Here is a 62788-nt window from a genome sequence, read left to right as displayed (position 1 = left end):
CACCGGTGCTGGACTTTGCGCCCCCGGGCGCGTCGGCATACAGTTCGTTGGGCGGTCCGGCCCCTCCGCCGGCTCCGCCACCACCCCCGCCGCCGCCGCCTCACTCCTTCATCAAACAGGAGCCGAGCTGGGGCGGTGCGGAGCCGCACGAAGAGCAGTGCTTGAGCGCCTTCACCGTCCACTTCTCCGGCCAGTTCACCGGCACAGCAGGAGCCTGTCGCTACGGACCCTTCGGTCCTCCTCCGCCCAGCCAGGCGTCCTCCGGCCAGGCCAGGATGTTCCCCAACGCGCCCTACCTGCCCAGCTGCCTCGAGAGCCAGCCCGCGATTCGCAACCAGGGTAAGCAGGCCGGGGAGCGCCCCCTACATTTGGGGCGGTGGCGAGGGGGCTGTCGTCGAGCGCGGGTAGTCCTCTGTCCAGCCCCTTCCCTGACCCCAGCTTTTACCAGCTGCCTCCCCAACGACTCTGAGGGTAGCGGAAGCAGCAGCTGGGGGAGCAGAGGTCCGGGAGAAGGAGTTCGCGCCGGTTTGGGCTCCTGACATCCTTCGGAAACGGTCTGTTCGCATGAGCCGGGAGGTCATCTGGGGCCCCCACGACCCCTGAAGATTCCGGGGCTGCGAGTCCCTTTGGGAGTGGGAAGGGGCTGCAGCCTCTGGCTGTGCCTCGGAAGAGGTTTTGTCGCTCCAGGCACCACCAAACTGTCACCTGGCATTGGACTTTTCAGACATTTAGACTGGATTCCAGAGTGGGACCAGCACTGGATGAGCATCCGGTGCTTGCCTCCTCCGCACCAAAATGTCCAGGAATTGCTCTAGTCCTTAACACGGAGTTGGCACTTTAGACGCACAATAGGTGTCATGGAGCTCGAGATTGAATAAGGGAAAGGACTAGCAACTAACCGGTGGCTTTCCTGGAACTTCGTCATTGTCTGCGTATGGCTCCCGCGTATGCTAGTTAGTATGGAAGCGGATCTCCCCTTGGTTCCAGCTCAGGTGGCGGCCACGCGGGCTCCAGGGCTAGGAAACCCCGTTTGTCCGATTCCGAGCTGTGCGGAACCGGGTCCTATCATAGGCAATGAAATGAGGCCCGAGCTTCGGGCGCCTCTTCGTCAATGAACGCGGGGCTTAGCCAGGGGAGATTTTTGCAAGACTTGAGGGTTGTAACAAGGACAGGTTTGCTTGCTCTTTTCAGTCATTGTACATCGAGGGGCACAGAAGGTAGTTTTCTCGCCCCGCACAGGCGCCCGCACACGTCTTTCTCCCCGACCAGCGACCAGCGCTGAATCAATTGGGCCCGGCCCTTGTAGTTTGGTTTCTAAATTTATTTTAATTGTTGTTTGTTATGTTTGCACTGTTTGAGAACCTAAACCAATTCGGGTGGATTCGATATTTTAGGAAATACTTTACAAACGCAATGGCGAATGCTTTTCCTGGAGCAAAATTTCCCGCTGGGTTTAGAGGCTGGGATGTTTCTGGAATGCCTGGGGTGCTAGAAGCAGAGTGTGTACTGTTTGCAGGAGGTGCTGGCTCCCAAGGCAGAAGAAGGGCTCTGTCCTTATCTCTAGGAGGTCTCTTCCTTCAGTAGCCCAGCGGGGAGCACCTGGCGAAAGTGAAACAGACCTCCTCTTTTCCTCAGGGGAATCTGTGATCCTTGACCCTTGGGGGGTCCTCCAGTCTAGCTATTTCAGAAATGAAATTAGTGTTTTGGACTCACAGGGTGTTGGAATAACTCAGTGTCCCTCTTAGAGGCTCTTGTTCTCCGCCTGCTTGCCACCTCTATTTAGCAGGCTGATGTTACCTTTGGCAAATCCACAGGTCTCAGTTTCCCCATCTGTAAGAGGGGAGTTGAGATGGACAACCTGGGAATTGGGTCTGGCCTGATGATCTGTGCGGAAGCCTGACTTTCCCTGGGCTAGGGTTTCTAAACACAGAAGGTAGAGCAGCCCACCTAAAACTTGACTGGTCTGTTCTTGGCAAGACTGGCAGGCAGGTGTGTGATGTGAGTTGCGTTCCTGTGTAGATATGTGCTATGTGGAGCGGCCTGAGAATCCACTGATTTAAGTCTCCCAACAGCAAAATACTATTGCACCATGATCATTGAGTCCATCTAGGTACTGTGAGGATTTTTGGAATTTGGGCTCTGTTGCTTTCTTTGGGCCCATGTCCAGCCTTCTGCAGGGCAGGTCTGTTGCCCAGAATCCCATCAACTCAGCATGGGATGAGGAGGCCAACAGCCCTGGTACTAGGGCGGCTGCCAAAAGAAAAAGGTTTAGGAACACACCACTGACTAGAAGGTGAAGGAGGACCCCCTCCCCACCCTGAGGAAAAGCCCCGTGGAGAGTTGGCCCCAGACCTGGACCACAGCCTATAAGCTCAGTTCTGTCCTTGGGCTTAGGTTTTTCTCTTACAGTGAAAACATAAATGGGGCACTGGCTGACCTCTTGGGACTCATTTGGCAGCTGGGAGCTGGGGTGAGATGTCAGAAGCTGTTCCAGCTTCAGCCCTGATGTTGGCCCTGGGTGGGTTCTGAGGCCTGGAGATTCTGGATTTATTCTCTTGACTTCCGGGGTTTCTGTGGCTCTTCCAGGAATGTAGGGCCTAGTAAGAGGTTTGGGCTGAGGGAAGCAAGGGCATCAGTTCCTTCCCCAAAGTGTAGGAATGGCCATCAGCAGGCCCAGGCCAAACTCCAACGGAGAAGAGTAAAGACCTGGATCCCGGTCCCCAAATAGGGCAGCCTAACCATGGTCCTCAGGAGAGGACGATTGCTGGCAGCCTCTCACCTCCTCTCCACCCATTTTTGTCTATTTCTTAAAAACATTTATACCTGATGTCCTAACCTTACTTCTGAACATTAGTTCAGCAAACATTTACTGAGCACCTACTCTATGCCAATGCCAGGCACTGGAAATTGAATATTAAGACCATGCGCCTCAACTTTTGCCAGAACCTGACAGCCTGACATTGGAGGAGTCCTTATTTTTGGATAAGGAAATTTGGGTTCGAAGTGATTAATTGTGGGTCCGTTTTAGCTCAAGCGGTCACTTCGTCATGGCCAACACTAAGGAATTAGTTGTGCAAGAGGTCTCAGTTTGTGGCAGAGCTGGGACTCAAATCCAGACCATTCTAGGCTATTTCTACCTACTCTTCCAGGGATCTTGGCCCACTGTTGACATGAATTTCCTCTGTCCTGCTGGATGGGTGTGGAACCCACTGTAGTTAGTGCGTGAGGGTTGGGAGTTTTGCCAGGGCAGAAGTGGGGCGAGGACTTGGGTAGCCCCAGATTGAGTGTGGGGTTTGGGGAAGGGAAAAAAAGATTTTGTCAGGCCTATTCCTCAAGCCCCACTGGAGCGCCAAACTATAGCAGAAGAGGAGGCCTTGGCATTACCAGCCACCCTAGGGGTCACTGGGAAGACCAGCTTGGCCCAAGGGTCAGGGGCACCCTCCTTGGGTCGCATTGGAAAAAGGGTGTTTCGTTGTGGGACAGATTTCCCCGCATCCTGCAGCAGCTTCATCAATATCAGCCTTCTGACTGCCTGCCGTCCACTGCACCCCTCAGCTCCGGGATGTGGGGTGGGGGCGCTGGCCGACCCGGTAGTTACCCGGCTCCTCCGCTGCCTAGGGTGGAGGAGGATGGCACACAGCATTCTTGCCTTTGGCGCGGTCAAGGTTGCACTCTCTTCCGGGCTAAGACTAACCGTGGGAAAGGGGCTACCTTGGAATCTGGAGTGTCTTCCTCTAGGGTCCTTAGAAGTAGTACAAGGAGCCTTTGAACACGCTGCCCCTTTCTGCCGGCAGCTGTCTCCCCCGCCCCCGCGCTCCACGCGCCAGATCCAGCGCAAGACCTCAGGACTACGCGCTCTAATCAGTCCCGCGTCCGATAAGCTTCTAATTAAAAGAGCCCTCCCTCCCCTCGGCTCCAGCTTTCACCACCGCCCTTCCCGGGGGAATTAAATAAAGGGGGTTGGAGGCCGGCTCCTGCCCACCAGCTTGTGCGTGTCCTGTCTGGGAGGGGCCCGGAGGAGCCTCGCCGGGTATGGAGGCAACCCGTTGCCCTTGCGGCTAATCTACATCGCTGAGCCCGCCTCGGAGGACTGCACTGTGCCTGAGTCCACTGCTTACTCTGGCTCAGGAATGGAGAAGGGTTCGCGAAGAGGCAATTTCTTCGTCGCTTCGGTTTCTCCTTTATTTAAAGAAAATTTTTTTTCCTTTCAAAATTCAGCCCTTCCTCTGCAAACTTCACTGCTCAGAGCCAAATTTCGTTTGTAAGCTGAGCGGTAGGCCTCTAACGGAGCCTGGCCTCCGCTCCCAAAAGGAAGTGCCCTGGAAGCCCAAGCGTGCTCACCCACGCCTGACAGCTAACGGGGCGGGGGTTATCTTTGTCCACTTAGCAGGCGAGAAATGGAGGCCTCTGGGGTCACGCAAGTTATAGAATCTGGTGGCTTCTTAAGTTGTAGACCCGTGGTGCCAGTTGGTGCAGGAGACTTGGCCTGATCTGTACAATCTGGTAATTAAGACCTGCCCCAATCCTTCCTCCCACTCTGACAACCACATTCCCGAGTGGGCCCCTGGAAGCTCCGTTTCTGTTTGGGGGGTGTGTTTCAAAGATGGGGGTAGTGGCCTCCTTTCTCTGTCCAGCTTGTCTTCTGGGACACATGTTGCAGAGGGATCATGCCTGGGACAAGAGTGGGGCAATGGGGACCATTTGACCCAGTGCAGTGGCTGGGGTTGGGGGAACTGGACAGGTGGTGGTCTTACAGGGAGCAGATAGGAGTGTCTGGGCCAATCTCATTCCTCACTTGGTCTTGACCTCACGCCAGAGATTCCTGACATAGGAGGCCCCTACCGTTGGGTTCAGGGTCCTAAGGACTGATCCTTTTCTTAGCCATAGATACTTTTTTCCTCGAGGTGGCAACAGTTTTTCCAGAAGCGATTGGGGCCTATCTTTCAAGCAATTAAAAAACAATAATCATAGGAGGAGGCTATATTTTTCAACTGAGACACCACAATTATTTTAATTCTTACCTTTGGAGAGTTGGGCAAGAACACGGGCGGTGTTAGCTTCAATTTCCTAGCAGGGAAACTGAGGCAGAGTACTCGTGCACTGTGGTGAGGTTGAGGTACAGTGTCAGGGACACTAAAAGAAACAGGGTTTCTGGCCTGGGAACGAGGAAGTTGGTCCCCGCAGTGGTGGTCAGAGTCGTACCTACCGGAGCAGAGGAGGGTCCATGCAGAAGGGAAGGAGGAGGAGGAGGCAGAGTCAAGGCCTGCGGGCCCAACTGGAAGGGCCCCTTCTTTTCCTCCCGGCTAGCTTTCCCCAGGGCCTTAGGTGTCATGGTGTCAGGCCGCTCGGCCTCAGACAGATACCATTACTCGGCAATTACTCTCCCCATTTAAAGCCCATGCCGTTAACTGGCTCTGAGTAATTAATGAAAGTTGGTGCGGCCCCTGATTTACGGCTCGGAGTCAGCGCGGGGTCAGCCGAGCAGATTCATTTCGCTCGCCCGCGCTGCCCCTGCGCGAGAGCGGTGTCTGGTTTGGGGAAGAGCAACTTGCTTCGCCGAATGGTTGGCGGTTTTCATACTTCCTTGCGGGAGGTTCGGTCCAGAAGCCGCAGTCGTGGTGGAAGGCAAGGGCATAAACAAACTGGGAAACGGTGGGGAGATCCGAATTTTACTTGGAATAGAGCAGAGAGCGGTCCCGGTCCCGAGGTCACCTCGGGGCCCTGGGCCCGTCTTCCCGCCCAAAGTCCCAGAGATGGGTGGGATCCCAAGGCGCGGCGGGGCGCTCCTCCGCAGCGGTTCTGGTTCGGACCCATGGACCCTTTTGACGCTGTGCTTGCCTCCGCCGCTCCCGCAGGATACAGCACAGTCACCTTCGACGGGACGCCCAACTATGGTCACACGCCCTCCCACCACGCGGCGCAGTTCCCCAACCACTCCTTCAAGCACGAGGACCCCATGGGCCAGCAGGGCTCGCTGGGTAAGCAGGCGGGGATGGTGTGGGTCCTTCTCCCCTTCTTCCAGGCGACCCTGTCCGACCGACCGACCCCTTTCCCCCCCCCTCTGCCCCCTCCCCGATGAATTTCCAACCCACAGCACATTAAGAAGCCAGAAGAGGACATGTAAAGGGATTTTGAGAAATAATTAGCCTAATCACAATTTAAAAGATCGGTTCCGACCCCCCAGGTATGTTAGGGACTCCACTCAACCAAGCCTAAGAAGGTCCCGAGAGTCTGCTGTGTACTAGGCAGTGGCTTTGAAGGGAGTGTGAAGTGGGAAGCTTGGCTCTTATGTCCGGACACTCCGTCTTGGCCCGTCTAGCATCCAGGCTCCATTGCCCCCAGCTTAGCCTGGGAGCCCCGCTCAGGATGCTCTCTCCCCCAGTCCCTGCCCGCCACCCGCAACCGGAGACCTCTGGGCGCTCACTCTGCTTTCCCGCTCTCTGCAGGCGAGCAGCAGTACTCCGTGCCGCCCCCAGTCTACGGCTGCCACACCCCCACGGACAGCTGCACCGGCAGCCAGGCCCTGCTGCTGCGGACGCCCTACAGCAGGTAAGGAGGCGCTGGGCGCCGCGTCTGGGTTCCTGGAGCGGAGGGCACGGGAACGTCGGATGCGGGGCGGCCCGGACTTCGGGAGGCAACCCAGCTACTTAAAGCAAGTGGAAGCAGCTCTCCAGGCTCCGGTAGAGAGAAGTAGGTGTCCTCGTTTCCGTGCTCTCATTTTTTAATTTTTATTTATTTATTTTTTATATATTTTATTGATTTTTTTTTTTTTACAGAGAGGAAGGGAGAGGGATAGAGAGTTAGAAACATCGATGAGAGAGAAACATCAATCATCAGCTGCCTCCTGCACACTCCCCACTGGGTATGTGCCCGCAACCAAGGTACAAGCCCTTGGCCGGAATCGAACCTGGGACCCTTGAGTCCGCAGGCCGACGCTCTATCCACTGAGTCAAACCGGTCAGGGCGCCGTGCTCTTATTCTGAATATGAAGGAGCGCGGTTACTGTTTAGAACTGGAAAAGAAAGAGAGGCACTTTGAAAGTTTGTTTTTCTAGGGGCTCTTTGCTGGGAAGACCATCCTCAGGACCAAAGATGAAACACGAAGTCCACTGCCACGTGGTTCTTCTCACTCAAATCCCCTTACGGCCGCCCGCCAGCCTTCCCTGGGACAACTTGGCGGGCGCCTACCCTGGGCAACAGCCTTCCCCACCCTGGTCCGCGGAGCCCGCCGCACTTAGTGGGTGCTGTTCGGAGCTCAGGGCTGCGCGCTGGGCCCGGACTCCAGCCTGCGGTCGGGTCGCCACGGAGTGCTGAGCCCGCCCTTCTTCCTGTTCCCAGGAGGCGGAAGACGGCTTCTTTCCCTTCGAAGCTTTTTTTCCTGTCCCTTGTGCCTTCTCTCGGTTCTCGCTCCACCCTCCACCTACTCTCCCCCAAATTTATTCTTCAACTTTGGGTGAACTTGGCCAGCATCCCGCGTCTCCGATAGGGTTGCCTAGTAACTGGTGCACACACACCAGCCTGCACCAGGCGGGGAGGTGGGGCGGGGGGAGTGAACTGGCCGCTCCCGGCCCTAGGAGCCCGCGGATTGGGCGCGCATTACCTCACATACCACCCCTACCCCTCACCCCGGTGCTCCGGCGATCCTGATACCGACTGGCCCCCAAACTCATCTCCATCCTCCCTCCCCTCCGCTCCTGGGCCCGGGGCTGACGTCAAGGGAAGGAGGTAGTGAGGTAATGAAGGAAGGAAAAGCATCTGCCCTGGGAGATTGGGTGGGGGGAATGGCCGCGCCTGGGGGACCTTCAGTCCCACAGGTGGAGGAGGGGAAGGAGTCTTGGCTCCCCACCCCGCAGTGGCGCCTCCGAAAGGCCTGGCGCGCTCATGAAATTGAGCCCGGTACTGGTCTGATTCTACTGCCCCGGGGAAGTAGGGCCCAAGCCCTTTCCACTTCTGTACGCCTGAGCTGCGCCTGCTTTGGAAACTTTTTCTTTTGATTGGAAAATTCAGCATATCTAATAGAATCTTGGATTTGAGATCACTTTTTTTGTTTTTCCTCCTCTCCCCGCCCCCCCCCCCCCCCTTCACAGACAGAGATAGAAAGGTCACAACTCATCACCCTCCTTTTCTCCCTTCCTAGCTGGAACCCAGCTCTGTTCTTTAGCACTGCAGGCCCAGTGTTCTGCTCCAAGCCCAGCATCTCTGCCTCCCCTCCCTGGGTCTGGTCACTGGAATGGATGCAGAATCCCCAACCATTCTCTATTGTGATCCTCCTCCCTTAGCAAATTGGGAGTGGAAGTGCCCTCCCCCTCCTTCTTGAGGAGCTGCTCCTGCCCATTGCCAGAGTGAGGTTGCTATTCTTCTAGTAGCCTTTGGGGGAGCAGATGGAATGGCTCCCCATTGGCCTGCTCTTCTCTCCTTGATCCCTGCTTGGTGCCTCACTCCAGGTGGAGAGGAAGACTTTGATGCTGAGTGGGTGCTGTTTAGATGGGCCAGGATACCACCTGGGAGATGGGGGTTGAGAGGCTATTGGAGTCTGGTTCAGTGGTGACACACAGCTCACACACATTTCTTTCTTTTTTTAAAAAAATTATTGATTGATTTTAGAGACAGACAGACAAAAACATCAATTTGTTTTTCCACTTATTTATGCATTCACTGGTTGATTCTTGTATGTGCCCTGACCAGTGTTCAAACCCACAACCTTGGTGCTTCGGGACAATTCTCCAACCAACTGAGCTACCTGGCCAAGGCCTTGCTCACATTTTTTATTCTCCTTTCTCTTAAGCATAAACCCACCTTGTGGGACACTAGGAAGGGGCCCATCAAAGGGACTGAGCCACCCAGAAAGAAAAGGAGTCAGGGATGAAGTGATCACACTCACTTGAATAGCAGTTATCCAAACTGAGTTCCTAGGGGTGGATTTTGACTTAGGGCTAAATTTGTGATTACTATAGACCTAGGAAAAGTCTCTTGAATTGCATTGTATACATAACATTTTCACATTTTTGAGACCCAGTTTGTAATTGGCCACTCTATAAAGCAATTTTGTCAGGTTCATCTTTGGGAAATATCTGCGTATCCCTTTTTTTCTTCCTACATAATTACAACGCTTTGCTTCTCATTTTTAAATGAATGTCACAAAAATACCATTTTCTCCCATTACAGAAAATTTCCTAAGCAGTAACATCTCCTAAAAAAGAATTTGTGACCCCAGTAGGAAAAGAGCTTGCTCCCTTGAAGTTTGTACTATCTGAGTCTTTGAGGCTCCATCCACCCTAAAGTCAGTATTTTTCTAATCACTTTCAAAGATCAGGTACTTCAAGCTGAAGTACATGTAATCATATACCCTGTTAAAGTAGCTGTGTAAACAGGTATTTCACGCTGTCCTCAGTACCTCATTTCCATCCACCTATGTTGATCAAGGGACTCTCCAGGTATTGAAGTACTAAATCAGATGATAATTAGGTATCTTGAAAAGAAGCCTTTGAGGTTTAGCATTGCCTAATTGATATTCAGTAAGCACTTAATAAATGTCAAATAGTTATTGATAGTGTTCTTATTACTACAACTGAGCCTGTACCTTCTAAGAGTTGGGTTTCTTTTGGCTCTTCTTGAAAGAGTTGAGGTCTTTCTCCTTGGGCTGTCACCAGCTGGGGAGCACTGTGTTTCCTTAGTGTAACTTTTCACAGAAACACCCTGGTGGTGCCTCTTGTAGCTTATCTTTATTTTTCCTCAATTCTCTGGATGGATGGCTTGGGAAGAGAGAGCTGTATAGGCATCTTACATGTCACTTAAACAAATTGCTTTAAAAAACTATCTGGAGTAATGATATCCGATATGTCAAGACTAACTATGGAGAAATGTCTATCAGTGTTTTATAAGCTTCATCAGACAAAATAAGCTGGATTTGTTTTGCCTAATTGAAAAAAAAATGATCAGGTGCTTCCCTGGCAGTAATGATGAATGGACAGGTGTAGGGTTATTTTAAAATTGGGTCTGTGCATCGACATCACTGCAGTTATGTCATTTTTTTTCTTTTCTACTCCTTAAAAATGTTTGAAGGGGTATTTAAATGCCTTTGGGAACACAGTGTGTGAAAAAGCATGGAAAATAGGACTAAACTTGAATCACTTAATAACTTAACTTTTGGATTTTTGAGATTCAGTGGTGCTTTTCTGTCTAAAATTGGGACCTCCTGGGAAAGGCTTGTCCTATTTTGTTTACTTCATTGCACTTGACCCTTTGAGGTAGCCTGCCCAACTTCTTCCCCACCCCTCTTCCCAAAGTTTTGTCTCCCCACTATTGGATTCAGTCTCCCTTCCCAGCATGAAGTAAAGGTAGTGGCACATATACGGCCATCAAATAAGCAGCAGCGCACAGTGTGAATTTCTTTGAGGAAATTCTCAGAATTCTGTGCTTTACCACAAGAGAAACATTGTAAGTTCTCTTCTCTCTCCCAGGTAAAACATACCTGAGGAGTTACAGCTATACACATTCGTGTGTAGGTGCAAACAGTAGTGAGTAGAAAATGCCCTCAATCAACTTATGGAAAGTGATTAGGAGATGGTTTCCCCTTCCTCCTTGCCCACTCCCCCCAAGTTGAAGATGGGTAGAGTTTTGTCTAAAGGCCACGAAGGCTTATGAAACTAGATTCCAGCCCTTAGGGAAGCCAATGATCATAGCTGGGTGAAAGCGCGAGTCCCTGTAACATAGTAACTAGGATTTATTACTGCATGCTGACTCGGTACTGCTGGGCATTGTGCTAAGTGCTTCACTCAGTTCACTCATTTAATTCTTCTGATGATTCTATGAGGTAGGTACTAGGGAAGAAATAGGCGTAGAGACTAGAAGTAACTGCCAAGAGTCACACAGTGAGTGAGAATCAGAACCAGGATTCGATCCTCAGTGTCTCTGACTTCAAAGCCCATCTGAGCTCTGCATCACCGAGGGATACCAGGCCACTCCACCTCGAATATTCCCCTTATAAACTCTATGCTTTTGCTAATAAATAGTAATAGCAAGTGCTTATATACACTTACTTCATCCAGGCACCATTCTAAGCACTTTACAACTATTGACTTACCTAATCACATGAGAACTCTTTGAGTTATCATCCCTTTGAAATTCTCACCCCCACTTCACAGAGGAAGAAACAGGCCCTGGGCAATGAATTTGCCCAGTGGGACACAGTAAGGGACAGAGCTGGTGTTCAGATTCAGGTAGGGAGGCTTCTGAATCCATGCTCCTACCCACTGCACCCGCCCTGCTGCCTCTCCTGATACGTAAGTGCCATTCCTGCTCCAAAGTGGCATCTGCCCTGGGTCTCGCTAGAGGAAGGTCTTTATTTCCCACAGTTGTGAAAGAAACCATTATCCACTAGTTTTACCATAGCTTTCAATAGTAAGCACTTAGTGGACTAAGGACAATACTTTCCCCTGGTGAGCATTATTGGAGCCAACTTGAACTCTCTCCTTAAGTCCTAACAAAGCAGCTCTGTCTTTCAAACTGCAGACTCCTCTAACTTTGCCTTTACCACTGGACGTGAACTGTTGGTGAAGTCCCGTTTCAAACACCTAAGAAATCAGGGCAGAGACCTTCCTCCCCATCCATCACCCAGGAGGAATGTCTGCTTCCAGGGCCACCCAGCTTTCTGCTTGCTCAGAGGCACGGTCTCAGGGAATGTTGGACCCCATGTTCCCCTGAGGGGACAGAATAGTAAAGTCCACCCTCATTGAGTATAATATAATGTTCCCTGTGATTTCTGTCTAGAGCAGTGGTCCTCAACCTTCCTAATGCCGCGACCCTCATGTTGTGGTGACCCCCAATTTCATTGTTACAAATTGAACATAAAGCATAGTGATTAATCACAAACATAATATGCAATTATATATGTGTTTTCCGATGGTCTTAGGCGACCCCTGTGAAAGGGTCATTCGATCCCCAAAGGGGTCGCGATCCACAGGTTGAGAACCGCTGATCTAGAGCATACAGCTAGCTGGACCTCCCTTGCCCATTCCCCTTGAGTCCTCTTCCACAAGCCCCGTCTGGTTGCTGACCTCCTTGGAACCCCAACCCCCTACTGTGCCCATTGCCCAGCTTGATTCTCACAGCTACTTTGAAAAGTTCTGTGTACTGTATTGAAAAATATCCCCATGCCCACTATTTCTTTCTACATTCTAGTTGTTTCTCTTTCATTTTATTCTTTTATGTGTCATTTGCATATTCTTCTTTAGCAATTGTGCTACTAATATAAATGAGAATGTTTCCTTTTGCCCCTTAGCAATTTGGGAAGCAATCATTGATGATTTGACCATTTTTAATAGACTGTTGATGACTTACAAATGGTGAAGTTGACAATGGAGCCTTACCAGTAGATTGTCTTTCATAGGAGAGAAACTTTCTTATCAGCCATAGAGTTTTCTGGGGAATCCAGGTCAGTGAGAAGTTCACAACCCACCATTAGGTTAGTTTTATACTTAGACACATATCAGAGGACAGTTTGTGCCCAGTCAATGCTGTATCTTTTCACTGGTGTATCCAAGTACACTTTACATGGTGTGCAAATTTCACTTTAGACAACACTGGCATATGTTTCCCACATAGGTAGGCATGAAGGCAGAAAGTCTGGAATGGTTTCCAGGGTGGTCGGTTGGCAGTGTTATCAAAACCAAGGGCTTGCATTGGACTTGTCTCCAGGGAGAGAGGAAAATCTAGTTTCAAATATTCCTTCAACTTTTGTGCTGACCAAGTGTTTATTAATAGAAGTTGAATCCCCAGTGGGTTTTTCTTTGGTTAACTGGTGAGCTTGAGAGAAATTACAATACCAAGAGATTGACTGTAAAATAATTATTCACCATGGCCTGCTGGGCAGAAATTTCTCAACTGGCAGCCTCCAAGGCGCCTCAGAGGGAAGAACTCAGGAAAAGGGCAGCAGGAAAGTCTGGTTCTTGAGCCTTCGTTATCAGGTACAGGTGAAACCACAGAGGCCTCTCTGTCAGTGTGGGGCAGAGCGATGATAGCAAACGCTGGAAACACGAGGAATTCTGATCACGAATGCCAGTTATAGTCGCCATTTTCTTATTTGGCTTTAAAAAATATCATCCTATGGGGAAATTCTTCTACCAAGATGCTACTTTTCAGAGAGGTTGGGAAGGCTGGGTGAAAAAAGTGAAGAGATTAAGGAGTACAAATTGACAAATTGGTAGTTACAGAATAGTCACAGGGATGTAAATTACAGCGTGGGGAATATAGTCAATAATATTGTAATAACTGTGTCTGGGGCTAGGTGGGTACTAGAAAGAAATACCACAGGAACCACTTTGTAAAGTATACGACTGTCCTCTATGCTGTACACCTGAAACTAATACAGAATAATACCGAATGTAAACTGTAATGGAGAAAAAAGATGCTACTTTGCCAACTAGCAAACATCTGGCAGAGGTAACTCCAATCTCAACCAGGTTCAGTGGTTCAATTCCAGTGGTGATAGGTACTTTTCTACCTTGTTCTGTTGAATATAGTAAACACACTTAAAGATGAAAATGTACTTGAATTACACATGCATTTGAAGAGTGGAGGAGGTTCAGTCCAGATAATAGCTGAGGGTTTTCTTCTTCCTTTCTTTTTGTGCAGAGGTCGAGAACTCAGTAATACTGCAGTCCAGGCCAAAATAAACTCTATATGATCTACTACTGATTTCCTTTTAAGTTCCCCTTTTTGCTAGGACGGACTTCCTTTTATTTTTCTCCAGCTTGCATTAATCCCAGTTATAGAAGTTTTTTTCCTCTCTCTTTAGCCTCCAACTTCAAACATTTCTTTCATAGGAAACAAGTGACTTAAAAAAAAAAAGACCCACTTACAAAAATATAAAGGACAGCATGACTTTCAGAATATATTTTGGCAGCCTGCAGTTTCAGAGTTCACTTCCGAACAGACAGAGTTAGACCGGGAGCTGAAATGCCTACGTGACCATTGTGGTCGCTCTGAGCCAAACCACCTGCTTATCTGATCTCCTCTGGGAATGAGGCGGTTGACACCTACAGTGGTTATTTAATAATTAGATGCACTATTTGTCAGAGGCTATATATTCTTTGACCAGTGCTGCCTCTTTCTGTGGGTTTTCATAATGAGAGCTGGGTGTTGACCGATTGCCCAAAGAGATCGGAGCCTGAGCATCCTGGGCCCAGTATTTTTAGCTCCAGTTCATATTTTGTCCTCTCCCCAGCAGCAGTTATTGTCATTGCTGTCGTTGACTTCCAGTTGAAAGATTGTGCCAGCCAAGCCTACTGACTGAGCTGCTGGGGACTCCCAGCCAAGAGAAGGCAGGATGTGGTTGAAATTGTGCTGTGATCCGATCGCTGGCCTCAGGAAACCTATTAGTAGCTTGGGGATTGTCTGAAAGTTCTTCTTCCCATCCCACCTTCTCTCCCCTTCTGAGGATTTGGAAGCTGGGCTATCAGGACCACTAAAATCAAGAAGTGGGGCTTCTACTGGCACACTGTCCTTGGTTAGCTCAAGAGGATGTGTTGGACATCTTGCATCTTGTCACTTTCTGGAGATAAAATAGGTTATGATGCCTTCTTAGGTATGTTTCTTTCGCTTCCAGCCTCTTGTCTGTATTACTATTACATTATTATTACTATTATTTAAATGGCAATGAGAGGACAAGGCTCAGAGGCCAAATGATGTCTGAAGCTTTCAAAGGGGCTGGGCAGGGTCGGGGTAGGGACATCAGGAAAGTCAGCACTAGGCACTTCTCTGAGCCCAGGTCTTCCTCTGATAAATGGGAATCGTAATTATAACTACCACATACCAGTAAAACTGTTGTGAAGAATATTCGAGATGTATGGAAGTGCTGTGCAAAATTTGATAGGTTAGAAAAATTAAAATATTTTTGTTTGTTTTAATTTTTTAATTAAATTTATTAGGATGACATTGGTTAATATGATCATATAGAAACCCATACCTGAAACCTGTATGATCATAAAATTAAAATATTTTATCTGTATAGGCCTCCAAGAGCCATTATTAGAGCTTTACAACATCTCTGTAAAGTTAGATTGATTGAGATTAATATTCCCATTTGACAGATAAGAAAACTGAGGTGCAAAGAACTGAATTGATTTGCTCAATATTCTAAAACTTACAGAGTAACACTGTGCAACAGAAACATAATGCAAGTCAATACATAATTTGAAATTTGTTAGTAGCCAAATAAAAAAAACAGTAAAATTAATTTTGAAATATTCTATATAACTCAATATAGTAAAATCTTATTTCAACATGTGGCACTAGCCATATTTCAAGTGCTCAATAGTCACATGTGACTAGTGACTACCATATTGGACAGGGCAATATATTTATTAAGCACCTATTAGGAAGATACCTATATGTAAGACATACCTTGTATTTGAGGTATTGGGGGCCAAGAAAATGTCCTTAAAATATTTTCTCATTGGGGTACTTCCATACAGAGACCCTTAGGAATCTATTGGACTTTTCTTTAATTCTGTGAGAAAATTCCTAAACAATATTTGGGACTCATTAACCCATATGTGTAAACTTCTGTCATTCATCTTGTTTCTCAGCCCTCTTAGAAATTAGGACTTTCTTAGCTTTATGCAGGGATGAAATAATTTTAGAAAGATCACACATCCCTATAGGGCCTAGGAAAATTGTCAGCTGGAGCTGAGTGATTCAACTGGTGAACAATTTTTTAAAAATTAGTGACAAATATATAGAGCTGCCTGGGGAATACAATGCCTGTTGGATGAGATTAATGGCAAGATTAATAAATGGATTGCTTGATGAAAAGGCGCAGGAGAACAAAAACCAGTAGAGATTGTGGAGGAGCTGCTTATTAATGAACTGTCAACCCAAAGAAAGTTCAAGAAACTCTCCTGTGTTTAAATGCAGCAGGCTGGCACTTCTAATAAAAATTGGGGTCCTTCAGGAATTAATTACACTGGCCTTACAGCAAGAATTCATGGAATTGAGAAACGTAGTGGCACAGACCAGCACCGGCCGCTGCTGCAAACCGGGAAGCTGCAGGAGAAACTAATCATTTTTTTTCTCATTGATATGTAGGATATTGTAGTAGCATAATAGCCAGTCAGACATGGGGATGAATGATGGGGTCCAGACATACACTGACTAATGAAACTACACATACTTTGAGATTGAAGTCACTTCTCATTTCATATGTAAAATTCACTTCTGGACTCTGATTTCCTCCTTATCCTGTGTTATCTTCAAAATAATTTTCAGAGTGATTATATGAGAGGCAGATGTACTCTACCTTGATTTATCAAGCTGTGCCAAGAGAGAGCACAGTTTTCATTTATTCCGAGTTGCTGTAATTTCCCAGTTTGGTTGGCCTGACTAAACCTTCTCATAATTAAACTGGTGTTGCCCCGGCCCGATGGATGAAGGCAACCCAAAGGAATGCCATGACAAGACGGAGATTGTCCAGAATTTGCAATCTGATATCGCACATTAGATATTGAAAGCTTCTTACCCTTTGTTCACAGTCTGCCGTGAAGGTGGAACGAAAATGATCTGTAATGTCTGTAATGTGTTTAGACCAAGGGCTCCCAAACAAACCGTTCATCTCTTGGGTTTCACATTTCATAATTAACCATTTCAGTTCAGGACTAAATTCATTCTTAATAGAGCTTGGATATTTTAGGAGATGCCTGATGATTGATTTATCTTCTAGTTTTCTAAGAATGAGATAAATAGAAAATGAATGAATTAATGAAAATTAAAAAACCTGTAATAAAGATGCTTAAAAGAGTCGAACATGCAGGATACTTTGGGGTGTTATTTCAGGGCATGGCTGTGATAGCTCTTCTATAATGCGTTTAGAGTAATGTTCAAAAACACATGTAATAGAGATGTTTATAACAGTTGTATGTGCAAAGTAAAAGGGAGAGAACAATTTTTGGTTTACATGATAATGTATTTCTCCTTTGGGGTCTTAATGTAAGTGATCAGCCATTGTTTTCCCTCCTCCAGCTTTATAAAACTGGGTTGGAGGCTTTTAGAAAAAAAGTTCCATTTGACTTGTACCAGGATTAAAAAATTTATAGAAAATGATTCCTTTCGTGGTGCATAGTTCATCCTCTTTCTCTTCCTCGTCACGTCCTTGAGTTTGAGACCATCCATCACCCATCACTCTGACGTTTTAGGCCCTCATAATCCACATGATACTTATCCTTTTGATTAAAACAACTTAATGGCCTTTTCACGAATAATTAATCTGCTGTCTTTTTACTTTCAGCTCCAGGCTTTTAACTTTAATGTTGAGTTATCCAGCCTGTGTTGCCTTTCAAAGTTTCACTCCCTTTAGCCTCTTCCCTTCCAAGGTTTAATACCTCTTTAGAAACTTCAACGTTTACTCTATACTAAGGTTTTTTAAAGGCTTCCAAATTACTCTCACATCCTTTCTGCTGTGTGAAGTGAATAACTGTGCAAAGATCAGTGGGGTGAAATGGAAATTATTTCAGACTTGTGATCTGTCATTCTGGAAAACATGGAGGCTTCCACTGTAAAGGGAAGTTAAAGCTCCATTGCTGTTTCAAGAGACAATGGCACATTTATTTTTATTTTTTGTAATCATGCGTTTCTAACTCTGGATGTTTTTCTGACAGTGACAATTTATACCAGATGACCTCCCAGCTTGAATGCATGACCTGGAATCAGATGAACTTGGGAGCCACACTAAAGGGGTAAGGTCTTCTCTATTCCTTAAACAGAAACTTATACCTATTTGAACCATTTTAAAAATGCTTATAAGTTATGAAAAGAGTACATTTTTAGAAGAATAGGCAAGGCTCTAAAACAATCAAGGTGTTTTCTCCCACCCCCAGTTGGTGGGTTGTGTTCAAGTATTAAATTTTCAGGCATAGACATAAGGGATATTTTTGTCTGGAACAAGGGAGTTGAGAATATTTGGAGAACTTAATTTGGCCTTTACTTTTGAATTTTTTAGAGTTCTTCGAAGTTGTGTCCATTCAACCTCATTTAATGTTTATGTTTTGCTAGTGATATCACAGATGTTAACTATTACTCTATCTTATCAAAAAATGCTTTGTGTTTGCAAAGTTCAGGATCTAAATTTATATTTGAGAGATGATGATTTGGACAATCCAGACTCAAAGTTCTCAAACCTGGTTGCTTTCAGTTTTCTAGCAAGTCTGAGTTGATAGGCAGTTGGATATGCACTCATCAAGCTCCTGCGATATATCAGGTGATCTTTTAGGTCACCTCATCTAATCTTCCTGACCACAGTATGAGGCCTAGTATTGTTAGAAGTAAATCAAGCTCAGGGACTTAAGTAAGTTCCCAAGTTCACATTGTATGAAGTGGTAGAACTGAGATTCCATGCCCAGATCTGATTCCAAAAGCCCAGGTTCTTCCCAGCCTCCCTGTGGGGCCTTTCACCCCACCCTCAGCTCCAGTGGGATTGGGGACTTAGTTCAGCACTCTGGACTAGACAGCTAGCTTCACATCTCTGTGTATTTAGTGACTTCTCATTGGATTCTGGGTTCTGGGAGGCTTTTAGAGCCATGCATGCTCCATTCCCCACCCCCCGCCTCTTCTTCTCTTCTAGAGTTGCTGCTGGGAGCTCCAGCTCAGTGAAATGGACAGAAGGGCAGAGCAAGTGAGTGGAAAATGCGATGATGGCAAATGCATAGGCCTTGTTGATGGTGCCTGGGGGCGATGCAGGAGTTAGGACTGACAATGGGTAATCAGGGTAGCTATCCTTGCCCTGGCATGGGAAAAATCTCTCTCCCTTTCTGCGTCCTCTTATTTATCGAGAACATGCTGTGGATGAAAATGGAGGTGGTGACATTTCTCATCAACATACTCCTGGAAAACAATTTTTAGAATGATGCAGTAGGAACCCTTCTCATTTCCTCGTGAATGTTTCATAAAATACTAGATTCATGGCATTACATATATTCCTGTTAGATCAATCAAATCTTTCGGTCATACTTCACTTGCATTTTCTCCATTTATCTTTAAATCTCTAAGGGAGAACTTAATTTTTACCCCAAGTCTATGACCAGACTTTCTGCAAAGAATTTTTCATTCCAAACATCTGTGTCTTCCCCAGTCCTGTAGCCTGCACCCTGGGAAATTTCTATAACTATATCTTTTGATTTAATTTTCTCTGCTTGAACACCCGAACCGGCCTCCCTCTCCTCATCCTTTTTTGGGCTCAGTTATGTTTTTTTGGATAACCCTTCAATAATCAGAAGAGTTGTTTTTCATCAACTGTTAGATGCTTCTCTCTACTTTCACCCCCAATTTTTCTTTTTTATTCAAATCTCCATTTCCTTTCTGTAGACCCAAAAATAAGAAACTTCCTGTTGATTTGACACTTTTCTCTCCCTACCTGCATCCAAGAGGCTGCTGACAATTTCAGCATTCCATCCTCTCCCTACTATCAACCTGTCTTATATTTCTTGGTTTCTTGGTCTCACTCTTTCTTTCTGGATCTCTTCCTTTTCTTCACTCAGAATTCAGTAACTCCACAAACTAAATGCCAAGAATAGAAAGAACTTGATTGTGAAGTATGTATGTTACCGTTTAAAAAATATCTGTATGTTGAGTATGTAGTTTGCTTGGGTTTTTTTGTTTGTTTGTTTGTTTTTTGCTTAGTTACAAAATTTATAAATGAGGAATCTTGTCATCTATTTGAATCTGGGTCTTTCCATAGTTGAGATAATTCTGATATCTTTGAAGGTCTTTAGACGTGTGATATTAGTCACTTGCTGGAGAGTCAGAAGCTATATTGTAACAATGAAGCACAAAATGTGAATAATTTGTTTTTATCAATTCTGCATAAGAAAAAGAAAACACTAGCAGAACTTTTTTCATTGGTTTGGTGCTTACATGCTGGAAAAGGATTTCTGAAATCCAAATGTATTTCTAGAATACTAACTTCAGAGAGCTGTCTCACAAGGATCAAATGGCCCCAATAGATAGTCCTACAGAAGAGCCAACTCTTTGGAGAGTACAAAAGGTATACAAGTGTCTAATTGATGAACATCTCTCACACTGGATTTGTCCTTTCCGAACACAGTGTAAATTAACTGATGTCTGCTTGCATTTGTGAACTGAGCATTTATCTAAGGATGGATGTTAACATTGTGGGGCCTTGTGTCAATGGCTTTACATGTTTCCTCTTTTGATCTCATGACAATCCTAGGTTTATGGTTACGTCCATCTTTCAGGTGAGGAGGCTGGAGAGATTAAGCCACCTAACCAAGTTCACAGATGGAGTAAGAGGCAGAGCCATGCCGGAACCCACCTCTGTCTGACTCCAGATTCTGGGCCCTAGATTAGAATTTCTTGAGCTTTTTTTTTTTAAGCTTTTTATATTGTGACCACAGTAGAATTACCTTTTACACTGAGATCCAATATACACATGTGAGTGTGAGTGCACACACACACTCACACACACCACACAGATTTTCACAAATCAGTACTTACCCTTACACCATGCTGTGCATGCTGATATTTTTATACATACTGATATTTTCTACTTTATTCCATATATTTTTTGAAATGCTGGTGGTGATGTGTAGATTGATTTTAAAACCACTGATGTGTCATGACCCACAGGTTGCCCCTCTTTTAGCTCTTAAAGAGAACGACTCCTTAGCTCTTTCCTCCAAGCCCATGAATACCCCAGAACTGGACTCAACTGAATCTGTTATTCCAGTAGAAAGTTTGGCTTTTCTCTGGGGGGAAGGGGGGTGGGGGGGGAGACATAATCTGGGTAGGGGTCATTATTTTCTGTGATACCAAATTTACTTTCTTTGGTCATGGTATGCAAACACTGTTAATATGGAAAATACATTTGAGAAGAGATATTTCATAAAGAAAAATAAAGAGAAATAACCGTCTTTTGCTTTAATTCATAACTAGTGTCTTGACACTATTTGAAATCAGTGGTAAGAAAAACCATGGTGACATGGTAGATATACGACAGGAAGACTGGAGGTTTGACTCATGTTTTGGAGAAGAAAGATAGAATTCCCACATGGCTCATAAAAATGAGGCATTATCAATTTTTTATTAAAAGATCATGTACTTCAGGCTAACCCCCACTAAATATTTGTTCATGTCTTCTTTCCTTGAAAATGTTACTTTTATACAAAAAAGAATAGGCTTGTTTCCTCATGTCCTAACAAGTCCACGGAGGCGTCTTTCATTAGACATCAGGGAGCAGTGATGTTCTAATGGGTGGGGCTGGGATTTGAGGGAGAGCGTGGGGAAGATGAGATGAAAACATGATAGAATGGGGAAGGGAGGATACTCTTGCCACTGATTTACTCTTGTCTCCTTTTCCCTCTACTTGTTTTCTAATCTCCCCATGCCCATTGGGATCAGAATTAGTTTTATGACCTCCAACAGGAGAATATTGTATTTCAATTTTAAGTCAAAGAGAAGAGACTTTATGAAACCACTCTCTTTACTCTGACCCTTTCCCTCACCCATAAACAAATGAAATTAGATTTTTAAAGTGGGTCACTCAGAGAAAACATTGCCGGGGACCCTTTCTGAGGATCAGTCCACCTTTATGAATAATTCCGTTTATGGTGCCTTGTGTCATCGGCATTTTATTCCTTGAAAAAGACTTTCTGTGTGTTCTTAATAAGGCTGCTGATTTTTTAAGGCCTCTCACAAGCCTTGGCTACTCTGTTAGCCTCTGTTTTGTCTCTCCTGAAGAAAATATCCTGCAAAGTGGAGAAACACATCAACCTTGACTGTGGTCCAAGTTTTTAAAACAAGGAAGAAGTTATTCTCCAGGGACATGGGCAGGGGGAGTGGGAAATCGAACACAATAGAAATGTTAAAGGAGTGCTGAGCGAAATGAATGTCCCGTTCCTGGCCCAAGAAGCTCCCAGACGGTTGGGAACACACAGTATTTGACCTGTGGATGCTTGAAAGGAAAAACGAAAGACTCGTGACGAGTGATGTATGGTGCAAACGAAGCTGCGCGGGTTGGTAGGGCCAAGGCTGTCGAATCTGGAGAAAATCCCCACTAGACGTGGTCTCATCCCCGAGAACCTGTGCCAAGAGAGATAGCTGTCTTCTCTGGCCGGGAGTTCCAATACGCAGCCCGGCACCTTCCCTCTTGTGAACATAAGGTACTCATCCAAGAGATTTACTTCTTGAAAATACATAGCCTGCTTTTTAAGTGACTCCTGGAGCTTGAGATGCAAAAGCAAAGGTGGAGAGAAGCAGCTCTGTGAATATCAGCGTTCTATTTTTTCATTTCTTAAAAGAATAATTTATTGATTTTTCGAGAGAGAGGATGGGAGAAGAGAGAAACAACAATGCGAGAGAGAGCACAACACTGTTTGACTGCCTCCTGCCCACTCCACATCAGAGATTGAGTCCACAACCCGGGTACGTGCATTTTATTCCTTGAAAAAAGACTTTCTGTGTGTTCTTGAACCGGCAAGCTTTCTGTGCAACGCCCAACCAACTGAGCCACACCTGCCTGGGCAATATCAGCATTCTTGAGTGTACTCCTCCTCCACCCCCAATAAGAAGTTAAGTTCTCCTTTTAAATAAATGGTTACATTGATGCCTGTATGCAGGCAGTTCTTTGCCTTGCATTGGCCTTGGCCAGGGTCTGTTAGCCATAGCATAGAACAGAGTGCGGGACTCCTGGGCTTGCAGGATGGAGATGGAGACTGATTTAGAAGCTGTGTCCCCTGTTCCTCTCAGAGTGGACCACTTCAGTTGCTTCTTTTCCTTCACTTCTCACTTCCCTGCTGCTACGTTCTCTTCCCTCATTGTTCACCTTTCCCACCCTTTTCTCCTTAGGCATATATTCAATTGATGTATTTAATTTTTAATTGGGTATGAAATATGTGTAGATTATAGAACAGTTAGAAAATATAAGTATATAGGGGAAGAAATTAGCACTCCCTCCAGTAGCCCAGTGAAACTACTGTTAATATTATGTTGCATATGCTTTTAACCTTTTCCCTGCATACATATACATTTTGTGTCATTTTCTTTTTTATAACAGTTGATGATCTGCTAGATCTAATTCAGCAAATGCATAATCTACAGGCCATTGCAACGTTCTGTGTTTCAACCTTCATTGACTTTTTGAAACTGTTGTCAATGTCTTAAAAAAATACTTCACTTGAAAAATATTTTGGGCTTTATAGACTTACCATCTCCACACTATTTCATTTTAAAGCAAGGAATTATTTTGTTCTTGTAAAGGTGAGGAAAAGTGACAGGTTTGTTCAGATCAAGAGCAGAAAGGAGCTAAGCAGGAAAGAGAGGTGGTTATGAACTTGGAAATGAGGATCATGGTGGATTCAGCGCAGGAAGATGAGGTGGGGTTAAGGAGGACTCCAATCTGTTGGTAAAGGGGTGTGTACGTGTGTTGGAGCGGGAGAGGGTATAGCAAGTGAGTGGAGGGAATCTTACGTGAACTAAAGGAGTTTTTGGACCTCTCATGTCTGTGATCTCAACTCGGTCTCTCTGAGACCTTCTACTCACCATTTACCCTCCTCTCTGTTGTCTATTCAAGAAAAAAGCCATCACTTGTGGCTGGAAAAACATTGATATAGAAGCTACACTCATTAAAAGTCATACAAATACATGCTTCTCTGAAATAAGGCTATTGTATATTTTAGTAGGGTTTTTCCCCTGTTAAAAATAAACAAGTTCATTTATTCTGGCTTTATTTATTTATAACTCTTCATTTTATATGCATAGCTTATGGACAGACAGTAGTGCAGGGACGGTCTGGGGAGGGGATGGGAGTGGGGTGGGAGGAGAAAAAGGGGATATCTGTAATACTTTCAACAATAAAGATAAATTTTAAAAATAAATAAAGTCAAAGCCACAGATGTGGTGTTCTTAAGGCTAAGAGGGTGACTTTATTGAAAATGAAAACAACTTTTTCCCTTTGATTATAGAAGTAACTCAGGCTTATTATTTTAAAAAAATTCAGACAGTACCAAAACATTATAAAGGAGAGAAGAATCTGTTATCTCACCACCCAGAGATAACATTTTAAAACAAATTGGAGTATGTTCTTAACTGTAGAGAAAAAAATTCTGGAAACATTTACCAATCTATTAACTATAGTTGCCTCTGGAAAGATTAGAGAGAAAAAGCCTGTTAGAGATGGGTAGAAGAGATCTTAGCAGCAGCTAAATTGGAGAGCACTTTCATAGAGTTTTGCTGCAAAAGGCAGGAAAGAAGTGGGGTTCTAGCTCAATGGGGATAGAGGGTCATGCTTTATTTTATTTATATTTAAACTTTTTTATATGTTTTTACTGATTTCAGAAAGAGGAAAGAAGAGGGGGAGAGAGAGATAGAAACATTAATGATGAGAGAGAATAATTGATTGACTGCCTCCTGCATGCCCCCTACTGGGGATCGAGCCCTGACCACAAACTGAACTGTGACCTGATTCAAGGGTCAGCACCAAATCACAGAGCCACACTGTCCTGGCTATTTATTTATATTTAGAAGGAAGTACCCTCATATTTGATTTTTGATGAAAATGATCAAGAAGAGGCAAGAAACCCAAAACATAATAACACTGATGATGGGAGGGGATAGAATTGCTGGAATAATGTGCTTGAGAGAGAAGAGGCTCTGTGAGCAAGTGCAGGTTCCTAGTTAGTTAGGAATTGGGATAGTTCATCTAGTAACAATATTGATTTACAAGAGTTCTTTGCTGCTCATATTTACTGCACATCTTCTTTCTGTTTTGTATTTTAACTCTGTTAATGTTTTTTTCCTGTCAGAAAAGTTTGTATAGTAAATATTATCAGTTCATGTATCTTTTGTTATGCGTATTTTCACCTTTATTGAGATACAGTTGACATATAACATTAAGTAAGTTTAAGATGTAGTGTGATTATTTGAAACACGCATATATTGCAAAATGATTACAACAATAGTGGCTTGTAAAATGATTAACACAATAATGGTTAGTTAATACCTCTATCACTTTATCTAATGCACAGAATGGTGACTAGTTAACAATATGTATTATATACCTGAAAGTTGCTAAGAGAATAAATCTTAAATGTTCTTACCACATGCACAAAGAAAAGGTAATTGTATTATGTATTTTCTATAGCTGCTTTTGAGCAATAATGGCAGAGTAGAGTTTAAGTTTTGTAATTTTAAGTTTTTGGTTTTTATATCATGGCTAGAAAGATTTTTCCCCATCCCAATATTTTTAAATAATTTACTTCTTTATTGATATATTTTTAATTTACTTTTTACATTTGAATATTTAATTCATCCTATATTTTAATTTATCTTTTCTTTTGCTCAGTCTGGCTCTTGTTGCCAAGTATCAGGCTGTTTTTTTCTGCTATAATTTTATAGTCTGTTTAAATATCTGATAGTTCCCTAGCATTATACTTGTGTGTTTTTTTCCAAACTATTTCTGGCTACTGTGTCTTGTTTATTCTAAGATGAACTTTAGATTCATTTTGTTAATTTCAAAGAAAGTCTTTGTCAATATTGGCTTATTAATTGCGACAAATGCATTGTACTAATTTGAGGTATTATCTTAGAAATTTTTCTTTACATCTAAAATCATTCTGAAATAACAAGTTTATTTTAAAAGTCTTAATTATAATTTTGAATAGATTGCAGCAGGTTTAAAAATTAATTTTGGAGAACATTGACTTTTGAAAAAATGTTAATCCTTTCTTCAAGAACATGTTATTTCTCAAAAAATTGTCAAGTTTTGTTCTATGTCAGATGTCCCTATTTAGAATTTCTTCCGTTTTAATGCCTCTGGCCGCAAAATCTCTTTGAGAGTGTGATTCCTTTGGATACATTATAGGTTTTTCTTTGTTTCCTCGCCTTGAATTACTACATTATGTTACTAACATCAGTTTGGAGGATTTGGGGCCTGCAGAAAAGATGATTAAGCACACAGCCTTCATACCTACAAGCCTCCATTTCAACTGAGAAGCAGGAGAGATCTCAGTCTTAAGAGCTCTGTGCTTGATGCTGGGGTTTTAGCGAGGACATTTAAAAATGTAATTGAACATGGTTGAGTAAATTATTCTGATTCAAGAATGTGTGAGCTGGCTGAGTGGGAGCCTTTGGGAACCCAGGACGAAACAATCCTGTTCCATCTTTGCTGTGTGAAATGCAGGGTTCATCTATTATGTGGATTTGGGACACCCATTCTTGGGGTGGAGCTAACAACTGTCTCTGGCCATAGGGCAAAGCTTTGAGTTAGATAAAATTGGGATTTTGATGAATTAGCACCTCAGTGTCAGACCGAGTTGTAAGGGGAGATCCAGATGTTTCTTACATGGTCTGATGAGGTGATCTATGAGAACATGAGTTCCTCTGTGTGTATGTGTTGAAGTAGGAAGGAAAGTCATGCCTAAAAATATTCTTTCCAATAGTAGGGGCCAGTAAACATTGTGGATTTTTTTGGATTGTGTTTTCCCCAACCTGTTGTGAGAAACTGGATTGAAAATACCTCTTAGCTTTGTTCTGAGTGTGGAAATAAGAGGAAAAAGGTCAGTTGAAGGAGGTTTATGTACCGTTTCAATGGTGAGGAAATCTTGATGGTTCATAAGGGCTGATTTATACAAGCATTTTTGACAGGCCATTAACCATTCAGCCTGTGTCCTATTAAATAGTTGCCAATGGCTAGGATGTATGGGAAGTGGAGACATATGAGCTGTGACTATAAAAAACTTTCAGAAGAGGAATAAAAAATAGGTTTTAGTAATAATAGCATGGTTGGAACAAGTGGGCATCTTCCAAAAGGTAATACCTTGAAAGGACCAGTATTCATTTACAGGTATCATGTTTTGATGTATTTGCTGAAAAAATAAATCCAGTTACCTTTAGATAATTGTTAGATTACGTATTAATCATGACTTTTTCTATTGAAGGTAGCAGAGTCCCCCATTGTAACTGGCATGGGTCAAATGAGGAATTTAGCAGCTTAGTATATTGTGTTTAAAAACTCCATGTCCAGCCCTGGCTGATGTTGTCCAGTGGTTAGAACATCCGCTTGGGCATGAAAGGGTCTCCGGTTTGATTCCTGGTCAAGGGTGAGTACCTGGGTTGCAGGTTCATCCCCACCCTGGATGGGGCACGTGGGGGAGGCAACCAATTAATGTGTCTCTCTCTCTATCCCTCCCTCCCTCTCTCCTTTCTACTCTATTTAAACATCAAAGGAGAAGTATTCTCCGGTGAGGATTAACAAAAAAACAAAACAAAACAAAAAACCCATGTCTGAATTCAAGGGTTCAGACAGTGTCATTAGAATACTTTCATTGTCTCTTGTCTCTGCTTTGTGCTGGCTGCCTTCTGAGGCAGATTGTCTCTATTGAGGCAAAAATAGCTCCAGAAGAAGGCCGCTTTCTGATGGTTCTTCTCCATCAAAAGACTCAGGTAAAGCTCTGATTGGCCTGGATTAGGTCATGTAACTAGAGAATGCAGTGATATGATTGGCCAGGCCCTACATATGTGCTCATCCTTGGAGCCTGAGGGTGGCATTAGAGAGGGGTGGCATTAGAGAGGGGTGGTTCCCTGAGAGGAAAAGAAGTGTTGTGTTAGCAGAGGAAGGTGGGATGGATGTGGAGTGGTCAAAGCAAGAGATACTCAATAATTTAAAAAGTCAGAGTTAGTGAAAGTGGAGTGAATCCTCTTTTCTCCAGATATGTTGTGGAGGTGGATGCCATAGAGATGCATGAGACCTGGATAGATAATCAATGAAGGATGGAGCAGGGGATGGGGGAAGCCTTCTTTCTAAAGCCCATGGGGAAAGTGTTCATCAGAAATTTTATATAATAGTTAGCCAAAGCCAGTTTAGTTCAGTGGATAGAGCGTCAGCCTGCATACTGAAGGGTCCCGGGTTTGATTACGGACAAGGGCACATCTTCGCTTGCAGGCTTGATCCTCGGTCCTGGTCAGAGCATGCGTGTGGGAGGCAACCAATGGATGTTTCTCTCTCTGTCTCTCCCCTCCCTCCCTCCCTTCTGGCACTCTATATAAAAACCTATGGAGAAATACCTTCAGGTGAGGATTAACAAAACAAAACAAAACAAAGTACAATAGTTAGAATAATTACCATCTTGCAATTTTAAATTAAAATTGACAAAATATATTGTTTTTGTTAAAGTAAAAAATGCATTGTTTTCTTGAGCCCTGAACTGAAATGAAACACCTGAGGGAAGGAGAAAGGTAAACATATTTTAAAGTAAAAATGTAGGTGGTTTTTTTCTGTAGACTGCACTTCTGGGGAACTTTTATATCTATGAATTATCAGATGATAGGCATTATTTACGTGGTTTCTTTTAACCCAATCAAATGTAAGATGGTTGTTTTATTTTTAGGTTTACATTCTATGTTGGATTAGGGAAAGAAATGTCATCTTTTGCCCTCTCCCTTTATATTCTCAGAAGCAGAATAGTCTTTTGGTTTTTAATGTACCATTGATTTGTTATATTCCCACTATAAAAGATTAAATCACACACAGAGAATGGCTAGATGGCATTGCTGATATTATTTGTGCAGAGTTGTGAATTTTATTTGAATATTGTCCTTCGCTTATCACATTCAGGCAAAGAATAAAATAACATTCATGTTGAGCTAGAGGTACCTGTGCTAGGTTACCACCAGTTCTGCAAAAGGATATCCATTACCTATTCATTTCCCTAAGTTGGATCTTATAAATGAATTTGAAAGTGAGTTTTGAAATTACTCTGGCTACAGGGAAATTATATTTTCATTCACTAAAGCTTTAAACCTAAGCATTGTGTGTGGTCAATGAGGCTTCCTAGAGGAAGTCCCGGTTCTTTGGGCCCTAAGTCCTCTAGGACTGGTTAGTTCAAGTACAACACTCTCTGGCTCATCCTTGTGTATGGTGAGCATTTATGCAGAGGCTTACTGTTCTGTTTTATTTTATTGGTTGTCCTCTTTCAATTCTCTTTTATACTATAACTGCTCCTCCCACCCTCTGCCCCTCTTGTGTTCTCATCTCTTGATTTGTTGGAGACAGCGGGTCACTAGGCCAGGAGAATAACCCAGATTCTGGGTTTGACAGATTGCTTCCTCTTAAAGTCTTTTAACTTTGGGCCTCTACTTATCTCTTGTGTTTCCTATATACAGGTAGTTAGAGCTAGAGGCTTGATTAGACTTGAGTTCCTTTTTAAAAAATATATTTTTATTGATTTCAGAGAGGAAGAGAGAGGGAGAGAGAGATAGAAACATCAATGATGAGAAAGAATCATTGATCTGCTGCCTCCTGCACACCCCCTACTGGGCACTTGAGCCTGCAACCCAGGCATGTGCCCTTGACCAGAATCAAACCAGGGACCCTTCACTTCGCAGGCCAATGCCCTATCCATGGAGCCAGACAGGCTAGGGCTGGGTTCCTTTTATTGATATGAAAACTAAGAAGTGGTGGTATGTTTGGCTTCATCTCGAGGCACAGTTTCTTAGCATGGTTTTCCATTGCTCATGTCCTTCAAAAGCAGCACATTAGACCGGCTTGCAGCAAAGGGTATTTTCAACACCAAAAGGAATCAGACATTTAAGTGTCTGATATATATGCCTCAGCTCAGTGTCAAGAATAGCGTGAGAAGAGGGGTTGATTGGTAAATTTCCTTTTTTTTGAGACACAAGAGTTTGAATTTTTCCCAGGCGCTTTCCTTCAGTCTGATAAACTTTGCCGAGGTGAGAAGAAAGAGGTGAAGATGGGAGGTTGCCCACCTGGCCAATGACAAGGGGTGAAGAGAGAAATGGCAGGCCCAGGTTTTCCCTTTTTGAATATTCATATCAAATGCTAATTTTATTAAAAAATGCTCCTTGTCCTTCCTTTTTTTTTTTTTTTATCTCTTCTGTTGATAAGGGATTTCAGGGCAGCTCTGGTTTTCCTCATCTGTTAAACCTCAATTCCTTTTTATTAATCTTCTTGTGCCTGTGGAATATCAAAATTAATCATTTCTAAAGAAGCTACTCTTCAAACGCTAAGTTTTTTCTGGACCAAACCTCAATGTACAAGTTTTTAGCATGAAGAAGTCTCATAATTTGTGTTATATGAGGAACATTTTTCTCTTTTTGCAGACTTTCTAAGGACAAGTGGTTTTGTATTTTAAAGCTGTCTAGGAAAAGCACAGTTTCTCAGGATACATTTTTATGCATTTTAAGCTGTTTTGGAAAATGTACAGTCCACGCCCACTGCCAGAAATGGAGTCACCAAGAGTATGCTTCTGCTTAGCTTACTTTCCCAGTTAGTTAGGAAGATTTTTTTAAAAATAAAAATTGTGCTCAGTTTTTAAATTTTTTATGTATGTATGTTTGTATGTATTGCTTTAAGAGAGAGAGAGAGGGAAATATCAATTCGTTGTTTCATTTATTTGTGCACTCACTGATTGTTTCTTATATGTGCCCTGACTGGGATTGAACTCACAACCTTGGTGTACCAGGAAGAGGCTCTAACCAACTGAGCTACCTGGCCAGGGCTATGCTCAGTTTTGACTGCTCTAACACACATAAGTGGACCATTTCCATCAGTGTGCCTCGCACTTTCTTCATACCAGATAAATATTGAGCCTCAGAACAGAAGATGAAGCATATTAAAGAGTAAATATTTTGAACTTGCCCCTCCTCATTGCTCCCCCTCTTATTCCATTTCCACTACATTTTAAAAACTTCAACTGGCTGAATTTAATTCACACCGCTGGAGAAAAGAGCTTGGAGTCATTCAAATATCATTAGATGCGAACCCAGCATGGGTTACAAAACCAGAATTGTCTCCCTAGTTTTTGAAGGAAGAAGAGCTGAGCTGACCTGCACTCAAACCCTATCTCTACCACTTGCCATCTTTCTGAGTTTGGGTAAATAACTTCATCTCTCCTTAAACTTCAGTATTATTTCCAGTGAAATGGGGTTTATACCAGTAAGTAATGGTTAACATTCGTTGAGGGCATGCCACGTACCGAACATCGTGCTTTACTCACCTCATTTCATTTGCTCTTGTAAAATAGTGATAGTGGCGGGCAGAGACAGGGAGAGCATGTTTTTCTAATTTTACATGAGGAAGTTAAGTCATTTGCCTCAGATGATATACCTTCATGACTCCTGGGGTTGTGCTGAGGATAAAAACAATATAAGTTTTATAGATCTCAATCATCAGGCTTCTAAGAAGCATATAAGAAATATTTTTGAGATTGTTGGTTGCCTATTACATGTAAACATTGACCTGAACATTTTGTTGGGATAGGTTGCTGAGTGATTTTAAAATTTACTTCCCCATAGCTTACCTGTTTGATTTTGAAATAAATCTGTGAAATAGGTTATTAGCTTCATTTTACAGTTGATGCGGATGATTCACCCATGACCACAGAGCAAATACATGATAGAAGTGGGCCTGGAACACGGGTCTTTAGGCGAGGAACCCATGTTCTTGTGGACTAGTCTTTCAGATTAGTCTGGAGAGAAAGGATTCAGATTAATTTAGCTCTTTCAGATGTATCTGAAAGAATAAATACGGTTTCCTTTGTATGGTGAGTTGAATAATGACCCCCAAAGACATCAAGGACGTAATCCCTGGAACCTGTGAATCTTGCCTTGTGTGGCAAAAGGAACTTTGCATGTGTGATTAAGTTAAGGATCTTGAGATGGGAATATCATCCTGGATTATCTTGGTGGTCCCTAAACGAAATGTATCTTTATAAGAGGAAGATAGGGAGAGATTTGATTACAGAAGAGCAGTAGAAGATATGATGAAGGAAGCCTGATGTCAGTGATGCAAAGAAGGGGCCAAGGAATTCAGGTGAGTCCTAGGAGCTGAAGAAAGCAAAGAAAGAGATTCTCCCCTCAGACTCCAGAAGAATATAGGCCTGCCAGCACCTTGACTTTAACATGGTGAGGCTGATTTTAGACTTCTCCTCTCCAGAATTGTAAGATAATAGATTTGTGTTAAGCCACCAAATTTGTGGTAATTTGAATTAGTTGCATAGTGACTATGGTTTTCTATCTGTAATTTCAGTGTGTACACCTACTTTCAAGTAGGCCAATGAAATTTAGAGGTAAACCACTGGATTTTGCTCTAACACCACCGACCATTCCTGCTGTACAAGTATAGCATCCTTTCGATTTTTCTAGGGTTTGGAAGGTTCTGATAGTTTTCAAAGAAATCAGGCACAGCCTCACCTCTACTTTGTTGCCATGTGGGAGGAGACAGCAGAATCAAGATGGAACTTTCCAGTTTGCAGCTTAAATGTCACTGCTCAATCTTTAAAGCAGAGGTTGCAAACTGGTGGTCCTTAGGCGAGAGGATGTTTGTATGACCTGACAATGATTCTATAAATTTTCAATTATTTGCCACAATTGAAAACTCAGGTAATCTCATATAAAAATCCAGATTTCTGTGTGTGTTTTTTGGAGAATGGAAAGATCTGGAAATACTGGGTTCATAATTATTGACAGTACTTGGCTGATAGAGTGGAGTCCTGGTTACCTCCTTTGGATAGGAAATGGGCGGCCAGTGTGGCTGTCCTCTCCATTTCAGTGCCATCTTGCCTCCAGGGCCTTCTTCATTTATTTTTCTTACTTGCTTGGCCCCTATAGGTTTATTGAGTTTGTGGCTCTGCTTTCAAGAAAAATAGAGCCAAATCCATATTCTGATTGGTTTAACAAAGACATAAAATAATTTTGCTCCTGGGCCAATAATCTGGAAATTCATGGAGAATAAGAGAGGTGACAAGAGAGTTAAGACAAGTAAATGTCTTAGTTTTCAAGTAGAAAAAAACAACAGTGAATTCTGGAAACTAAAGAGCAGTGAGGTTAGCTTGAATTCTTGGGAAAGTTATTAGGCCAGATCTTTGGGAGCATGTAGAAAGAAAATGATCATTAGGAAATAACGTATTTTAACCACATACAAAACAATGTTCGGGTCTATTTCTTTTTGTGGTAGAATTACTTGTCTCATAGTGGAAGGCTCCTAATATAATGGGTCTTTATTGAAAAAAGACATTTGATAGTCACTTTTGATGTCCTTGTGGGCAAGACAGGGAATTATGGGCTAAATACTTAAATGAGTGATTTGTGCCTAGTTAAACAACAAAACCAAAGGGGCTTCTTAGGCATGTTTATCAAGCTGGCAAGTGATTTCTAGTGCAGTGCTCTGTGGCAGGAGGGAGAAGTAGTCACATTACTCGTAGCCTCCTTCCCCACACCTTCACCTGCCAGCACCAGACCCACCAGCTCTTCTCTGAACCACAGCTGCCCTCATTCCACCTCACTGTAAATCCTTGTGATCCCCCTGATGATGTTGGCCAAGGCGTCATCAAATCCCTTTTCCCTTTCATTCATCTGGACAAGTACCTTACCTGTCAGAGAGAAGTTTATGCTCTGTTGGACTGGACCCCATACACATGACTAGGTTCTCTATGATGTCTTCCCTCCAATTTCCCCCTAGAACCTTCTCAAATTCTATTACTTCTATACATATTGTAAATACAATAATTCCCAACAACAGCAGGGAAGATCCTTTTCTCTTATGAAAACACAGAAAAGCTGCTTTTCAAATGTAGAGATAACATGAAAGAGGAATGAAAGCAAATGATTGGAAGCCAAATCAAGAGTCAAAAAGACTTCAACAGTTGGGAATGACTTGCTGAAAGAAACAGAATGGAATTTGAAGGATATATGTGTAGTCCTGAATTGAAGCTTGAAAAAATCGTGTCTTCAAGCTCAAGATTGGAGATACCTGCCTTGCTTGCAGTTCATACTAGGTGGGTGCTGTGTTTGGAGGTATTATTTGGCTGAGGAGGACCACTGTGACCTGAGTGCGAGGAAGATGTGCTCTCAGGTGTGTAAATAGCACTGCTCTGTCCTGATTGAGGGGGGAAGCCCCAGGCCCTGGAAGCCTGTAGGCCTGATGCACTGTACTGTGTGTGACTAGCATGTTGATTTTGAAAAATTTGAAATGGAGCCCCTTTGGGTGAGGCATGTACTCTCCAGTCTTATGCATTGATGTTCCTTTCTTGATTCCAAAGGCTGTGTGTGTGTGTGTGTGTGTGTGTGTGTCCTAACTCCTTTACAGAACTTTTCGTCTGGAGTACCCCAAGCCCACACTCTGAGAGACACCTAACAAACTGAAGGGGATCAAGAAGAGGAGGATCCACATAGTAAAGGAATTAGATACCATTTCATGTTGCAATAGTTGAGAGAACCACAGTTCTGTAGCCTGGAGAGCTGCCTTCAAATACCTGGAGGACTGTCATGTGGAAGAGGAGTTAGATTCGGTCCATCTTGTGGAGCAGTTATGGACTATGTGCCTTACGTCAGACACTAAGTCGAGAGGATACAGAGAGAAGCAAGTTGGTTTCTGTCTTCAAGGCCAACTTTACCGTAGAGCATAGTAGATAGACAGAGATGCCTGTAAAATAGTAAGACTCACTCTGTGGTTCTTCAAGAGACAGAAATGAGGAGACTGATTTCGGCTTGGTTTAGAAAGGCTTTTCCTAACAATAAAAACGTTCCCAAAATAGAATGGACTGTCTTGAAATAGTTGTCACTATTCACCTGCTGAGGATGAGCTAGAGGTGCTATGAATGGGGGTTGGCATAGATTACTTTCCTACCTCTATTAGTGGATGGTTCCAAGACCACCGACTTGCTTTCCTTTACCTACCTAGAGAGAGTCATCATTGAGCCCACTGGTTGTACTTGGTGTCTTGGGCAGCCCACATGGGGAAGAGTGTTGGGTTGCAGGGTTTCCACAGCGTGGAATTGCATTGTGCGTTTGTCTTCTGTAGACACAAGAGCCAATAGGCAAAGCTCAGCTTTTTTCTGATTCATGAACCTGGTAGAAGAATGTAGTGGCACATTTGGCAGATACTCTTGTTGCTGGTTGCTTCTTTTGTTTGTTGGCTTGCATCAGGCTGTGAGATTCATGTCATTCCCTTTGAATGACACAGCACTTCATTTCCTGGGACAAGTATCCTGAGTAACGTCTATTCCCCATGTCTTCCACCCTCCAGGAACCCAGAAACATCCAGAGATCAACTGCCAAGACAGGAGAGTTCTAATTCTTCCCCTTTGATGGCAGAACTCTAAAATAATTCATATTCCTGTTGCTTTGTCCCTAGAGATTCCTCAGCCCTGGAAAGTGTGTAAGTCACATTTTGGCTGCAGGCAGGCTAAAGCAGGCAAAGACAGCATCTCTTCACAGCTTTTGAGGCAAAATGTTCTGGCAGCAGCATTCTTGTCCTGTCCGCTTTCTGCTACCCCATCACCATCGTCATCAACTCTCACTTCCCGACTGTCTATGTAATTGTAAGGAACGCAGACATGGTCTCTTTTTCTTGGCAGGCACATTCTAAGGTTCAGAAAGGCAGATACTATCTGGATTTGGCATGTCCTTCCAATTTTTACGTGTGTGACCCTAGTTTAGCTCTTTGGGACATTTCTCTTCAAGTATGTCAAAAATCACCTGAAAGATGTGGAAACAAGGTGTATATAGTAGATTATGGGGCGCAAACTGCCACCCACCTCCCCAGACTGCTCTCATTGCTCTGTGCAAAGGAGACAGTCAATCTTTTCTTAAAAGTTTGGAGCCAGAACTACATGTGACACCCCACAGCTGCTGTGGCCACAGGGTACGTGGACATGTCAGGCGTCCTGGCAGACACTCTTGCCTTCCAGGAATTCTCTTCCCTGGGTGAGTGAGAGTTGAGCCAGCCCCAGACGTTCCCCATACCTTCAGATGGAGCGGGCTCATCAGCCAAGCCACCTGCCTCCTGCCCCTGGACCCTTGGAATCTCCAGAGTAACAGTCAGGGGGCGGAGGCTCTCAGCCCTGACAGCCAGTTAATTACACTTGGAGGCAAAAAAATGCTGGTGCATGGACCCCATTCTGCAGAGGTAATTTTTTAAAAGCAGCTTTACAGGTTTCATATATCATACAGCTCACTCATTTGGAGTATACGACTCAATAGTTTTAGTATATTCGGACTTGTGTGACTAGTACCCAGTTTTAGGACATTTTCAGCAGTCAGTCTCCATTTCTCTCCAGCTTCCCCAGCCCTAGGCAACCAGCCACCGAAATCTACTTTCTGTCACCATAATTCTGCCTATGTCTGGACACCTTGTATAAATGGAGTCACACAATAGGTGGTCCTGTGTGAGTGGCCTCTTTCACTTAGTACAGTGTTTTCAAGGTTTGTCCACATTATCAGGTGTCAGTATTTTCTTCCTTTTTATTGCCAAATAGCATTCCATTTTATGAAGGTCCTGCATTTTGTTTCCTCATCAGCTGATGGACTTTTGGGTTGATTCCACTTTTTAGCCAGGATGAATAAATGCTGCTCAAAAACAATGTGCACAGGTTCTTGTGTAAACATATGATTCATTTCTCCTGGGAACATACCTGGACGTGGAATTGCCGGCCCCACGGGAACTTTATGTCTAACCTTTTGAGGACCTTCCAGGCATTTTCCAAAGCCGCTGCACCATTTCACAGAGGTGTTTCATAAAAGCTCTCCATGATGATTCTAGATGTGATCGCAGTGTGCGCCCGCGTGGATAAGCACCCTCACTCTGCCTCGTTTGGAAGTAAAATAACTGTAGAACAGATAATCAGCTTTTTCCTGGAGGAGAGAATACCTTTAGAGCAGAACGTCCACCCCTTCCAAGCGATTCCTTTTCAATATTTCACATCCCTCAGCTCTCACTAGTAGTCCACGGTTAACCTGAGTGTCGACTAGGGGACTAGTCAGTCTACTGCTGGAGGAAGATTATCCGGTGTCCGCCTTTGGCACGGGTTGGCTGCCAAGAGTTAAGTTGATCTGGAAAACTGATCTCTAGGTTAAGTGGAGCAGGGCCACAGATGTGTCACCCCCACTTCTGAGGATGTGACATCTCTCCTTGTGTCATCACTTTCTTGGCGCTATCTGGTGAAAACTGAGTCATGAGGTGCCGACAAACATCCCTTGCACTTGATGTGAACTTGAGGCATCTGCTCATTCCTGAGATACTTGCAGCTGTCAGCCCTGCCATCTAGAGGGTTAACAGCGTGCTGGGGATGAACTCCTGCCACGGTGACTGTTCCCGGCTTGTCTGACAGAGGCAGAGCCCCAGACGGTGCAGTGCGTCTGTGAGAATCTGAGTGTGAGGGAGGGCTGCGTGGTGGTGACACCAGGATTGAGCAGCCCCGCTCTTCACAAAACCCTACTTCGAAAGTAGCCCCGATGGAGGGAGGCAGAAACCAGCTGTTGTCCTGTGAGCTTTAAAAAACATTCCTCTGCTGCAGATGCACATTTCCAAATGGTGCCTCTGGACCAACCCGAGCCTTGTCCTCTCTTCCTTGTGTTTGCAGCCACGGCACAGGGTATGAAAGCGATAACCACACCACGCCCATCCTCTGTGGCGCCCAGTACAGAATACACACCCACGGTGTCTTCAGGGGCATTCAGGTGAGTACTCGGGCCCCGGCTGGAAGTGGACTGCATGGCCTCTTTCCCTTCTCAACATCCACACTCTCACTTCCTTGCTGATGGCCATTTGATCCTAGCAGGTCTGTTCCTAATTGTATGCTCCTGGGGCAGCAGGGACCCCCTCCTCTTCCAGGGGAGAGATAGGCAGCCTCCTCTACAGAGGCCAGCTTGAAGCGGGCTGCCTCCCTGGCTCAGGCCAAGATGTTTCCTGTAGAATCCCATCCTTTCTCTTTTCATGGTTTAATTCGCCTTCTCCATGGTGGGCTAGGCAGCTCTTATACTAGCATTTGGGGCTAAACGGGCTTGAATTAACGGCCTGCCTTTGACTTGGTCTGCAATGTAAAGTGCCCAAAGGTAGACTCTATCTTGCCAAGGGCTGCTAATAATAACAATAACATCAGTAACTGCACCACCTATGGCTGGACACTTTATAAATGCCAAGCATTGTGCTAAGTTTTATACATGGACTGTTTTTTTTTTTTAAATAGACTTAATTTTTTTACAACAATGTTTTAGGTTCAAGGGAAAATTGTGCAGAAAGTACAGAGAGTTCCCATATCTTCCCTCTCCCCTGCTTCTCCCCTGACATAGTCTCTATGTTTATTAATATCTGGCTTCGGTATGGTGCATTTGTTACAATGGATGAGCCAATAGTGACACATTATTGTTAACCAAAGTCCATAGTTCACATTAGGGTTCACATTTTGTGCTGTGTGGTTCTGTGGGTTTTGCTAAATGCATAATGCCGTGTATCTACCATTACAATATCATACAAGCAGTTTCACTGCCTAAAAATGCCCCATGTTCTACCTGCTCATCTCTCCCCCTTCTCCCCTTCTCCTGCCCCCATCACCACAGATCTTTTCACTGTCTATAGTTTTGCCTTTTCCCAGAGTGTCATATAGCTGGAATCATACAGTATGTAGCCTTTTCAGAGTGGCTCCTTTCACTTAGTAATACACATTTAAGCTTCTTTCATGTCTATACATTGACTCCTCCCCCTCCATTTAATCCTCAGCACACCTTTATGAGGTAGGTACTATCATTAGCTCCATTTTGTAGGTAATGAAACTCAAGGCTGGAGAAGATGAGTGACTTGTCCAAAACCACATAGCTGGTAAGAGGTGGAGCAGAGACATACAACACGGCTTGTCTGACTCCAAAAACCCTGTTTTTAAACACCTCTTTATACTGCCTCCTAGGGAGACAGAGGCTGTGAACAGTTTGGGGGAGGAGGGAGTCTCCCAAGAAAATGAAGGGGAGCTTGCCTCATTGTTTCCCTCTAGCTCTTTCTCAGGTAGGACTGACCGTACACATACACTCGGAAGATAAAGGGGACCAACATGCTGCCCTGGGAAGGATGTGCATGGTGCACAGAGGGCAGACCCAGTGTTTCCTGGTGTCACTGTTAAAGCACTGCACATGGAGCCTCTGGTTTCAGCTCCCCTTCACAGACAACACCCCCACATCTCAGGGGCTCCTCTTCCTTGTCATTTACTCACACATGGAAGGTCTGGTTAGTTGGAGCTCGTCTGTATCCTGCATGCCTCTCTAATAAGGACATTCCCACCCATTGCATATTTGGCCCCAGTGTTGTGGCCATGCATCTGAGTGGGAGGGAATGGAATAGAATCTGGGACTTTGGCTTCCAAACCTCACTGTATCTAGTGGAGAATATGAGAGACAGGCTGGACTGGGAGCTCTTCCAGTCACCAGCATTTCTTTTCCAGATACTCTGGATTATCGACCTCAAACAGACTTCAAGTACTGGTTCTGGCTGGTCAGTAGTGATGACGTCAGGGCGCTGCATTGTAGAATGCACTGATCCGTCATCCGTTAGTGATGTCTGCTGTGGGCATCTGGTGTGTGGAGCAGTTTTAGGCTTCGGCTCTGCCATCCCTTCCTGGGGTATATTCCAATGCTCACTTTCCCCGGGGACCTGGCACGCATGTTCACCTGTGGCTAAAGCCTGCATTCGCTTATGCTCTGCTTGTAGGATGTTCGGCGCGTGCCCGGAGTAGCCCCGACTCTTGTCCGTTCGGCATCTGAGACCAGTGAGAAACGCCCCTTCATGTGTGCTTACCCGGGCTGCAATAAGAGATATTTTAAGCTGTCTCACTTACAGATGCACAGCCGGAAGCACACTGGTAAGTGTGTCCACCGTCCAGCCTTGGTTTGGTGAGCTTGGGGCAGGGCTGGTTCCGGAGCTCCTGCTCCTGGGTCTCACACTGCTAAGGACCCAGGTGATTGCTGGGATGATGGACAGTAGGCATTTTGAAAGATCTGGCTCACGTGATAGAAAAAGGCTGCAGAGCCATTTTGCATCCTGATTATCCATCCTTTAATAAAGAAGTCAGTAAGCTGTCTTCAGGAAGGGCTGAGCAGAGTGGTGGAAAAAGAATCGCACAGAATTAAAGAGCCTGGTGTTTGAATGCTGGCTTTATCACCAAGTGGCGAGACGTAGTGAAAGTTACTTAACCTCTCTTTGAACTTCATTTGCTTCATGTGATAAATGGAGATGATAATGCCTACCTTATATAATTGTTAAGAGCAGATTACATTTTAATATTAAATTGGATTAAAGGAATTACAGGTATGAAACACCAAGTGCAGTACCCTATGCCAGTAGGTCTGAATAGATGATAGTGTTCCTATTGGAATACTATTAGCATCTCTAAAGAGAGAGGAGCTAGCCTGGGAGTTTGGTACAATCAGATGATTTTGAGAGCTTGATGGGCAAGGTTATCCTAAGATTAGGAAGAGATGGTTTAAAGGCAAACTTAACTGCTTGGGTTAATAATCAACCAGATGAGAATGGGAAAATGGATTGTAGGTTTAATTTTTGTTTTCAATCTTAAAAAAGGATGGTGATTTTTGATTTTGTGTCTAGGAAAACTTGATTTTCCCCACAGGTCTGCCTCTGGGAAAGAGTCCTTGTGTGGTTCTTGGACACCTCAAATGTGAACAGCCGTTTTACAAATATTTGCCCTTGGCCTGTGGATGGGAGTGAAGTTGAGTCTCCTCTATAAAGAACGGGGGAAGAGCAGGCTTTTCCGCAGGGCAGCTGGTGCCATACTTTTTCATTTTAAAAATTTTTTTAAATTGATTTGAGAGAGAGAGAGAGAGAGAGAGAGAGAGAAACATTGATGTGAACGAGAAACATTGACTGGTACCTCCCACATGCATCCTGACCAGGGATCGAATCTACAACCTGGATATGTGCCTTGACCAGAAATCGAACCTGCAACCTTTTGGTGTATGGGATGATGCTCCAAACACCTGAGCTACACTGACGAGGGCATTCTTTCCAGAATTGAAAGACAGCTTTGTTGTGATGATAAGCATAATTATTTAATACTAGAGGCCCAGTGAATGAAATTCGTGCACTGGGAGGGGGGTGTCCCTCAGCCCAGCCTGCACCCTCTCCAATCTGGGACTCCTCAGGGGATGTATGACTGCTGGTTTAGGCCCGATCCTAAGGATCGGGCCTAAACCAGCAGTTGGACATCTCTCTCACAATCTGGGCCTGCTGGCTCTCAACCGCTTGCCTGTCTGCCTGCCTGACTGCCCCTAACCGCTTCTGCCTGCTGGCCCAATTGCCCCCAACTGACCTCCCTGCCAGCCCGGTTGCCCCCAACTGCCCTCCCCTGCTCCCCTGCCGGCCCAGTCACCCCCAACTCCCCTCCCCTACTGGCCCAGTTGCCCCCAACTGCACTCCCCTGCTGGCCTGATCGCCCACAACTGCCCTCCCCTGCTGGCCATCTTGTGGCTGTGGGCACCACCATCTTTGAGGGCGTGACAGTCAATTAGCATATTCCCTCCTTATTGGCTGTGGGTGCTGCCATCTTTGCGATGACGTGAGGGTTAGCATATTCCCTCTTTGTTAGATAGGATTACTGCTGAGGTTGCTTTAAGGAAGCTAGAGAAGAAAGTGATCTGCTTTCAGATCTCTAGACCATTGGCCTTGCTAAGTCATTACATGTAGAGGATGCGGTTCCTGCTTAAACCTGACTTTGCACTCAGTGCACCTCTGGCTTTGAGGCTAAAGATGAGAAAATTGGTGGCATGTTCTGTTTTTACATAGTTTCCTAAATGGGATCATTTGGAAAGTAAATGTTAAGGTTAGAAGGGAGATGGTAAAGTAAAACTGCTTGGAAGAATGTGAAGGACTACATTCAAGATGATACAGTTGTAGAAACTTTTAATGGAAAAGAGACACTTAGAAAACAATGAGGGTTAGATGTCTGTGTGAAGGGAAGACAGTAGGCAAGATCGCTAAGACTATCAGAACCGCTAGGGCAGGCTGGTATATAACAATTCTGTGGCCCCCTTCTTGAAAGAGTACAATTTATAGTAACAGTGCAGAGTATAATATAAAGTAATTCTATATTAAATGCTTTCTGTGTGTCAGGCTCTTTACATGCATTATTTCATTTAATCCTCACACATACAACAATTACCAGCTGGGTGGGGTACAGCTGAGGCAGGATTCAAACTCACGCCTTTCCATTCCCAAGCCACAAGCCCCCAGTTCAAAGGGCATGTGGTTTGTTTTGGATCTAGGACATATACAAATGAAAAGGGACTAAGAGAGCACATGATAATGTACTAAACCAGAGGCTGGAGGAGTGGGAAGAGTTGTTCAGAGAGTATCCATTTGAGCTAGGGTCCAGGAGGTTTCTTGGTGGCAGATGGGTGTGGGCTGACCATCAAGGTTAAGGTCGGGCAGAAAAAGGAAAAACAGGAGCAGAAGCAGAAAGGCAGGGAAAAGAAATGCGACCAAATAGTGGTATTGTCCTCCCCAATTGTAGAGGTGAAGCTAAGTCACTCACTGGGCTGGGGACAAGCAGCAAGTTAAGGAAAGGCCGGTGGAGGAGGCAGACCTGGGCACAGCCCACCGCATTCGATGTTCTGTAATAAATTCTGTAAGGAGGGAAGGAAGGGCTCTCAGTCTGCACACGACGTTTCCAGGAAGGCATCACAGATGAACAGGCATTTGTGAGGAACTTAGAGCAGACTTTTTGCCAGTAGGAACGTGGGGATAGGGACCAAGGGCATTTAGTGTGAGCAAAGTGTGAGGCAGATTTCGGGAATGGTGAGCTCTGGTATAGCAGGAATACAGATTACTCAGGGGAGATAGAGGAGGTTATCTATCTATCAGGGCTGGATAGGTAACTAGGGACTGCCCTGCAATGGAAAGACCCGACGGAGCCCTGGGGGCTGCGGGGGAGGACTTGCTCTCCATCCCAGAACTCCATCCCAGAATGCGGGTGACTCAGAATTCTCATACGAAGGTGGAAAGGCCCGAGGTCTCTGAGTGCACTCTTGGGGCTCAGCTCCCAGTGTTTGGCTGAACTTTCTTGAGCGAGGACAGGGTGGGGCTTCTCCATTCTGAGACAGGAGGTTGTGTAATCCCACTACTGACTTCTCTCTGATAAAGGGATAGCAAAATCTTTCTAAGCTCCTGGTTTAACTTGAGCGTCTCGCAACCATGGAACTGTTTATGCTTGACTCAGGAATGAGAAGTCAGTAGCAGAGAACACCAAATCTTCAGGCCATAAAATATGGGCCTGCTCCAAGGCACGTCCATCTCAGAATTCTGCCTCAGACTCAGTCTAGGAGTTAAGATTTCTTTCGTTTGTTATTTGTCTAAATATTCTCTGCCAGTGATTTTTGAGCACGCTTCTGTGCTAGGTACTGGGCTAAGCCCTTTCTGTTGATGGTCTGGTTTAATCAGTTTATAAATCCTTGGAAGTTGTCAGATTATTGGCCCCATTTCACAATAAGGAAACCATACCTCACCCAGCCCTTACAGTGCCAGAGTGGGATGTGACCTTGGTCTCAGACTCCAGAACCTGGGTTTCCGTTCACTTCTAACTGGGAGGTGAGGGACCATCCTCATTCACCTAGCCCCCCCAGTCTTCAGTCACTGACAGTGAGCCCATGGATAGGTGGGCCTTTAACCACATACTGCATTTGGCAAGGCCACACTAACATGCTCCACCGAAGTGCCTGAGGCCCTTGGGGACCCCTTCAGTCCCAAGAGGAGAGGTTGCCTTTAATGAGATCCCCACTTCCAGTATCATTTTCAAATGGAGTCTGTGTCTTCCTCCAAGGTGAGAAACCATACCAGTGTGACTTCAAGGACTGTGAGCGAAGGTTTTCTCGTTCAGACCAGCTCAAAAGACACCAAAGGAGACACACAGGTTTGTAGGTTCACTTCTCATTGCCGGCAGTGTGCTCTCTTGCATTACAGTTGATGTTGTGATTCTCTTTGTTGTTAAATATGGATGTGAGAGGGTCAGCCATTTGTTTCATTTTTCTAATTTTTTTTCTAATTGCTGGGTATTTTCCTTCTCTTAAAAAAATAAAAGAAAGAAAGGGAGGAAAGAGAAAGAAGCACCCCATATTTATCATGCAGGCCACAGAACAATGAGGTTCCACTAGCTACTTGCTGATGATACACCGAGCACCGGTAAAGATCATGGGTGGTGGAGATCAGAATCCCATCTGTAGTGTATGATCCTCTTTTTCAGTCTTGGACACAGTTGAGACCTTGGTCAGAAGCTGGACATCTGTGGTTAAAGAATACTTGTTTCCAAGAGCAGAAGCAGGTCTTCAGGGTTATGCACAGAATCGGGTGGTTCATGCTGGGCCTGGGGGAAATCTGAGGGTGAGGCAGATGCTGCAGGCGTGGCTGGAAATGCCCGGCTCCTCCGGCCTCCGGGAAGCAGGCCTTGTGGGCCTCGTCATGCCCCACATTGTTAGGGCTGCGGTTAGACCTTCTCTGTCCGTCTAGGTGTGAAACCATTCCAGTGTAAAACTTGTCAGCGAAAGTTCTCCCGGTCCGACCACCTGAAGACCCACACCAGGACTCATACAGGTAAAACAAGTGCGTAAACTTTTCTTCACATTTATTTTTCATTATTTTTTAAACTACTGTTTGAATGAAGTTGTTTATGATGAGAGAGATTGGACAAGACTAGTGTAAAAATGGTTCTAAACAGGTTTAGACTCAGATGAGAGAAAGAACATTCTATGGCTATTTTAAACAACATTGTTTAGGAAGGGGCGGGGGATTGATACAGAATAGAAGAGAGATGTGAAAAGAACTTTTCATGAGTGTCCAAAATAAAAATGAAGAGATAACGTAGGTCCCTCTGTTCCCAATTTGTTTCATCATATTTTTTTTATCACTCAGCTTGATAGGATAATCAACCTCACAGAAGAACAACAGAAATTCTAGCAAGCCCAAATCTAGCAAGCTAAACATTTATTCTCTGAAAGTTGATGTTTCATAACACTATTTTCAGAGATCTGAATTCTTTCTCTGCTAAAAGTTAGTGCCCCAGGAGCTGCCATGGTTTCTGCCAGACTCACATCAGCGTGTGGATATTATTTCCTTTGTACTAGTCTAGAGAAGGGGAATCGAGCATTTATTCACTGGCTGTTGAAGGCTTTTGCTTCTCTGTAAGGCTGGTGTGATTCATAATGAAAATGGCACCATCTTGTGTATTTTATAGCTTTGGAAGGAGGGCCAATGTCTAGGTTATCTTACTTTATCTTAACATCATCCTTGTAAGAAGAGTAGGCAGGCATGTTTTATCCCCATTTTACAGATGAGGAGACTGAGGCACATAGTGATTAAATGACTTGTGTAAAGTCCTAAAGCTAGTAAGTAGCAAACCCAGTTTTATCTGCTCCCAGCCCACCATATGCCTTCTTTGTTGGAGAAAGGTTTGGGGGGATTGGATTTTATGTCACAGCCCATGGAGGAAAGAGAATCAAGTAGAAAGTCAGCTGAGTTGAATACCATTGATAGACTGAGGAGAATGAAGACAGCAAGAGAAAGGGTTGGACAGGACTTTGGCTGCATGGCTCGGGGTGGGGACTGGGAGCAGGAGCCAGATTAGAAAGAGCAGAGGAACAGTGAGCAGGAGGTAAAGGAAGGCATGATGTCATAAGCCCCTCGTGCAGTCCTGGATTTTCAACCCAAACATGCTGCACTTACAGAGTCAAGGCACCTGTACCCCAGAGTTGGTGGGATGGGCATCTCGTTGGCCCTACTTGGATGCCTTTGGTGTTGCTTCTTTGCCTTAGTCATGAGCTCATAATTTGGTGGGAAAGAGTTTCTATTCCTTGTACCCTAACCCCCAAATCTGTGCATATCTGCATGTGTGCTGGTGATCTAGGTTACCAGTAGACTATTTAATGCTTGATGGGCCCCCAGCTCTGACCCTGGGTCAGCACCTCCCCTAGGACATTTCTCAGTGCTTGTCCTGACCAGTAGCTCCCAGAAAAGGCAAAGTAGGACCAACGATATCGAGAAAGGATCCCCAAGGTGGTACAAGGGATTGGCTTCTGTGGCATTTGTACTTAGCATTAAGTCATAGGTATATTTGCAATATAGCTAGGCCCAGGAGGTGGGATACAGCAAAGTGCACAGTTTTTGAAATTAGACTGACCTGAATTGGAGTCTTGCCTGGGTCTGCCTTGCCCAGAAGTCCACCATCATCTGTAGAGTGGGGATAACAACACTTCCCTTACAGAGCTGTTCTAAGAGTACATGTGGCAAGCCGTATATATATATATGGCTTGTGATCTAGGTTATATATATTAGAGGCCCAGTGCATGAATTCATGCACGGGTGGGGGTCCCTTGACCTGGCTGGCAATTGGGGCCAATGGGAGCATCTCACCCAGTCCTGATTGGGGCCGCAGGAGGTTCTGATCAGGGCGATTGGGGCAGGCTGGCCAAGGGAGAGGCCTCGGGAGGTTGGCTGTGGGAGTGCACTGACCACCAGGGGGCAGCTCCTCCATTATGCGTCTGCCCTCTGGTAGTCAGTGTGCATCATAGTGACTGGTCAACCGGTTGTTCCAGTCATTCCGGTTGTTCGGTTTTAACAGTTGTTTAGGCTTTTATATATATAGATGATGGCCAGCAAAAAGCTTGGCATACATTAGGCACTTGATAAATGCTAATTATCTTCCCTGTACAGAATGAGGCTTGGAAAGAATTTCTGAGGACACCTTAGGTGGAGAAGGCTTGATCTTTTGGCAGACTTGTTAAAAATCTCTTAAACTATGCTTCAACTAGAATTTTCTGTGTAACAGAATTATGCTCTGAGTTACACTTTAAGGAAATAGAAAAAAATACCATGTATCAGTGACTAGTATCAGTTACTTATTTAAAATACTTATTTAAAAATACTAGTATCAGTGACTTATTTAAAAATACTCAGCCTGTCCAGAATCTTTATCTATACAGAGATAGGAAAGCTGCAGTCACAGCTCTACTGCTGGATGGTGATTAATAAGTAACATCTAGGGTGACAATCCTGAGGCCCTTGCAGCCCAGGTAAGTTCAATGCCCTACTTACACAGTTCATAAGACAGTCTAATGGGAGAGGTTGAAATAAGTGTCCCCCCACCCCTTCATTTTATATGATTACCCAGACATTTCCATTCATAGTCTCTCATTTCCCAAGTCTTCTGACTTAGTAATCCTATATAATAAAAGGCTAATATGCAAATAGATTGACCAGTCACTATGACGTGCACTGACCACCAGGGGGCAGACACTCAATTCAGGAGCTGCCCCCTGGTGGTCAGTGTGCTCCCACAGGGGGAATGCCACTCAGCCAGAAGCTGGGTTCACGGCTGGCGAGTGCAGCGGTGGTGGCAGGAGCCTCTCCAGCCTCCGAGGCAGTCGGACATCCCCCGAGGGCTCCTGGACTGTGAGAGGGCATGGGCCAGGCTGAGGGACCCCCGCCCCCGCAAGTGCACAAATTTCGTGCACCAGACCTCTAGTATTTTATAATTTGTTACAACATTTTAAGGCCTCAGAAGTGCTGCCATCTCAGAGCTGCCCCCGAAGTAAGCCTTGTGCATTAGCTTAGGGACAAAACTAGAAGGAATCTGGAGTGGGTGCCTTGTGGCATTAACTCGGGCCTTTGAGAGTTAAACATATACCATCTTTTCCGCTGCAAGTATCTGACTGGCAATTGTGTCAACAGGTGAAAAGCCCTTCAGCTGTCGGTGGCCCAGTTGTCAGAAAAAGTTCGCCCGGTCAGACGAATTAGTCCGCCATCACAACATGCACCAGAGAAACATGACCAAGCTCCAGCTGGCACTTTGAGGGGTCCAACCCAGGGACAGAGCTGTGTCCCAGGCAGGACAGTGTGGGAACTACTTTCCAATCTGACTTTAAAAATCCCTCCTCACTCACCTCTCTAAGAAGGAAATGGCAGTTCGCCTTCATCCAGCTTCCAAGACAAGATGCGTGTACTACTGGACCCCACCAGGTTTCCCCGGAGAAGGTGGCCTCCACTCTGCCAACTTGTAGTTGACTCACCAGGCCCCGGAGAGGTGGCCAACAACATCCATCGCCGTTTGGTCTGGATTTCCCAGTGTAAGAAGAGCCATTGTTGAGAAGGTTCCCCACCCTCTTCTTTTACGCTCATTTTCACTGGGAATGGAGTCATTGTACCATTTTCCATCATAGAATATTTATAGGCCAGGGCATGTGTATGTGTCTGCTAATGTAAACTTTGTCATGGTTTCCATTTACTAACAGCTATAGCAAGAAATAAATCAGAGAGCAGGGCCCTGGGGGTGAGACCCGTCCGACAGTGCAGAGGTTAGGCAGGCTGCTGTGCGCTGCCAGGCAATTTTTAAAGCTCATGTGTTTCAAGCAGCTGAAAAAAGAATCAGAACTAACTAGCAACTCTGTAGAGAAGTATGAAAAAATATTACCCTTCAGTTAATTCAATGTTAACATTAACACAATGCTCTTAAGACACTGTGTTTGAAGATCTGAGATTTTGGTTTTGTGTTCATTTTTGACTTTTTGAATTGTAGTCATATGCGTCTTCAGAGATGTACATATCTCCACAAAGGAAGTGGAATTCATTTTTATCATGTGGGGTGTCCTTAGAGTCCTTCCAGTGTACAGGCCACGCTGGTTATGTGGCTTCAAGTTGTAAAAATTAAAGCGACTCAAAAAGAAATAGGGCTGATCTGAGATCTCACTGATAAGACTGTTCCTAAGTAACTTAAGTAACTTTGGATCTACAAGTATATGTGCAAAAAATGATACTTACTAGGGTGAGGAAATCCATTGTTTAAAGGTAATTGGATGTGTGTGATTTTTTTTCGGATTTTTAAGGGAGGGAGTTTATTATTTACTGTTGCTTGAAATTATTGTGTAAATATATCTATCTGATAATGATTTGCTCTTTGACAACTAAAGTTAGGAAATGTATAAACGTTAGATGCATCACTGTCTCGGTGTTGATCTTACAACGTATGGATAACACTAAAAATGTAACCTGCATTTTTCACTTCGCTCTCAATTAAAGTCTATTCAAAAGGAAAGTGGCAAGATTCTATCGGCCCTATTGAGCTCAAACCTTTGAGCCTCTTTTAAATAGGTAAGAAGATACCGCCGACATCGATGACCACTAGTTGAGCCTGTCCCAGGTCCTGACCACTATTTATTTCCTCCTGTGGGAACTCAGGAGGCAGTTATTCCTCAGAGGAGCAGCCAGAGAGGCCCCTCTTCTGCTCGCATCTTAAAGGGACTGCGTGGGAGCTGGCTGAACGGGCTTGTGGACAGCATGGTGGGGATTGTGTTTTAGGGGTCATTTTAATCAGGCTATCATTGCATCACTTCTTTTTCCAGGTCAGCAAAAGAGAATAGAGAGATACTAACGATTATGAGTCTTTTTTGAAAAGTTCACAATTACACACTACCATCAGGAGGGTATAAGCTGAACACCTACTACAAGTGAATTTACAGCTATCGTTGCCGTAAATCAGCTCAGCAGGTTGAAAACCACTTAGACGCTCCAGGGCGGCCAAGTGTGAAAGCCAAGATCTACATTATCTATAAACTATAAACTCTCTTTCCGGTTCTGGTGTATGGTTTTTCAGTTGTAAATAAGGAGATTAATTTGGTGTCGCCTTCTCTGCTCCAGTATCTTGGAGCTTGCAGGCATTCCCGGTTTCATTTCTCCCTTTTAAATGTATATTGAGCAGCCTGTGGCTGAGCCACGGAGACTCTTTCTGCATTGAAGTGCAGCTCAAAGTTCTGGCCTCTTAAAAGGCAGGTCCTGGGGCCCCTCTTAGTTTGCATCTGGCTCTTGCATCACTGTTAATTATAGCGAGTGCGGTGACTCATCTGTATCAGCCCTTTTTATCTTTTCCTGTCAGAAGACAGCGTTTCTCTGGAGAAGCTCAGGACAAGCATGGCAAACGTCAGCGAGTCCAAGGGAGCCAGGTTTCGCAACAAAAGCAAAGTCACATTGTTTCAACGGCACGAGGAAGACCAGAAATTCTCACACTCCCCTAGCAGTGTAGCTTGCAGTTAAGGTCATGGGCTCTGGAAAGCAGACCAACCTGAGTTCTAACCCTAAATTCCCAGTTTCCTCATCTGTGATGTAGGGACAAAAGAATTCCCTGCTTCATAAGGTTCTTAGGGTCAGAGTGAGGATTAAATGGGGGGTTGGGAGGTGGGAAGGTATGAAAACATCTAGTACACAGCAAAGGCATAGGAAATATTACCGAGGAAACCGATTATCCACCTGCTGATTTTCTTTACCTCCCACTCCCCCAGGCATTGCCGTGCAGTGTCCAGGCATCTTCACAGATCAGCTCTGCAAAATAACAAGCAGCTCCACTTCTATATGCCCCAAACCAGAGTTAAGGTTTGTAGCCATAGGGCTCTTGCCAGCCTCCCCAGAGAGACTGCCTCTACCTGCTTCCTGTCTCCAGTAAAACACCTGGTGGCACTGAGTGTGTGTTTCTGAGACCCATGGTGTTGATCGTTAGCAGGTTGTCAGGATGAGAGTTGGTCAGTAGAAGCTCTATATTTAGCCTGGGCTAGAGACTGTATTAGGTGCAGTTGTCAAAATGCGCATTTTTCCATTTTTACTATAATGCCAGTTTCAGGGTATGATTCAATATTTTTAAAAGGTTACCTCGAGCCCCCCTTTTCTGTCCCCCAAGGATCTTTTCAGACCATTCTAGTTATCCCTAGCCCTCATCTCTCAACTTCTGTAGCCCTCAGAGTATGTAATGTTAGTTTGCACATAGGGCTGTATTGTTTTCCCATCTGGGACAATCTGTAAGCTGGACAGAACAAGTATTATTCCCACTTTACAGCCGAGACAGCTGAGGTTCAGTGACAGTAAGTGGCTGAGGCAGGCCTTGGTCCCGGTGTTCTGCACTCAAATTTCCTTCTGAAACGTGCTTGATGATTTGACTTGCTCCTTTGTTTCATATCTCTGAGTCATGTCTTCCCAACCAGAGTGTGAGCTTCCAGAGGGAAGGAACAGACCTTTACCCTTTCCTGAGTTACTAGCATCAGGGCTTCTCAACCTTAATAGTCCTAGACATTCCCCGAGGAGTTGGTTAAGTGCAGACTCAGATTCAGCAGTTCTGGGGCAGAGCCCGAGACTGTGCATTTCTAACACGCTCCCAGGCGATTCCCACCCTGTGGCCCATACTTTACGTAGCAAGGACTTGAAAGGTGAGCTCATAGATACTTGCTGAAAAGTGACTGATGGGATTTGTACTTGAAATTCCTGAGACTGCACTGAGCCTTTCCAGAATGGCCAGCACAGACAGCCCCTGGCCCTGCCGTGATGGTCCATGGGGCTGTGGGTCAGGACATTCATGCTGAATGCAGTCAGAAGAACTGTACGAGTTAGCCCAGGCGAATCCACCCATGAGGTTTATTTTCAAACGCAGTCTGCCCATCCTGTCAGTGACTTGCCACAAGCAGGGGAGACCTCCCCAGGTACGGTAAGGTGTGGCGCATGGTCACACCTGCATGTTTAGTCCTTGTGCCTCATTCGGTTCACATCTCAACAATAGGCCTCTACCTCCCTGACACCCACACACTGAAATGTTATGGCTTTGGAGAGGATTTAGTCCCTGTGAGCCGGCAGCAGGAATTCCCACATCTTGCTTAGCTCTCTTGGGTGCTGAAGGGCAAAGGCAATGACTCCTAGAAGCGTGTTCTCCCTGCTGGATGTTTGCACCTCTGCTCTTGGGCTAACAGGTGTGTGTATGTGTAAAACAGTGGTTATCAACCGGGGCACTTTTCTTCAAGCCTCCCAGCAGGCAGAGTGGCTTGTAGGAATTTCTCACAGGTGAATGTATAAGAACCACAGTAAGGGAAACTGATCCCTAAGAAAACATTGAAGCCCTTGGCCCTTTTCAGGCAGGTCTTTGCTTCTAGTCTATTTATCAAGTGATTGAAACTCTGTGCAAGACTTAATAAATCCACGGAAATGCTCAAGATGACAATGACCGCATCTGGCTCAATTCCTTGCATTGAGGAGAAAGCAGCAGCTTCACTGGAGGGCTCTGGGCTTTTCTCGATTTTTCAAGCAAAATCATGATTCTGTTAGTTTTCAGACTGACATTGGGAAGGAAAGAAAGAGCCAGACAGCACAGGAAGGGCGGTCTCTGAGAGGGCTGGAAGCCCCCCAGACCAGCCAGCAGACAGCCATCCACAGTCATGCCCTCCTGAAGAACGGGATTCAGAGACTGGTGAGGGGATAGGGACACGCTCCCGAGGATCGAGACTGCAAAGTCAGTGCCTTTCAGCACAATCTGAAGATCAGCCAGCTAGGAGTGGAAGCCTCAGACAGACAGATCTCAGATGTAAGCAGCTAAGGCAGAACACATGAACAAATGTGAGTTTAGGAGATAATGAGATGTTTTTATGGAGCAGGGGAGGATTGAAGGATGGTCCAGGGAATGGGGCTGAGATAAATGTAGAGGGTGGGTTGGTTGAAACAAGTGGCTTCTCCCCCTCACAGCATCCCAGGAGCATTGGTGATGTTGACACTGAGCGAGAAGGATTGCCTGACACGGCAGGGATTCCGAGGGCCACTGAGGAGGCAGTTAGACTCCGGGAGAGAGAGGAAGGAGGGGTGGAAAGAGGGAAACAACTCTGGGAAGAAACATGAGGCAGATGAGGAATGGAGTGCGGATGTCAGGGAGGTCTGACAGGAAGAGGGGGCTTCTGTCTGACAGGGCCTGACCCTCATGTGAACCCACACCAGCACTGTGAACACACACCCAGGGCTGTCCCGAATAGGAGATGCTGAAGTGCTAGCATGAAAATGATAAGAATGTGCACTTATTGGACCTATATGTGCAGGCCAATGCCATTTTACATGAATTCTCTTATTGAGAACGATTCCATTTTACAGATGAAGACATGGAGGCTCCTACAGCTCATGTATGACAGAGTTGATATTCTAACCCAATGCTGACTCAAAGCCCTCATTGTATGGTATTTATGCCCCTAGTCTCAGGGCACGTTGGCCCTGTGAACCAGAGGAGCAGGAATGCCGAGGGAATGCCTTCTTGCCCACTTGCTTGTTTGGATGCCAGGAATGTTTGTCAAGTGCCCAGAGAAAGGATAGACATGGTTGGCAAAATGTTCCCTTCTCCCATATCCAGTTGTGCAGCCTGCTTGTAAAATATGTCTTCATTCAATATTTTACATTAAATACCGGAACTTAAGAAATGACATAGCATAATGTTAGCCGGACAGTGATAAAAGGGGAAAATTGAGAAACACATTTAAAAGTTCAAGGTCAATGAGTACTTTTAAAAAGCAGCATCCTGCTTTCCCAAGGAGCTCTGTATCAGAGAGAGCGGGCTGAGGAGGAAGCTGCTGATTTCCAGTGATGGTGGGGGTGGGGCGAGTTTTGTGGCTGTATCCCTTCTTTTTTTCAAGATGCCTAGATCCTTACCACCCATACAAATAAATCCAGAGAACCTATCACAGACGTCTCCTGGCACAATTTTTCCGAGTTCTAAAAGTATAACGACCCATGTAGGCGGCCTTTATCACTCATTGCAAGCACAGCCTTCCTTCCAGGCCCAACCCAAGCAAGCCCCTCTCTACAGGGGTGGAGGGCATGGTGCTCCCTGGTGAGGCCATATGGAGATCTCCCCCGGGTGGTCAGCATCTGCCTTCGCCCAGCACCAGGTTGAGTGGGGCAGAGTTTACCTCTGCTGGTAGATAAAGATGCCTTTGAATTCACCAGGTGGGCAAGACAGAGCATGTTTTGAGGAAGATTCCTGATACCGCCACATGGAGACAAGCTGCCATGGTCTTTAATAGGGATTCCTAGGTCTCAGGAGAAGCAGCTGAGGAGAAGTGAATTTTGAAAGACCGTCCCCACCCATAGGTTCTAGAAATACCCAAACTAGTGGCAAGACACATGTGGTTCTGTCTGCTGGCCCAACTGCTGGCCTGTCCCCCCCTGTTCACCTCTGACAGGAGCAGCCTAGGAAGGCCCAGAGCAAAGGACAAGGATTGTGGAAAGAGGCCGGGGGGTATAAGTATCCTCCTAGAACAGTGGTTCTCAACCTTCCTAATGCCGCGACCCTCTAATACAGTTCCTCGTGTTGTGGTGACCCCCAATTTCATTGTTACAAATTGAACATAATTAAAGCACAGTGATTAGTCACAAAAACAATATGTAATTATATATGTGTTTTCTGATGGTCTTAGGCGACCCCTATGAAAGGTTCGTTCGACCCCCAAAGAGGTCGCGACCCACAGGTTGAGAACCGCTGTCCTAGAGGCAGGAACATCTCAGCAGTGTGATACAGAGGCTAAGAGAACAGGCTTCGCCATTCACTCCTGAAAGACATGAAACACCTTCTGAGCCTCAGAGCTTCTGCTCAGATCACGACACTGTTCATGTCCAGGGGGCTCAGGGTTGTCCTAACACAAAGGGGGTGCCACACCCAGCCAAAGGCAGCCAGGTTCCCTAATTCAGAGCCATTCAAAAAGGACTGTCCCTGGGGCCTGGCCTCCACTGGTCCTGACCACCTCCATCAGCAAACCACGGTCCTGCCTTACAGGAGAGCTGGGCTGCATCAGGTGAAGCCAGCAGGAGCCGGAGTCAGTAGGTGCCAAACTTCTCTTGTCACACAATTGTCTGTCTTCCTTGTCTGACCTGCCAAATCAGGAGGTTGAAGGGACTGGGCATACAGGGCACTTCCCCACCTCCTCAGAGAGGAGGCTGCTGTTGGGTGGCACTGGCTGGCACCCACCTGATGTCAGGCCAATGCTCCAGGTGTGCTGTGGCATCCTTCCCATAAAGGTCCTTTCTGAACCCATCAGAATGCCTCCTGCTGGTTTCAACTTCTCAAATGGGACCAGGGGAGGACTGAAGGAGGGTCCGGGGAATGGGGCTGAGATAAATGTAGAGGGTGGGTTGGTTGAATCAAGTGGCTTCTCAGAAAGCACTCAGAGGGCTTGCCATAGACACCTCTTTTTCACCCAGAGTTGGTTGGCAGGTGGGATAGTATCAAGGTATCGAGAGGTCTGTGGATCCCGGTTTGCAGGCCAAATTTGGGCCTTGGAGACACCTTGCCTCCTAAGTTGCTGGCTTCATTTCTTGGTTAGGTGCTCCACACTAGTAGATTGGTGACTTGAGTAATCAAGAACAGTGGTGATTAAAAACTCTGGTACTGGATTCTGAGATGAATTAATAGTATGTGTCTGTGTATTTTTAAAACCACAGTGGTAAATTCATCTCCCCAGTTAGTGTCATCTCCATGGTGCTACTAAACCTGGATGAAACTGGAAAGTTTACACATCTATCTGACCATCTACTGCCAAATCTTCAGCTATTTAATGTCATTTTGCGTCTGTTCCTCCACACTTGTCCTTTTAGGATTACAGGATCTGTGGATCCATGAAACTCGGTGTCATTCCCAGGATCTGCCACTTACCAGCCACATGACTCTGGACAGATTGACTTAATCCTTAGTTTGCTCATCTATAAGGTGAATTTACAGGGCAGTCTTATGCGTTAAGTGAGTCAAAGCACTCGGTGTGGTGGTTGGCCCATAATTTCAAGTTAATAAGCAGCAATGCCTGTCCTTGTCATTTTGTCCTTGACATTGCAGATGGATGTGTGGCTTGGCATGCCCCAGGGCGCCTCTTGGCCATCCTGGACCCCCATCCCCCAACTGGAAGTCAGTGAGGGGGCCCAGGGTGATGTCAATGGCCCCTGTTCAGGCTGGGTAAGTCTGGCAGCCCTTCCTGCTGTAAGCAAGCATTCCTTGCCGACTCCGCGGGGCGGAACGCAAACACCAGGCGAGTTCGGTACCATGCCCCAGACTGCCAGGATGCTCTCCGAGAAGCAGATATGTGGAGGCTCCAACCCGTCAGAAGAATTCATTAGGACAGTCTGTGATATGGTGCTGAAACCGGAGGCTCATTCAGGCAGCCAGGGATGGGGAAGTCTCGTCCCTGCTGAACTTCTACAGCTGATAAAGGCAGCCTCTGCTGGCAGATTTCATTTTTCACTGGGCCATCTGCATCCAGTCAAGGATAACTTGTCTTTCTGAAAAAGCTCCTCGTCAGCGTCAACCCTGCACAACCTCCCCCGGTGAGTCAGACACCCCTCCTGGTGCCTGGGGTCGTGGGGATGGTGCCGTGTCAACCAACCAGGGTCATCATAATATACACGGAAGGAAGCATGGAAGTGGCCGGGGTGTTTATGTGGCTGATGCTCTGTTGCTTTTTATCGGCCTGACTTATTGCTGATTGAGCTCTGTGCTAGCTGGTCTGTCTTTAGAGCAGTGTTTTTATTTTCTTAATTTTGTCATTGTTATGGTTAGCTTATGCCACCTGTTTATGTAGAGAACATTACTACTCTCTCCAGTCATTCTTGTTCTCCATCCTTCCTCTCTCACTCTCCCCCATTTCCCTCCCTCCCTCTCTCTTCCTCTTACAGGTTAGAAATTCCCAGTTGGGGAGAGTCAGTCCAGCCCTCCCCCCTGATGCTTGGGTTCTGCGGGCAGGTCCTGAGGGGACATCCTGGAGAACACTCTTCCTACCTGCAGTCCATCCCTGTGGAATGGACTTTAGGCTCATAGGTTTAGGAACTTCAGAGAAGGATCAAGTTCGAGTCTTAAAACACCCACCCAACCCCTTTTTGTGATCGCCCAAAAGTTTAAGGCCAACTATAGTGGTCTGGGTCCTCCAAGAACATCCCCTCAGAGCTGAGATTGACACAAGGGGCTCTGTTTCTTTCAGCGGTCAGTTCCTTCCCACAGTGGCATGAGACACCCTTACTAGCCACTGTTTCCCAACTACTACCATTAGAACTGCTTTTATGGACATTCTGGAGACATGAACATTTTATTTATTTATTTTTAAAATATTTATTGTTGAAAGTATTACATATGTCCCCCTTCCCTCCCATTGGCTTTCTTCAATTCACCCCCTCCCCCTCGCCTTCCCCCTCCACCCCGCCCCAGGTTCTCACCACTCCACTGTCTGTGTCCATGGGTTATGCATATATGCATACAAGGTCTTTGGTTGATTACCTCCTAGATTCCGCACTCTGTTCCATGCTTCCATGTCTCGGATCCACTCCGTTCATCAGTTTATTTTGTTAGATAGATTCCATATATGAGTGAGATCACGTGATAACGTATCTTTCTCTGATTTAGTTCATTGAGCATGATACTTAGAGACATGAACATTTAAACTAGGTTAAGGAGTGATGTCATTCACTGCCTAACTTGAAATCAGAGATAAGTTTGTAACTTCATTCATTTAGCAAATATCTATTGTGAGCCTCCTATGGCTGTGACCTCCAGTTCAGAGATGAAGCAAGTGTGGCCCCTCCCCAAGGGCTTCCCAGTTTAATAGGAAAAGCAGAAACTTAAACAGATAATATAGGCAGGGGCAAAGGACCAAGAGTGAGCTTTGCCTAAAGAGGCTAGAGTTTTGCCTAAAGAGTCTAGAGTATTTTTAGCCTGGTCTTAAAAGATGTGTAGGAATATCTCAGAAGGAAGAGGAAGGGAAGAACATTCTAGTCTGAAGGAACTACAAGAGTGAAAAGGACAGGGAATGTCTTGGTATGCCTGTAGCCACAGTGGGGAAGGAGGACACTGGGCCATTGTCCAAAAGGACTCCTGCTTTCTCAGGAGGGGGTACCCTCTGAGCTGGCTATCCAGTGGTGTATAGAGCTGGCTTGTGAGCCGATTGTTAACTATTTAGGAACTTTGCAAGCTAGTGGTTAAAGCATTATTATCTTGAGTTGAGAGTGTTTACACATGGAAATTGGCAAGTGCCACAAAGCAGAACTGCTTGTTGGCTTGTTTTCCATAGGCCAGTTGATCAGCCCACCATTGGGTGCTACTCCGGGTGGCGATGCACAGTTATACCCTGAGAGAGCAACATGTCTCCTTGTGCTCAGAGTCAGTTATTCTCTCTGCCAGGAAGGCCCAGCTATATGGTTCTTCTTAAGCATCTGGTCTTCAGAGATGGGGTCCAAAGAGAAATAGAAAAAAATTTTCTTCTGTTGTGAAGATGGCTTGATTTGTGCAGGCCTTCTCCCTGCATCACAGTGTGTGTGTGTGTGTGTGTGTGTGTGTGTGTGTGTGTATAGATATAGATATAGATATAGATGAAGTTAGTTGAAATATATATATTTTTTAGTTAATTAGTTGAAAAAGATTTATTGGGCAACTACTATGTGTTAGGCATGACTTAAAGCATTATCACACCATATTCTTGGCCCACCTCCCACGTGCTTATTCTAAAGCCTCTTTGGAGCCCGTACGTCAGTCTGCACTGAGGTCAATCCATTGCCCTTGATGATGGGTGGAGCAACACTGTCTGGGAAGAACACCTGCAGGGCAGGGACTGGGCCTCAGACCCAGGAGGTCTCAGTTCAGTCAACGTCAAGAAAGGACTGACTTTTTTAATGAATATTTTTCTTTTTTTCCACTGAATTGACCAGTTATTTCATTGTCAGCTGACACAGGCTTGGCTTTGATGAATGTGTGTATGGTTGCTCTGGCCATAAAAGAATTGTCCCAATGCAATGTGACAGAAGCAAACAACCATACTCAGATTATGGCTTTGCTGCTGACCAATGGTGATAAGTGTAATACAAGTGGCTTAACCTCTCTGAACCTCATTTTCTTCATCTGCATAATGGGAATAGCAAGCTCACCTCATAGGGTTGCAGTAAGGATTTAAAAAGACCATGCATAGAAAGTGCCTGGCTTCGTTATTAAATGTCCTTTTCTCTCCTCTTGGGCTCTAACCACCTCCCTGACTACTCCCAGCCCTGGCCTTCCTTATCCTCATATAGTGAGTGGGGAGGCTGATGCTAACTTAAAAAATATCAATGATGGACCTACCTACATTTCTTCTGCTGGACTCCATTTGCATATTTGTCAGGTTAGGGGAATGTCAGTGACCTGTCCGGGGAGAGTACTCACAGCTGTGGCTTTATCATCACTATGCTCTAATCTTCCTGAACCTATAAAATATGGATACTAATAGTGCTCACGTCAAAGGTTTGTAGTGAGATTCAAATGAGCTAATGCATTAAAAGTGCTTAGCAATTTGCCTGGCACATCGTAAGCATTCAGTGATGGGAGGTGTGATTTAACTTGCTATGACTAAATACAGTTGAATGGATTCTGAGAGTCACAGGACCTCAGAGCGGGAAGGGAGCTTAGAATCCAGTCCTCTGTGTACAGACAAAGGGCCCCAGGATCAGGGGCAGAGCCAGGACTCAATCCAGGTATCCTAACTCAGCATCCAGAGTTCACCAGATCTAACCAGCGGGACATGGTTACTCTTTGTATTGGACTTATTTTTTTTCTCCCACTAAAGCTGCAAGATCAGAACTGCCCTCAAGGAAGATCATTAATATTGGGGTTTGTTATGTTGAGACTAATTAGGACTCACATTGCTGTGTCCCCGAGGGAGAAACTGTGAGAGGAGGCTGGGGCTTGGTTTCCAGGAATATGGAAGCTGTTCCATGTTGCCTCCAAGCACAACCCCAGTGAGGACCAGGGTCCCTGAGAGCTGATGGGACATACATCATCCAGGAATCTGGCTGCTTTGGGCCAATACAAATCCAGGCGAGACCCCAAATTGGGATTTCATCTCTCTTCGGCATAATGAGACATTTTAGCAGATAAGACAAAGCTGGGGAAATTGGCAAAAATAAAATAACAACCTCCAAATAAATGTATTTGGAGCAGAATATTGACCATATGTAAAGTGTGTAAAAATGATTTTTAAGTAGATTTCCCCCCATTTTTCTTTTTTCGCATGTTTATCTTGGCCATTAGCTCAAGATGACTATTGGCATTCTTGACTGTTGAAAAATCTTCCTCTAGGAGCTGGCCTCAGTTTTGCATTTTTTGCCCTTGTTTTAATCTGAACCACCCAGGACATATAAGCACGGGCAAGGAGGGGTGGGGGATACCACTGCTCTGTCTGATGTGGTATCTTTATTTTAACTTTTAATTTGTGTAGCAAAGCAGTGAAAATCAAAGTCCTGGGTTTGTGTCCAGCTCTTCCACACTCCTCATATTGTCAAATATGAGCTCACATACGTCATTTAGCCCCTCTAAATCTCATCCCTTCATGTCTAAAAAGGAAATAGCAATAGTACTTGCCTGTGTTAGTCTGGGTTCAATCAGGAGACAGAAACCACATAGTGACGTGAAAAGGGTGGTTTAATGTAAAGTATTAAACTCTGATAGATGAATAACTATAAGGGTGTAAAGAGAATTCTAAAGGGTACCTAAGGGCTGAGGGAAGGACAAACTTGGGATGGGAAGGCTTCCCTGAGGCTGGGATTCAAACTTCACTGGGAGGCAGAGAAGTTTGCTGGGTTGTTTGTCCCAGAGCTGGTCCATAGGGGCCAGGTTGGAGGAAGTAATCCTCCCAGGTACAGGTGAGCCAAGGTGGGTGGGCAAAGAAAGGTAAGGTGTTGGGGGTCCACTCCCTGGCAGGGTGACACTTAGCTTAGTATTCGTGGGATTGATGTTTGGAGCGCTGGAAAACAATCCTCCAGGGTACAGGCAAGCCAGGACTGGTGGACAGGTGCACAGGGAAATGAGGGAGCCTAATGGGGAGGCTGGAGTGCCCGCATCAGGGAGGCCACAGTGAGGTGGTCGCTGGGCTCCTGGCAGGGCTGCGGGATTGCTGAGGGACTGGGAATTCTGAGTGGGGTAGAAACCACTGGATGCCCCCACATATGCACAGGTGGAAGAGTGGAGCAGCAGGAGCAAGAAAAAGCAAAACAGCCGCAGAACCAGGAAAACTTCTTCCTCCTGTAATGTCTCTCCATCGCCCTCTACTGACAAAGCTTAATGTTCAATGTCAAGGAGAAATGCTCCAGTCTAGTCAATCATTGCAAAGCAGGTACTGAAGGGTGAATTTGGAGGTGATTGGCAATAAATTAACTGGCACAGGACTTGAAAGAGATGTTTGAGGGATTAAGTGAAAGAAGCCATGGAGGGTACTTAACACAATGTCTGGGAACTTTCAGTAGATGGAGTCTGTTCTTCTGATGCTGCTAGGGAGTATCAATCCACATTTTCCCATAAGTGTACTGAGGTCTTTAACTTATGTGGTAATAAACTCCATTGTTTAACAAGAAAATGGCTCAGAAGAACAGCCTGAATATCCCACAAAAGCCACAGATGATAACAGTCCCACAGGCCAGAGTCTTGGCGCGATGATAGTTAGGAGGGGACACCTTTAGAAAGGCTTTCTGGGCAACTGCATCCTGGACTGCTCCGGAATATGGCTGTAATGACCTGTCCCCCATCCACTAAGATTTACAGTGATGCTGAGGTGCTCCCTAACCTCTGGCATTGTTCCCTGGTGGTTCATTCCCACATTTCTCTCATGAAAGAGGCTTCAATGGGTCCCCAAATCTTGTGAATAGATGCATTGAAAGGGACCTGAGAGGTCACCTGCCCGGACTTTATTTTTCAGATGAGGTGGATAGATTGCTCATTGTCACCCAGCTCTAGGCGGGACAGTGACTAGAATCCAGGTCTTCTGGACGCTTCACACTATCTACAAAGGACAGGCAATGAATGAAATGTATGTTTTATAAGCTGACATTGAGTTTCCAAAGATGAGCTAAAATAGGTGTGTGTACTGGCTTGGATAGTCTCTCCCCAAAAGTCATGTCCTTCCCAGGACCTAAGAATGTGATTTTACTCGGGAGTAGGGTCATTAAAAACGTGGTTAGTTAAGATGAGGTCATACTCGAGCAGGGTGTGTTCTGAATCCAATATGACTGCTGTCCTTATAAGAAGAGGAGAAGAGACAGAGACACAGGAGAGAGTGCCATGTGAAGACAGAGGCAGAGACTGGGGTGTCACAAACCAAGGGTCACCAAGGGTTTCTGGCAAGCGCCAGAAGCTAGGCAGGGCATGAACAGATTCTTCCTCAGAGCCCCAAGGAGGACTTCTCAGACTTCTGGCCTCCAGAACTGGGAGACGACAAATTCCTGTTGTTATAAGACACCTGGTTGTAGGAGACTTAATACCGAGCATAAAGATGAATACCCAGAAAGTCTGTGTGCCAGGGGATATTGTATGGAATGTATACCCACTTTCAAGGCAAATTTTATCCCAAATCATTGGTCTTGCCATCAGGAATGACCAGGCAGGCGTCCGTCATCTATTCATCTATTGCTAGGTGCTGTGGGAGATGCTGAAGTTCAGAGAGGCGGGGTCACTTGCTGGGTCTTAGGCTGGTGAGTGGTTGACTGATGTTTGGAGCAGTCTGTTTTCCTCTCAAGTCAATGCTCTTTCTATTGTGCCATAAATAATCCCTTTATTGCATAAATTCTCCCAAAATATTTGGGGGTATGAATTGAATTTGTTCTTGATCCTTAAATCTAACAAGGACACAGCACTACCTTTACCCTGCTTTTTCACCACCAAATCATTTAAACTAATCTCACATGGGAAAAGATGCAAACACTGAATATCAAATTGTGTCAATTAGAATAAAGCAACACATATTAAGAGAATTGTCCACTTTGGTAATGTAAGATTTATTCTGGGAATGGAAGCTATAATTTGTAGAAACTATTAATAGTTTCCTCTTTGATAGGGAAAAAAAATCTTAATGAATACAAGTACCTTAATGGAAAATCATTTTCCTGATCAAATTTCTAAAAATTTGTAGGAAGAATTTCTTCACACACACACACACACACTTACAAATTAAAATAACGATGAAATATTGCTTCACATTTGCTAGAATAGCTACAAGGGAAAAAATTGACAACACATATACATGAATCACTCCATTATAAAATAGAATTACAAAACTGGCCTGTCAATTCTAATAGACCAAATTCTCTTAACTCTACACTTAAAATATCAAATATGTACAGATGTCTTAACACACAAAAATAATACCTTTGTTTTATTCTCTTGCCATTTTCATTTTAC

General features: G+C 44.9%; 1 protein-coding gene across 2 annotated transcripts; it reads left to right on the top strand.

The window, feature by feature from the left end:
* Nucleotides 1-4130: 4130 nt before the first annotated feature.
* WT1 (Wilms tumor 1) lies at nucleotides 4131-47633 on the top strand. 2 transcript variants are annotated; one of them, XM_023756399.1, is made up of 10 exons: nucleotides 4131-4140; nucleotides 5856-5978; nucleotides 6447-6549; nucleotides 17651-17728; nucleotides 18613-18663; nucleotides 37379-37475; nucleotides 39493-39643; nucleotides 43613-43702; nucleotides 44296-44379; nucleotides 47512-47633. In XM_023756399.1, exons 1-10 carry the CDS (start codon nucleotides 4131-4133, stop codon nucleotides 47631-47633), a joined length of 909 nt encoding a protein of 302 aa, XP_023612167.1. The 2 variants fall into 2 exon arrangements, with proteins under 2 accessions (XP_023612167.1, XP_023612168.1); XM_023756400.1 differs by lacking the exon at nucleotides 18613-18663 and having other exon boundaries at nucleotides 44296-44388.
* Nucleotides 47634-62788: the final 15155 nt, after the last annotated feature.

The sequence above is a fragment of the Myotis lucifugus genome, unplaced genomic scaffold, assembly GCF_000147115.1.
Source record: "Myotis lucifugus unplaced genomic scaffold, Myoluc2.0 scaffold_92, whole genome shotgun sequence".
Lineage (NCBI taxonomy): Eukaryota > Metazoa > Chordata > Mammalia > Chiroptera > Vespertilionidae > Myotis > Myotis lucifugus.
The sequence above is the reverse complement of the archived record's forward strand: the minus strand, read 5'-3'. Positions and strand labels throughout refer to the sequence as shown.

Bases quoted from the DNA above. Each gene is read 5' to 3' on its own strand.
- WT1 (XM_023756399.1), top strand. The intron at 6,550-17,650 runs GTAAGGAGGCGC...TTTTTCTGACAG, and splicing joins CTGCGGACGCCCTACAGCAG to TGACAATTTATACCAGATGA. The intron at 39,644-43,612 runs GTAAGTGTGTCC...TCTTCCTCCAAG, and splicing joins GCACAGCCGGAAGCACACTG to GTGAGAAACCATACCAGTGT.